Raw genomic sequence first — 72,089 nt, forward strand, 5'->3', positions numbered from 1 at the left:
TTAAAAAGAGAGATAAGATAACATACCATATCGGTGTATCGTGCACTGGAGATATTTACCCTCCATACTCGGCGAGGGAGTTGAACTTTAGCTCGGAGCCTGCGCTTGGTATATGCCTTGTGGTACAGAGTCATGGTCTGTCTACAATATGACACAAGCTGACATGCTATCTATAGCATACTTCCCTGTGCGTAATGGTTTGGGGTGTGAAAGTATTGTTGGAGATTTGGTGAAAACACACAGTAACTTGTTATCGTATTTACGACGTCTGGCCCCCGTGTTCCGTGAATTTAGGGTGAGAACATGTTGTGAACGCATCTTCAATCTCTTAGAAATCCCCATCTTCTTGGGAATGGCTTGTGTGGAATGGGGTTGTAAATGGGCTGGTTAACCCGGATCTGGTTAGGTCCATGTCATTCTGAGAGGACCTGGGTCTGGGTGCCATGTCGACTTGCCATCCCTACTGTGGACCTGTAGATTGCATCGTAGTTTGGGTTTTAAAGAAAGTGGGGCCGTTTAACCAAATATCAAAGAGAAGCGAAGGATTAGAAAAAGTTTTAATTAATCCTTAAATCTTTTCAAAAAGTACTTATTTTTGAGATTTTTTTATTGGCACCTAAATGACGTCCCTAAATAGAGAGTACAATATTTATTTGGAAATATCGCGTGTCCTTGGGTTGGGTGTCTTCGTGTTCTCGAGTGTTGATCTTCCAAAAAAAATGTATCTAAAATCGCTGAATGTAATTTCCCTTAAAAAGGTTCACAAAAAGGAGGGCTCGAACACATTCGTGCTTGAATTCAGTCTAGTGGATGATCGATTGATCCATTGCAACACTCAAACTGATCACTGCAGCTGAGTCCCCCGCCTCCAAAGGGCGGCACCAACAACAAAAGACCGACATTCCTTTGATGAGCGTCGTTTGATCACGATCACAATCACAATCACGCGAAAGAGGTTTGTGGACACCATTTGGGTCTTGTTGCAATAACTCCAATAGTTCCATTTAGTGTTTGAAAACCCTGATCGAACCGGCCTTCTAGAAATCCAGGAATCGATGAATTAATCTGATTCTCTAATGTGAGAATCAGTCCATAAAATAAATAAAGAAGATAAAAATAATAAAAATAAAATATAATACATAGGAACATTATGATGGATGATACGTCACCCAGTTTCAGACATCAAATCTAGGTATAAGAACTCTAGTATCTCTTTTTTTTTCTTGGGAAGAATACTAGGTGAAACTACAAAATATATAGTGATTCTTAAGTATATCCCAAATTTCCGAGCCAGAAAAATCTCGTATCTCTTTTGGTCAAGGGAATAAATGTACAATGCACACTATTCACAATGATAATTTATACCTGAGTTTCCTGAGCAAACATTGCCTTTTTAAGTACTAATTCTGGTGAAACAATTTGCACGACTAAACATTATTTGAGATCAGAATATTAAAAGACCAGACGGGTTCCCACTATTTATTTATGAATCCACAATTCAAAGAAAAGAAGCATTCTCTTAAAAGTTTAATTAAATCACTTGAGAACAAAAGAAAGACGTGTCGAGCATAATTAAGAGCATATTCGCAAATTTTCCTTCAGATGTCTAATGAAATTCTACACTTCAAAATTCTGCACTTATACTCAATTAAGCATTTTCTTTGCATTTCTCTCAAAAGTCTGATTTATGTCTAGTGACATGGAAACATGGATATCCACTTTCTAAGCTTAGCCGCATATAGTACAGACTACAAACTACAGATTACGGGTAAAGGCCCTAGTAATTGCTGGTTCCTTCTCTCAAGCGCCCTCGGAATGAGCAACAATACTGCAATTTTCTTTCGCTTTCATATTCGGTATGTAGTACCTTTTGCATAGTTTCTTCAACTCTGCAACTGTGTGTTGCATCGCATTTAGCTTGATGTCCATGAACATTTTCTGCAGAAAATGTAGAAATTACAAAAAACCCTATAGTAAGGAAAGGGAACAGAGTAAACCAAGCAAATAAAATATCAGATACCAACTGCTTACAAGAGTGCAAGAATTGAATTCTACTAACAAAATATAATCTCATACCTCATAGTCATCACCATACTTGGCGATCAATCGACTGATATAAACACGCTGAATCCTTGTCAATGGTTGAGGTGGTGCAACTTTCCCATCTCTTCGTTTCTTCCGAAGTGCTTCTTTCAAATCTATATGGTTCAAACTAACTCCAATCACATCAAGAATCAAGAGAAAGCATAAAGCATAAGATGGTGGAAGCTTCAAAGAGCAATCATGAAATGGTTTAAGGTATAAACAAGTGAGCGGCTGCACTTGAGAGAGAGAGAGAGAGAGAGAGAGAGAGAGAGAGATTTTATTCAAATCCTATTACAATGCATCCAACATAAGGAAAAGCACTCATGCCCCTACCCTGGTTTTGAAAATTAACCGAGCTCTTGAAGCCGTGAAATCCCAAAGGCACTTCACACATTTGTGTGGGTATTACCATTACTCACATGTCTGCCAAAAACTAAACCTAAACTCCGACTCAAAGTCTTCATGTTGAAAATCAGGGATGAAGAGGCAAAATAAAAAAGTAGAAATGCAGTACAACAAACAAACAACATAGAATAGACAACTAAAGCACTCTACCAGGATAGCTGGATGACATAAGAGCTTGAAAACTACAACACATCCATGGAGATCTTCAGGATTCATACACAAGATTTTCAAAATTTGGACAGTGGTGCCTCCAATTCTTCATTCATAATTCCCTCTGCATGTAATGGCAATAAATTGCTCAATGCAGCTGCTTATGTGAAACAAGAACATGCTAATAGCCACTTCTTGGGGGGCTAATGCTGAATTTCTAGTTGCACTATCGGAACCTCTCCATCAAGTTTTCTGATAGAAATACCGAAAACGCAAAAGTGTATAAAACAGGCATCATCCTATTCCATTTCTCTGTTTACCCCATTGGTGTCTTCTCCTAGTACTCTCTGAGACTCCTTACCGGGAGAAGCCATGCATGAGTCCCATTTGCCAGTCCACAACGCGAGAGAGAGAGAGAGAGAGAGAGAGAGAGAGAGAGAGAGAGAGAGAGAGAGAGAGAGAGAGAGAGAGAGAGAGATGGGTGGGGAAGGGGAGATTCATAAGTCCTAGAAAACATTCTAGATTTTAGTTTAAAAACTTCGCTATCCAATCTAGGCAAAATGAAACACCAAAAAAAAATCTAGGCAAAATGAAACCAAATCGAGAGAACTTTATAGACGAAAAGCAGTGGTCAAGAGGATCGGGACATTCATAATTGTCCAAAAGGACAGGGGAAGAAAAAAAAATGAGGGAACATGAGAAGGATCCATTGAGTGGGATTTACTAATTGCAAACTGCAAACGAGACATATGATGTACATTATAAATCAAATTTATAACAATTAGTAAGCTACCTTATAACAGAACTGCAAATGACACCCTGACTTACAAGAACCTTACACTTGGGCTGGATGATAAGAGCCTTCTTAGGTTCCAATTGTGTTTGCAATATCAGCTAGGAGTATACCAGAGCCCTCTTTGAGGGGATTCATCTACTTAACGATACCCTTTAAGGTAGAGGGTGAATCCATCAACATTATTAGTGGGGTACCCAAGTCACTCAGCCTCCCCAAAGGCTCACACGTCTCCAAGGAATTGCTCAAATTTCAAAACATGTCTACTGCTGTCTAGCACTCTTATTTAATGATACAGCTAATACTCTTACTAAAGAGGCAATTTACCTCCTCTCCCCCCGGCCCCCCCCCAACATATTTCTTGTATTCCTTAAAGGATAAAACTCTATGCATACTTTTCGTCTCCTGACATAGCATACATATAATGCTATGTATACTCGATATATACAACAATGAAAGTCGTTTATTGCAAAAAGAGAACATTCCTGCTCACAAAATAAACGCTGCTGCAGTGAACCCTGCACACTTCGTAACTAACTCAAGTTCTCACTCCCTCTAGCACCCAAAGATATTCCTTAGCCATTTCCAGGAGCCCTCAGAGTATCGTAAGCTATAACATTTGTACTCTTTTTTGTCAGGAGGTTGGATGCTTTAATGCTTGTGCTGTCAAACATTAAGGAAGCATTGATGGCGCAAGATGCCAGGGAATATCACTATTCCTAATGGTCATACACATTCCAGTACGATCAAATATTAATACAATTGCATGACATACGGTGATGCATGTTTCCATTATTGTGATTACAACACGTCAAAAACTACAATTTGTTTCCAATGAAGATAAACTCCGAAAGACGATAATGTTTCTTTATGTGTATGTACATCTAAAATAATTACTCTTTAAGCTTAGATAAAAGATAAGGCATTTATTGAAAGCTCCCATTTCCATTTAGATTTCCTATTAGAGATTTGGAATAAGTAATTTTGTGAAGGTATTTATTCAGGGAATATATAGAGATTGAATAGGATTAGGTGGTGGGTAACCCAAAACTCCCCCTTGTATGATCCGTGTTAATAGATACCTACTCTAAAGTCTTTCTCCCTATAAAGTCCTACTTTGGTTGAATGTCATGTGCCTCTACCCTTGATGTGGCTTGACATATGTAGAATAGACAAACTGTAAAACTACATAATTATATTGATGTCAACTTGATATCATTTAGTAAAGAGAAAAACTAAGATTTATCTAGAACAACTGCAAAATACTATACCTGTTGCAGCCTATTACTGAGTCTGTAATACATAATCTAGCATTGTATCTTTCATAATAGTACATTTTCAGTTGGTATTTTTTAATAGCTAAATTCTAACACCCACTTCTACCAACACATAGAGATACTATAAATACATAAACTACAATTGTATGTAGTTTATAAACAGAACATGTATTCGTATCATGGTTCAAAATTCACAGAAGTCAGGGAGGAGATTGACAATTAGCGAGTTTTTAAATGCAGCTGATGCGGTAATGACTTGCTGGAGGATTCTTCAATCTTCATGAACACAACGGTAAGTCCAAGATGAACTTTTCAGAAGTAGCAAAAGAAAGCAGTTTCTGCAAGTTTTCAATAGTTACAGGTTTTTCACCAGTTCCTAATAAATTGCTTTTTCCTTGTTCTCATAAAACCTTTAGGAGAGTTTTCTACCAAGTGGTGAAATGTTTGATATTTTCTATGCAATGAATCAGAGCCTAAAGCTGCAAATGGTGATGAGAAGGCAATGAAATGTTTGATATTTCAAAGGCTCTTGGTTTTACAGATCTCAAAATGCAGCACCTACATAGCAAAGGAAAGTTTCACCCCTTTCCAATAAATCACAACTACTCTGGGGTTGGTGGCATTCCCCTTCATGCAGTAACACAACCAATCTGTCCTCCCATGATTATAGGCTTTCATGTTGCACATATTACTCGGAAACTGAAATAAATGAATCATCATTTGGCCAGTGGCCACATTTCATCATATTCTTGGCATGTAAGAGAAGTACCAAGAAAAATACAAAAATCTTAAATTGCGACTTACGATGTTTGAGATCTGCTATAAATTTCCTCAATGTCTCATTTTCACATGTTAAATTTAATTGATCACCATTTTTTTTTTTTTATGATGAGGACTTTATCACTATATTATTGAGGACTTTATCACTATATTATTGAGTGCTCTAGGTCCTTTCCATGAGCAGTAAAGCAATGCCCATATTTCTTAGAACTTCAAAGTTTGCATAAATGATTAAACCCAACTTTGTCTATCAAATTAGTTAAACCAATAAACATGAGATTTCAAACGAAGACCTGTACAAGCTTACAATGGAATAGATGAACAAAGGAATGGTATGTCCTCATGTACTAGAACTTTGATGGGTTCTATAACTGCCATACCAACAATGCCTAAATGTACAAAAGTATCAAGCATGAGTAATACCTAATGAATCCTCTTATAGCAACACCAGCATAAGCTAATTAACAACAGAGCACACCATCCCAACCAATTACTAAATGAAAATGCAATTATCCCAAAATTATACAAAAATGTGTGTGTGTGTGAGTTCGCAGTGTGTAAGTGTTAGAGAAGTGTTAGAGAGAGATAGAGAGAGGAATTATTCATTAAAATTACCGTCTTCTTCGAGATCACTGCCACTATCAATTGGCTCAAACTCTGGATCATTTGGAGGTGAAATACCATCATTGTTCTGATAATATTCCTTTTTTGGTGGTGGGACTTGCAATGCATCACTCTCGATAATATGAGTAGTCCTTGCTTGAGCTCCAAGCAAATTAGGGTTCGATACAACCCCAAAAGACCGGTAATTCTCCAAAACCGTTCCTTTTTCATCCCAATCTCCCCTGTAAAATTCAGGAAAAGAGAAAAACACAAACCCAACAAATTCCGCTCAGTAAAAGGTTACTTAAAGAGTGATGATCAAGAGTTACAAAATTCATGTACACATTTTATAAAAAAAAGAAAAGAAACAAGGAACCCATTTCAGATAATTTACAATAAAAACTAAAGATCTTGGATTGGACGAATGATGGGGTATATCGAAAACCCACAAAAAAAATACGTGAAAGATAAAAAAGGCAAGAAAACCACAGCAAGGGATGGAACCTAATCAAATTTGAAAAACACGTACCAAAAGGGGGAGAAAAACCATAAAACCCATGAAAGTAGAAATTAAAGCAGGACAAGTTTAGAGAGAGAGAGAGAGAGAGAAGAGAGGGACCTGGAGAAGGTACGGAGCTTTGGGGGGATGGAGAAGGAGGGCTTGAAGACATTAGGATGCCTCTTGGGAAGACCAACCCTAACCTTTGGCCTCGATTTCCTGTAACTTCTCCTGGATCCAGCCATGCCTCTTCTTCCCCTCTCTCTCTTTCTCTCTCTGGATGCAATTACCTTGTTAGTTCACTTCCAAGTCTTCTCTCCCTCTCTCTCTCGATCGAGAGAGAGAATCTACGTCTCAACGGAGTCCGCTGTTTTTATGGCCTTCTGCTATGAACCCTAAGGACTGTGAAAGTCCTTGAGATGCTGACCGTCGATTGCAAACATTGGACGGTCTATATGGACAGCAGTAGTTTTATTGTTCGCCAGCCAATTTTGCCAATTGGCCGGCCGATTTGAAACATGTACTCTTTTCCGGCTACAGAAATCTACTCAAAAGAGTAGTAGGCTGGGTAAATAAGTGTTTTAGATTTGGGCAAAATTATTTTTGTCAAAGTTTTTTTTCAATTAATTGAAGTCAGCATTATTATCGTCAAAGTTGTTTTCCGGAGGTCTGAGTACTAGATTTAGTCCGTCCCCAAATGTGTGACTTTCATAATTTTATTCTTTCTTTTTTTTTTTAACTTATCTAATATTTTTTTAGACCCCTAAAATCTTCCCTCAAATAGAAAAGAAAAATTATCACAATTTAATTTTTGTCTATTTAGAATTCAACTTTCACAAGCATCGTCCACACCATTTTTGTTCAAGTATGATCATTTTTTACCAAAATAACCTTCACGGTAGTTGTATTACCGTGAAGCTAAATACGACACTTTAATTACCGTCAAAACTAATTCATATTATACAGTATTTTAATTATAGTAAAAAACTAATAGCTCATGTTTTAAGTACCGTAAAAACTAACCCAAGTTAGACGGCACTCAAAATGCCATAAACCCTTTTCTTCTATTAATACTTATCTCTTTCTATCTCTCTATTTTTTTTTAATATTTATTTATTCTTTCTCTCATTAACTCTTTGCCTCTCTCTACTTACTTTATAAACTCAACAAACATGATTCGAATCCGATACAAATCTGACTCCGTGTAATTTTCACAGGGGAAAAGGGTTGGAGTTTTTATAAATGACGATAAGGTACGCACATGTTGTTATACAAATCTCGAGAAAGAGAGTTAAAGAGAGAAAATATTTAGAGAGAGAAAGAATAGATAAATATTAAAAAGAATTAAAGAGAGAAAGAAAAAATAAATATTAGAAATAATTCGAGAGAAAGAAAAAATAAATATTAAAAAGAATTAGAGAGAAAAAAGAGATAAACATAAAAAAAATTAAAGAGATGAAAACGACAAATATAAACATGATGTAAGAGATAAATATAAGAATAATGATCCTATAGGACCCTTCCCGCCCATGTGTATAAATATAAGAGTAATGATCTTATAGGACCCTTCCCACCCATGTGTATAGAATCCTAAAGGATCACATTAACACCCATATGTATAGGACTTTAAAGGATCACCATTAAATTTGATACGGATCTCTAGCAATTTTTTTTTGTAAAGATCCGTGCCAAATTTAATGGTGATCCTTTGGGGTCTTACATAAATGGGTGTGAGAGGGTCCTATAGAATCATTTCTCTAAATATAAATAGTAGAAAATGTTTTTACAGTACTTGTCGTATAACATTTTAGTTTTTACGGTACTTTAAGTAAAGTAATTGTGCTTCACGATAGTATGACTACCAACCTCAAAATTGAAAAAAAAAAGTGTGGGCGAGGTTTATGAAAGTTAAAAGTTTTTTTTTTAAATAGATAAAAATTAATTTTTTCAATTTTTAATATATATTTTTTTGTCATAGCCGATTCAACTTTCATATTTTTATTTTTATTTTTTTTAACTTATCTAACATTTATTTAGGCCGCCCTAAATTTCCCCTAAAAGAAAAACCTCCTATATTAATTTTTTTTTCACTTTTTTAGTTGTACATTTTTATTTATTTATTTATTTTGATGGACATGTCAATCTAATATTGTAGAGTGGACGATCCACCCATTAGTTTTGAGTTTTGAAAACACAGGGTCTGAATGATTGTCCTACCAGTTGTAGCTTTAACTAAAAAGATTAGCACAAGGGCTAAGCCTCATGAAAATAAGTAAATCATGCATCATATCTCACTAAAAATAGCAGTTAGTCTTGAGTTTTGAAAACACAGGGTCTGAATGATAGTCCTACTAGTTGTAGCTTTAACTAAAAAGATTAGCATAAGGGCTAAGCCTCATGAAAAGAAGTAAATCATGCATCATATCTCACTAAAAATAGCAGTTCCAGCATCATAAAACTTCATATTGATCTACCCAAATTTCAAACGTTTATTTTCATGTGTTCTCTATTTCGACTTCTATCTCACCCTCTTCGTATCCCATCAAATAGGGATTTCCCCTTCATTTCTATACATGCGCTCTCTAAACATCTTTTACAATAACCACATAATTAGAAAGAGACATAAACTGAATAATGTAGAGATATTTATTAAGATCTTGAAAGCCAACAAAAAAAAATACAAGGTCTTAGGAACCAATATCCCTACTCCTCACCCCATCTTTTATCATGTGTCCATCCCTTAACCACAGTTAAAAATACAGTATACTAAAAAGCAACCCCGATATCGTATATTGAAAAGCAACCCTCGTATGTCAATTGCACGTTGTAGTTTTCATTCCCATTGATACCTTCGTAATAAACCTATTAATCCTGTACACCTGAATATTTGGTATATTACAAACTGATCAAATCACGTATCATGAATGTACACTAGCTTTTCCCATAGCATTCCCTCTTTTCCTAAAAGAGATTAAGCTCATGCAATAGATCAATAGTAGAACTCAATTAATGTTAAAAAAAAAAAAAAAACATAGCATTCTCTCTTTCACAGCAGAGATTAAGCTGATATAGATCAGATGAACTCAATAATAGACCAACCATTCAAAGGCCGCAGGCCATATCACCATTCCAGTACATATCTCAATTAGTGTCAAAAGACTGGAATCAGGCCCGGATTGGCAAGTTCGTATTCCGATACTTATTGTCAAAATAAGAAGATTCCTTGTTAATAAGATCACTTCAAAGAAAAAAAATTTAAAAACAGAGACTGTCGAGCAATTCCAGGGAATTTCAGTCCAAATTTAAAACCATCAACTCTGGATCAATCCCACAAAGCAAGCAATTCCGGGGAATTTCCGTCCAAAATTAAAACCATCAACCCCAGATCAATCCTACAAAGCCCATTCTGAGTTGGGTCAGCTTTTGAATCACCCATTTTAAGGTCTGTTTAGTTGTTGGCGTGGCACCAACCACATGTAAAAGTATATAGAACCCCACTTCTCAGCTGTCTGATCTATATAGACAGCTGCAATTGCTTCTATTACAATGTCAATCTTGGACCACCAGCTCAGTTATGGTTTTATTTTTTATTTTTATAAATCATTTTGCAATGAATTATGAGATGTGTGCAATCGCAATGAATTATGAGGTGTGCACATCTGATGAAAGCACGTGTGATGAAAATAATGAATGAATATTTTTAAAGGAAAAGCTTATATAAATCCTAGACTCTAAACAATCAAATTAGAGCCTCCCTAAAAAATTTCACTAGAAGTTTTTGATGCTCAAATTATCCTTGAATCGATCATCTCAAAATCAAGTTGTTTGGATGCTCAAATTATCCTTGAATCGATCATCTCAAAATCAAGTTGTTTGGATGCTCAAATTATCCTCAAATATCTCAAAATCAAGATGTATGGACATAAAAAAAAAATTTGATTTCAAGTTTTGAAAATAATGCATCTTGTAATGCATTTTTGATCGTCAATTATTAAGATTTCAAGCTTTCACAAATTTGCTTGATCTATTTTTGAAGTTTTAAGTTTTATAGTTAGAGATGAAAATATATTTTAAAGCTATATAACAAAGATTTTTAATGTTGAAACCACATTTCTTAACACTATTTAAAGACGGGCTCCACTTTGATTGTTTAAAGCCTCGCTCCACACCCTATTTCTAATGAGAAAAATTCCCACAATACCGTTATTTTGAACCTTGGCTGCATAATGGAACCGTTAATTTGAACCTTAGCTGCATAATGGAACTGGATATGTATGAACAAAATGCAGGTAGGCTCAGCAATGGGCGGGGCCTGCCCTTGCCTGGCCCTTCCTCCCTCAGGGCCAGCCTAGTCCTGGTTCTAGAGTTGTTAGGGCAGGGCCCTGCCAAACACAAATGAAAAAACATAAAAAGAAAATAAAAAAAACTCAGGCCGTGGAAGACTTGCTCTCATGCCTTTTTTTTTGGCTGGGCCCTACTTTATTAGGGCCACTCGGACCATCACCGGCCCTAAGTGCAGGGGTGGCCGGCCCATTGCCACCCGTAAGTTCCAGGGTGCACTACCTTATATATATATATATATATATATATAGAGAGAGAGAGAGAGAGAGAGAGAGAGTCCACAAACTTAATGCGTGGTACAAACCCCCGAAGTTCGTCTCCATTAATACAAGGCGTTAAAAATAAAACAATATTGCAACTTAATATAATTCGATTCAATAGCAAGAAGCCCCAAACATGGGGAAAACAAAAAAAGAAAAAAAAAAAAGGCCTCCATCGATCAGTCCTAACAAACAAAACAAAACCCGAGTCGATGGAATGCCCACAATGGCGACCTCGAAAACTCGAAAACACTTGCCAACCAAAATGAACACTCACTTGCACATACTTTACACCAGACACCATGCATGGGGGTTCATGCATGACCATGTCACTTATACATGGAGTCGATGCATGCCCATGTCAATCAAAACTAGGCCTTGAAATTCTCCTGATTCAAGTCAATGTTCACCACACAGGTTTGCTGCAACCATGCATAAAAGAACAGATCCATCATCCATGCATCTCATGATCAATGCATCATCTCATAAGCAGGATGGCAGGTCATTACCATCACAAATTTGATTGTCACGCGTCTGCTCTTAGATTTAAAATCTCTTTGACTGTTCTCCTCCTGAAGTAGGGCATATTGTCCTACGAGATGTGCATCCAAACAGAACCAAAGATAAGACACAGAAGATATACCAGGTATAATCTTCAGTCATTATTTAGAGAAGAGTCCTGATTGAAGTTTTATTCAATGGACTTCATGCAATGTCCTCCCAATCAATTAAATTTTTAGTTTACTTTCCGTTACAAATTACTATCCAGTAAGCAATAAACATAACAAATATAATCACCTGGCTGAATGACAGTTTCAAGCCTCTGCTGTAAAAATCAGCATATTTTATCATGAACATGCCGCAATCCGAACTGTTGACAACAAAAATAAAGGAACCTCACATCAGAACAGCAACAAAAAACTATACTTCTGTATATGAGAAACTTGGTGATTGTAATAACGACATGTTGTTTTTGAACTGGTTAATGGAGCAATCAGGTGTTCTTCTCTAATTAGCCTAAATGGGTGCCCATTCTATAATCACTTGCATTCACCATTTTATGCCGGATGTTCATTTTACAAAAGATAGAGCATCAGTGGATGAGAAATCCATTAAAGTAACTTCACCCGAAGCAAGAAATGAGTATTAAGAGCCTCAGTCATGAGGAAGACCAGAATGCATGCGTAGCAGCAGTTCTGTATTCATAAATGAGACCGAGGACACGCATGGGGCGTCAAGATGAATAAGAGGAAAATACTAACACGCCACCGGTCTATAAATAGGCAAAAGAACTGATGCTAATAATGACGAGACCACTCTGAGAAAGCAAGCAGGTACCCAAAGCCAGAGAGGTTTTAACTTAATGAAAAACTTTCCAAAGAAGGGTGAAGGTACCCAAACCTTTCTTGAAGATGAAGAACCAGTCTTTTTTTAGCTAAAGTGCTACTCTCTGCAACCAGTTGCACGTCTTCATAAAATGTTGAAATTCCTAGGAATTTCTTTTCTTGGAATAGGGGAAGTACATACAAAAGAACCCATAAGACAAACAATTAGGGAAATTTATGTATGGACCCAAAATAAGTTCTCGTATTTGAATATTGTACATATTTTGGGACATTCTAGGTTGAGGTCCCAAAATTTTGAAGTTTTTCTTTTAATCCCATTTTACCCCCAATTCGAAAATCCCACTTTTGAACCACCCAAAACACAAGAAAACTGCGTTTGAGCAGGCGAAACACAAAAGAACTGCGTTTGGGCGGTTCGAAAGTCCATCTCTCAAACCTCCCTGTTTTTTGTGCTTAGAACAGTAAAAAAGTCGAACTTTCGAACATGGAGTAAATGGTAAGCACAAAATTTGAAAATCTTGGGCCTCAATGTAGCATTGCCCAAAAAATAGACCATTTCTTAATACCGCATCTTATTTTGAGTTTTGAGTCCATACATAAGTTTCCCAAAAATTTAAGAACTACCCAAATGTCTGATGCAATCACTAACAAAAATCAGCAGCTAGCACAAGCTTGTAAATCAAAAACGTTGGTTCACAACAGACATAGAAGCATGAATACATATCCAAGTTACTGGTGCGCACGACTAATGGTAGAGCTCAAAACCATGCAAAGATAACATGACCTATGATAAATCTTCAGAAGTCACTATACATACCCATTTTGTTGCTCGGGGAGATCCTCAATGCATCCTTGAATCCAAGAACTTAAGTCTACTTCTGTTTCACTCTTATCCTTTGCTTCGTCTTTGATATATCTAGCCTGATATACGAAATAAAGTGTATACTATTAAATTACAAAATAAGAAGATTAACATAAGGTACGCAAACAATAAGGGTTTGTTGTCGATTCCAGAAGCACTTTTTTTTCTCATGGTGCTGCAAGCCTGGAACAAATTAAATACCCAATAAATTTCCCGTTTCACTTTTGGTGAGTTAGATCCAAATATAATTTTGTCCTGGAAAAATATTTACATAACTAAAAAATGCAACAAAAGCAGGTCAGTTGTCAAAGTGATTTTGACCTTCAACAGAGGTGCAATTTGGAAATCTCTAGAAAATAACGACAAATTTTCATTGAAAAATAATAATAATCGTGCTGACTTTGGATTCTACAACAAAATTACAGAGATGCACAAGCCAAGTGGATTATTATCATATAAGCCACACAGTAAGGCTTTGTGAGACTAGACCAAGCACTGGTTGCTCATGAATGCATATATTCGATATATAAAAGACACACCTATATAAAAGGCTTAAAATCAGGCTGATTGGTACTCTAATGATTACTTGATAACCCAGATAGAGTTTGGTAATAGATGGAAGGGTGGTATCTCCATGCCACCATTCTGATTAATGGTACACAAAAAGGGTTCTTCAGAGGCATGAGATGACAGAAACAAGGAGATCCATCATCTTCCCTTTCATTTACTCATTGTTAGGAATCCTTGAGTCAGGTCCTCGATATGGTGATCGTGTGGGGCCTTAGTAGGCTTTTGCAACCTCTCCTACGAGTCCTTCAATTTCACATCCAGTAAGTTGATGAAATCTTCCTGCCTTTATGATACCCCATCCTCAGCAGACAATTTGCAAATGACCATCTAGTGGCTTTAATTAATATATAATCGAAGAGGCAACATTCTTAAGAGCTCTGTTATGAGGATGGGCTCCTAGATAGGCATCTGCCTGAGTTGGGAGGTCTTGGCTGTAAGCTAGAGTCCTCACAATATACTTATGTCTTTTTGGGAGGGGAAGGGGTGGGGTGGGAGGTGGCTTTTTTTTTTGGGTGGGGTGGAGTGTTTTTTGGGGTGGGTGTGTGTGTGTGTGGGGGGGGGGTCGGGGTGTGCATGCTATGCAAAAGCAGAGAGGCATGAGTGCAGATTGGCTGCTGAGAAGGTCCAATTCCTCGCTGAGCCACCTTAACAAAAATCCACACTTAGCAGCATACTGATCTAGTTCTATGTCCTTGTTCATAAATGCTGTATCCAATTGCATATAGGACTGAACGAATGCAAAGTGACTTTCTTCGAGGGAAAATTTGAGGAGGAAAATTTTCCACTCTTAAATTTTATACATTAACATAATTTGAATATACTATTTCTAGGCATGTAAAGAGCCGCTTGGTATTTATTTAGATGGGCAGCTTGAGGGAAGAGCTTAAAGGTCTCTCCACAAGCAAGTAGAGGGCGTGAAGGGCATCCTCAAATGGGGTCATTGTAAAGGGAAAAACAATCAGAGAGCAGGGTAACTTGGTCACTCTGTATCTATAAAGGCATCATAGAAGGATCCTAGGCTAACAAGCCAGAAGATGGCAGTTCTGTGAGGTGTAATGCCTGTTTTTCCCAAACCATTTATACTTGTTCTAAAATCCCACTTTTTCGTTTCTACATGTCAATTGCATTTGTCTGCACTTAAACACTTAATCCCAAAAAAAAAGACAGAATTCTCAGTTCTTCCAGGTAAATTCCTATGCCGACTCTCATTAAGGTCAGAGAACTAAGTGGAACATCCATACATAGTCCTCCTTTACAAGATTAACCCTCTAATCCTTCATATTTTTTTGATGGATACAGTTTCTATAATTCCATGTAGAAACGAGTCCCCTCCTAAAAATCTATTTTTGAGATGGATTTTTGGACTTAATTTTTAAGGACATGTAATCTCTAACATGGAGATCATGAATATGAAAAAATAAATAGATTTTGAAAATTAGAAATAATAATTCTATTAAAAAAACATTTGGACCGTTAATTTCAATTGTTTTCAGATGGACCCTATTTGCATCTTTAAGATGGATGCTTTATACCTTGGGACCGCATATTGTAGAAATGCGGTCCAGCCTGCATACAACAATTTTCCTTTTCCAATAGTTCATCCTTATCAATTACATTGTAGTGTAACTTAGCCATGGCATATATCTTTATTTAAATACGTGTTACATCCAGGCTAGACACAACTCTAAATTTCAACAACTGGTCTATAACAGCAATGAAATTGTCTTTGTATTTCAACAGACAGTAGCAATTCAACATCGTTTTCATCATCCATGGATACAACTTAAGTATGGATCAACAAAGAGTAATTACAGATAAAAAGAACACATTACCCAGACAACAAACGCTGTTTTGATCCAAAAATGCATGTGAAATTGTCCACTAAAAAACATGTCACTATATAAACCGGTGAATCAAAATATTGGATAAGATCAACGATTTTAACACATACCAACACTTTTAGGACCTCAGAATCCAAGCCTCTGAGGGAATCAAGGTACTGTAACTTTTTATCCTTTATGTTTATTACTGCCAAACACCAGTGTATCTCCTTATGAATCGGAACAAATATCTGGACAAGCAAAAAATGAAAAAATATTCATTACAGATATTCTTGAAAAACAATATATTGCACGCAATAAAAAATAAACATAAGATTAAAAAGAGCAAGAAATAGAAAGGGCATAACAACTTTACTTTGTCACACTCAATAAGGTCGTACCCTATCTTCCTTTGGGTTGTCCATCTTCTGACTGCTTTATAGTCATAACCACTTCTCCCACTGATAAGCTGAAACCATAAGCAACTAGGTTAAAGACGAACTGGCTGCAAAGAACATCTAAATGGACTAAAACAAGAACAAAAAGATGCATAAATCTATGCGTAAACGAGAACAAATGTGCACCCATTTGTCTGTCATTGTAACGAAACAAGACCCAAGACCCTGAAAGATCAAGTAGAGATCTCGATAGAAATACTTAGCATTTCCATGGACATGACTGGAGATGACTAATGAGAAATAACAAAATAAGTATAGCTTTTAAATAGACCCCATTTATTGAACTGAATAACTGTGCGACTGAGTTTAGCGTCTATTATTGGATGATAAAAATGGTAGAACAGTCAAGCTTGATACAAAAATTAGAACAAAGGTAGGAACTCTTTACCTCCCACTTTTCATCCTCGGAACCTCATTCCAACATGACATGCCAAATGCCTTGTTAGCTTCCCTATGAGCATTTAGGAATGAATTCTACAGAGCTCAAGCAAACCCAAGAGTATCCATTATCACATCAGGAATCCTGAGCAGTCCAGAGGAGGCAGGTATTCACATTACAAGTTACAAGCTATGAGACCTAGACATAGCTATGGATACGCTCAAGTAAACCCAAGAGTATCCATTATCACATCAGCAATACTGAGCAGACCACAGGAGGCAGGTATTCACATTACAATTTACAAGCTATGAGACCCAGATATAGCTATGGATATTGCTTCATCTCTTTCCATAATTCCAAATATCTTATGGAGTATCAGAAACAAATACATGACCATCTCCAAGTATTTATGCACCATAAGTCAGAAAAGTCTAATCAAGTGATCAAAGAACCAGAGAAAGCAAGAGAATAGATATCGAGATGAGTGTTATAAAAGGCAGATTCAGTTCCCTTGGCAGCAAAGGGTCCTGGCCACCTATGCGGGCACCAAGAAACCTTGGCGGTCCAAAGAGAGATGAGGGAGGTTTGGGCCAAAACTCAGATTCTAAATACTTCCCCTCATTCAAATCAGGAGAGATTCATCATCCATCTCTAAAGGAATTAATCTAAGGGTGGTCATCAACTCCCAGGTTCCATCATCAACGAGTTAAGTTTCCCTTCCAAACAAGTAAATGTGCATTCCCCAACAAGTAACCTTTCGTTCCCCAATCCTACAGCTGGTAAAGTATGGACTCTATGGCCTCACGTGGCTCAAATCTAATAGAGATCTGTCTTACTTTTTAAAGCTTCATAGTACATCACGTAGATGGTTTAGTGACATGGCCGGGATTTAAAGCACGGGCTTTTCTCTCACAAAATAAATAAATAAACAAAAATCTTCTTCTTCAATAGTAAATGTTTCTCCCTCTAATGCCTTGCAGTATACCACGTGGATGGTTCGGTGAAGTGGTACTCTGTAGACCACGTGGATCTAAAGCATGGGCTTCTCTCTTACCAAAAAAAAAGTCTTCTAAAAAATTACCTTCTTGTTGAGACCATGAAGGAGTGTAGTGTCTGATCTCTGCATCCATGAAGTCCACAACCCCCAACCACAAGCATTCATGTTAGTCTCATCCCTAAATAACCCTCCGACACACACAATACCAAGGATACCAATTGAAATATACTTGAGGATCAACTTTAGCACCCCATCGGCCATGGGCACATCCCCATAATTTTTTCATTGCAGCATTTCACTGCAATCTAAGCTCCTCCACTTCTAAAAAAATTACCTTCTTGTTGAGACCATGAAGGAGTGTAGTGTCTGATCTCTGCATCCATGAAGTCCACAACCCCCAACCACAAGCATTCATGTTAGTCTCATCCCTAAATAACCCTCCGACACACACAATACCAAGGATACCAATTGAAATATACTTGAGGATCAACTTTAGCACCCCATCGGCCATGGGCACATCCCCATAATTTTTTCATTGCAGCATTTCACTGCAATCTAAGCTCCTCCACTCCTGATTACCACACTTGTTTCTCCACAGGTCTCTGAAACTGATTCCATGACATAATGTTTATCATAGCTCTTAATAGGTTCCATCACCATCAGATGCCCCTCACTATTAACCAGTGTTTTTAAACTTGGCCTAGTCGACTGGGCCAAATTACTTGGCCTCAGCATGTGCAGAGACAAGTTCAGGTGTACAGCCTCGGGTTCAAGACACCTGTTATTGACGAGTACTCTATGAACTCTCCTTTTTACATCACTCTCTATCTCTCTACTCTATGAACTCTCCTTTTTATCTCATCTCTCTCTCTCTCTCTCTCTCTCTCTCTCACACACACACACACACACACACACACGCATACACACAGAGCAAACCCTTCCCCATCTATCCAAATTGGAACACCATCCCTCCCCTTCATTGCAAAACCCTCCCTCAGTATTCACCACAAACCGATCACATTGTCTTCCCTCTCTCCATCGTTCTTCTCTATTGCTAGAATAGGGGCCTTTTTCAAACCATCACAAAAAAGAGGATGACACTATGACAGATTAAAGAAGGAACTCATATCAAAGAACACTTTTCGTAGAAGCTCATATTTCACGATCTCTGAGATGGTAGAAGATCATCTCTTCCTATGGGAACTCTCTCTTTCTCCCCCACTCTTCCAAATACTCCCTCCTCACTCACTGTTCTTACCCTTTTTCTGATTTTTTGGGATTTTTCTCTATCTTTGTTTGCTTTTTTAGGGCCATTTTTGAAGAGTCTCCATGTTCCCACTATTTTGACAAAAACCCGAACGATTCTTCTCATATAAGATTTTTTATCTTCTTTATATTTGACCTACTCTGGTCAGTTCCGAAGAGCTCGTGATGTCATCTTCAAGTTAGCATTTGGCACACCATATTTATTACTTGCAGTTCAGCAAAATCAGTGCAACAGCAGTTAGCAAAAAAAAAAAAAATACATGGGGCAGGTTTCTGTTAATGTTTTGCATGTGGAAACCCTCAATGGGTTTCAGCTTCGGATGTTCGGGCTTCTCCTCTGTTCGCGGTGCCTAATTCCCATGTTTAATGGTACTTTTCTGGGGAAACTTCAAAAGGCATCTATTGTGGGAGTCATCAAATATGAGAGAAAGGGCACAACACACTGGGACATATTTACTTAGTGACTCCCGCAAATATGAGAGAAAGGGCACAACACACTGGGACATATTTACTTAGTGAGGGTCATTCATGAGACGTATTTATATGAGCTTGAGCTTTAGCATACCATTGTGGATTCATTTTCTCTTGCTTTCTTTTCTTGGAAACCTGCAAGATAGTGGTGAAGACAATGAGCCCCCTGCCACCAGAAAATGTTAGAAACCCCAGTTATACATGTGGGTCAAATGCTATGCCTGTATCAGTCTTATATGAGGCAACTTTACTTTATGAGATTGAAGGTGTTCCATACTCTTGCTGTGGCATCTTTAGGACAACAAGAAGTTGAATCACAAACTTGTAATACTATACACTCCTGGATAGGTATGGAATTGTGGTCCTCAATCCTCAAGGTGAAGCTCAAGGGTGTCATGGCCTTGAGTATATACATCATGGGCAAGGGAAATTGAGTGTTTATCTCTCACTCATGCTTGCAAGTCACAAGGAGAAACAACCATACAACCTTTATAAACAGAACAATAAACAAGTACAAATTGTCATTAGAACACTTTTGGAGTTCAAATGCATATGAAATTATGTCACCCATGGCTGGCAGTGGACCAACCTCATTCATTGAGCATCTGATCAAAATAATAATACAATGAGATCATTCCCTAATTAAACCCACAACTTATTCCTTGGGATAAAGTTTGCATCCCTAAACAAGCGGGTGGCCTGGGGATTCTTTATCTCGAACTTATGAATAGGGCTCTTATTGGCAATTGGTGATGGTGTTCACCACCAACAAGAATATTTTGTGGCACCAAGTATTCCATCAAAAATATGGCACAGATCTTCTAGCCTGGTTCCCTCAGAACAACCTGAGGCTTGCAGTCTCCTATGGCTTATATAAAAATATTTTTTTTGAGCTTCCATGCTTTCATTAGATTCAAAGTTAATTCAGGAGAAAACGTTCTCTCTTGGAACCATTCTAGGATAAGAAATCAACCACACTCAAAGAAACTTGGCCAAATCTCTTTGCTCTTGCTAGCAACCCAATGCCATTGTTGCTCATTATTTTCCACAAACCGAAAGTAACCTACTCCGAACGCCCACCTTGAGGAGAGCACTCCAAGACCATGATTTTGATGACCTATTAGCTCTCCATTTCCTTCTAGCCTCATTCTTCGTCAAGGGTTTTCAGAGGTGAACATTGGGGCTTTCTCAGTGACTTCCTTCTATAAAGCACTTGATCTGGCCTCCTCCCACTTAGTAATCATTTGCAAACCAGTGTTTCAAAATCCGGATTGGTGGGGTGCATCTTTCACCCCACATATCGATGACAAATCGGTGATTTGTGATTGGTCTAGATCGGTGATCTAGAAAAATATTAAAAATAAAAAATAAAATGAAAATTAAGTGAGTGTTTGATGGAAGACGCCTCACCCACAAAGTATGGAAAACGCCTCTTCCATCTATTTTGATGGAAGAGGTGGCTCCCAAAAATCGCATGGATTCTATCATTAGAAATTCGTCTCGTGGCCAAACTTCCATTTTGCAGCTTCCGCATCGTGGTTCCAAACATGGAAGTGGGACGTTTGACTCCCACTTTAAAAACTCTCAGTTATCAAACACTCCCTATAATGGATTGGGGATTTAGGGTGGGACCTAAAAACACATTACATGAGCTTAAGAAAAAAAGAAAAGAAAAATATAAAGGGGGCTTTTTTGGGGGAACCAAGGCCGAGACCGACATCATCCCGGAAAGGTCCCGACAGATTCCCAATCTTGATCGGCGATCCGCATCGGGAACCCTCGGGTTTTAAAACATTGTTCACAACAAAGCCTGGCTCACCCTGAGCCTTCACTTGGCTAACTATTTCCAACCAAAACCTCACTTTAGACCAACTAAAGAGGGCAAGATTCAAACTTCCAAACAGATGCCCTCTTTGCGGGGAGGAAGAAAAATCTCATTCTAATCTTTTTCTCCACTGGAATTTCATGTCCGAAGTTTGGACATCTCAATGACTTTGATTGCCAGCGGGCTACTTCAAAGTCCGTCAAACCTATTTCTCATCCACCTCGACATACTTTTTCCTTTGGAGAGCTTCCATTTGAGCAATTATATGGTCCATTTGGGGGAAATGAAACTCGCAGATCTTCCTAGTAGCCAAAAGTAGCGTGAGAGCCGTGGTAGAAAGAGCTAGAGTTCTAACAATTTTTTGGGCCAACAAATGCAAGCTATAAATGGCTTCTCAAAAAAAACTTCAAATCCAACTAGCAGGACATACTAAAATCCTAAAAAACAGCCTCCCCCCCCCCCTCCAAAAAAAAGATAAAAAAAATCTCAAGAGATTATTAAGGTCAGCATAGATGGATGTTCCTTAGGGAATATGGGTCCGTGCGATGTTCGCAGAATTTGTAGAGACTTGAAAGGGACCATCCTAGACTCTTTTTCCACCCACATTGGCTTTAGCAATTCCAACAGTGCCGAAGCAAATGCCCTTCTTGAAGTTCTCAAGAGATTCAATCTGATTTTGCGGGAACCACTTGCTCATGGATGCTGACTCTAGAAAGGTTATTTATTGCGCAACGTGCAAATCACAACCTCCTTACAAACCCATGTTTTCTATCATATTACTCATTTATGCAGGCCACTTTGAGTTGACTTCCATGACATCTAGCACATGAGACAAACTTGAAAGCTGATTTGCTAGCAAAACGTGGGGCTGCTTTTGCATCCACATCTTTCCGTTTCTTGGCTTCTTTTATTCTCTAATTTTGGGCAAAGCCCCGGTATGTGGGATGCCTACCGAAGACATCTCTCTCTCCTCTCCTCACGGTCTCTATCTCCCTCTCTCTCTCTCTCTAGCCCCCCCCCCCCATCTTCTATCTCTCACCTTTTCTCTTCCTCATCCTCTCCCTCCCATCTTTTATCTTATCATTATCTTTACTCCTTGACTGCACTTTGCTTTCTCTCGATTTCCTACACTCTCCCTCTCCAACCCTCACCTCTTTCTTACAGCAACCTATCTTCCCTTATCTTTGTGTAATTCAAGGAATTTTTTGCTCTAGTTTTATTTGTACGCTTGTAAGCACCTGATATGTGGGGTGTTGTAACCTATAACTCATGGTTTTTTGTAATACATAAACCATATTTTAATATATGGTCACCTTTTATTCAAAAAAAATCAAATGCCCCTGATATGTTTGTACATTATTAAGCATTATGAGATAGTGTCATTAATGCACGCTGAATAAATGTAACTTCTTTTCAAATTTAAAAATTGAAATTGCCACCAATCCAATAGTATTAGAACACATGCAATGGCCGACAGTGCTCAAAAGTCAAAAGACAACTAATACAACTTAAGTCATAATGTTAAATGAAGTAGATTTTCATTACAAATCCTTTATAAGCACATACTTCGAGAAGAAAAGAAGGCATGCAACACCATTCTAGGCTAGCATTATTCTTAAAATAAACAACAATAGTTGATGCAACTGACCTTCTTATAAAAGAATGTGTTGAAGAAATGACACTTTAAAAAGTGTTTTGGATCTCTTTTCTCCCTCTCCTTCAATAATTCCAGGTACAAGTTTATCACCTAAAGGAAACACTAAGATATAAAGAATTTGCAAAAGACACTAAGAAGTAAAACAAATATGAGGCTAACGTGACTATATTAATCATCAACAATGCTTTCAATAAAATGGAACTCCTAAACTTCTATCACCATATAGAACATCGACAAGAATTACCTCATCATTCAACCAGGCACCTGGTAACAAGCACTGCAAGATGCTTCTTGTAATCTCAATATTAGAACTCTTATGTACAACAAGAACTTCATGCCTGCAGAGAAATCCATGATCCATTACTTTCTATAAGGATTCAACAGTAAACGTAAAGTCAAACATCAAAGTCTCTAGCACAGTGTTTTAAAATGCGGCCACATTGCCGCATAATGCGGGATGCGCTGACAACCACCTCATAGGACCCCACATATGCACTTTGGAGGGATGCGCTTGCATATGCACCACATCCCACCGCATATGCGTCTGCATAGCGCATAGGGCACATATGCGGCCAGCATGTGATGTAAAAAATAGCCCCTTGATAAAGGGGTATTTTCATCTTTTTAAGCCCAAAAAAAGGAGGGAAAGGGTTTGGGGGGGTACTAAACCCCCGAAACTACCAAAAACAGCCACATCGGCAGCCTTTACTTCATCAAATCGATAAAATAAAAAAAATAAAAAAAAAGAGGCAAAAATTTGTTTTTTCAAAATTAGACTTTCGTCTTGGTTGATCTTGGTGGTTGATTTGTTTATTTTGGGTGTTAATTTGAGGAAGGTTTAGATTTTGACAAAAGATTGAGGGTTTCAAGGGCTGAAAAGAAATCAATATTTTCTTCAAGTAATCAATAAGTTTTTTTCCCCTACTATTTGAGCACTTTTTTTGGGCAGGGCAATGTGGGCAATGTCTTCACAATCTTCTAGTAACAAGTATCCGGTTTGGAAATAAGCAAAAAATAATAATCCAAAAGACCACAATTGCGTTATTTGTAATTTTGTACGCTTTGTGGAAATACTTATATAGGGGGTATTTTTCGGTAAAAATAACACTTAGCCGGTATTTCTAAGAATGTAAGAGCATGCCCACAAGCAACCGAAGATATCAAAAAGGAAATTAGAGAATAAATGGATAGCTTGAAAAAACAAAAAGAAAAGAAAAAAATGAAACAAAAAGAATTAATTGATAATATTCAATCATTTGATGATGATGAAGATGATAAAGATACGTCAGAGGTTGGAATGAGGCAAAGGGGAACTCCAAGGTCAAGAGAGGGGTTTATAAATATTGGTGGCAATGTAAGAAAAAAAACACCTCTCTAAGGGGCCAATGGATACTTTTTTCACCTGTAACCTTGAAATTGTGGTTCAAGACAGGAGGCAAAAGTAAGCCAAACCACAATTGAAAATCGATACAAGAAAGAGGTGAGGAAGAAGGTATTTAAATACATTGCAAAATGGCTTTACATGGCCGGTATTTCATTTTATATTATAACCCTTGATAGTTTTGCATATATGGTCCAGGCAATTGGGCAATTAAGCCCTTATTAAATGATGTTGTATTTGACATTAACAAAATTTTGATTTATCAAAGAAATGGTGGGGGAAGTATGGGGCAACTATTATGTGTGATGGATGGGCCAAAGGGAAGTCAAGGGAATTTATTAATTTTTTGGTTTTGTCCAAAAAATACTTTTTTTTGTTAAGTTCGTTGATGCCTCAGATAAGTCACATGATGCTACATACTTATGTGACTTGCTGGATGAGATTGTAGAATTTGTTGTAGAGAAACATGTGGTACAAATTGTCACTGACAATGGTGCCAATCACGCTGCAGCTGGGCATGTTTTGACTTTGAAGAGGACGCATATGTTTTGGATTCCTTACGCAGCTCATTGTGTTAATCCCATGCTTAAGAAAATGAGTACAATATTATATTTAGTGGGACGATTTCAAAAGTTATGTTTGTTGTTGGATTTATTTTATAATCACACCATAGACCTTAACATAATGAGGAGTTTTACAAAGAAAAGAGATACAATGCGACGAGGTGTCACTAGATTTGCCACATGATTTCTGAATCTTCAAAGCTTATGTAAGCAAAAGAATTCCTTGAGGACCATGTTTGTTTCAGAGCAATTGAGTAAAAGTAAGTAGTCAAAGCATAGGGATGGGAGAGGCTAAACAAATTTTTTTTTTTAAATAGGAAGGCTGAACAAATTATTCTCAATACACCTTTTTGGAATCAGATATATCATGCATTGGAGGTGGCTAGCCCTGTAGTGAGAGTGCTTCAATTGGTTGAAAGTGAAGTGAAGCCTGCCATGGGCTACATACATGAGGCAATGACTAGGGCAAGAGGAGATAAAAAATGCTTTAAAGGATGATAAAAATAAATGCAAGGCTATACTTGAAATCAACGTTGTCTGATTCGCTTTGGAGTCTTCTTCAGTTTGGTGAGACAAATGAAGCTTCGGTGCTTCAGCCAATTCGGGAGAAGACTTTAGACTTTTTTTTAAATTTAATATAAATAAATTAGATATTTATATACAAAATATATAAAATAATGGAAAAAATTAAAATTTAAAAATTAAAATTTTTAAAAAAATAAAAAAATACTTTTATATAGGTACTTATTTTCTGACCGAAGCTTCGGCCGAAGAAGCCCGAAGCTTCAGCCGAAGCAGACCCAAAGCAAACCAAAGCAGGCCTAAGCGGCTCGAATCTAACCGAAGAGGCAACACCACGCTTCTCTTTGCTTTGATTTATGCTTAAGATCCGAAGGCTTAGGCCTCTTTGGCAAATGCGAAGCGAATTTGATAACATTGCTTGAAATTATTGATAGGAGATTGGATAACCAGCTTCATAGTCACCTCCATTCAGGCGGGTACTTTTTAAATCCATCTCTTCACTACAAGCACCTAACCATTATGTTTGATCGTGTAATAAATGGTGGGTTCTTAGATGTGCTTGAGAGGTTTGTCCCTGACAAAGATATCCAAGATAAGATCCGAAGCCAAGAATTGATTGTTTCAGTTCAAGTTAGCATTGGGAAACTTTGGGAGAGAGATTGCAACTCAAAACATGGACACCACAAATCCCGGTAAAGGCCAAAAGTACCCTTTTTAATTTCAATTATGTTTTGCTTTACAGTTTTGAACTTGTATAATGTATAGTTCCATTTATATAAATAATTAAATATTTATCTAAAATCTAAATTATAAAATGTTATACAACTGCCTGGTGGGTATTATACGTAAGCGAGACACCGAATCCACATCGTCTTGCTATTAGAGTGTTGAGTCTCACATGTAGCTCATATGGTTACGAACGCACTTGGAGTGCATTTGAGTATGAAAGTCTTTAATCCTTATTTCTTGGATTTCAAATTTCAAATTTCAAATTTCTAAAATCTCACTTATCTAAGAAGTTTAAGAGTAGAAACAAGAAAATAACATCTGTTACTTTTGCTTGTTTCCTTGTTTTCTACCACAGCTCCATACCAAAAAAAGGAATACGTTGGAGTAGCAAAAGTTGAATGATTTGGTTTATGTGCCAATGAGCGGCTTAGGGAAAGGTATCAAAAGCGTGTGGATCTCAACCCTATTCAATTGTATGAACCTGATGGTGATTACACAAGTAAGTGGACCATGGATCCACGAGTAGAGCACGTGTTTGAGGGTGAGGATCTTACTTGGCTTGATGCTAGCCACAAGGGCTAATGAAGAACGGCCCAACACTAGAGCACAAAATAGTAGAGCTGGGTCCAGTCGCACATCAGCTCCACAGGTCGAGGAGGAGTAGGCTGCCTCAAAGGAGATCGAGGAAGAAGAACAATATGTGGAGGAAGCTAAGGATGACAGTGATGATGATGATGCACATGGAGACTTTCTAGATAACTTGTCTGATTAGGTTTCAAAATTTAGAATCTCAAGACTTGAGAAATGGTGATGATTTGTCTTGACTTTTGAACTCTTTAATCTTCATAGACTTCTAGTTTGTATTTTGCAACTTTAAAGTTTGTGGTTAGCAAATTTGTGATTATGGTTGTTGAATGTTTTATGAAGCTAATTTCAAGTTTCTAGTTTCTACTTTTTAATGTCTTCTATGTTCGATCAGGGAATAATGGATATAGAATCTCCGACAGCTGATACTTTTCGAGTTAATGAATAAATAAAATACCTACTATCACATAAATCACCTCCATATTTTCTTCTATGCATTAACCCATTTTTTTAGATATTAGATTTTTTTTATATTTATTGATCGCATATGCACCCACATCTAGATCGCATCGAGCTGCATCAGCCGCTCCAACGCCTTAAAACACTGCTCTAGCATTACCCTCAACCCATGCATCAAACTAAACTATAGTACCTACTACCACCCTGCAGAGCACGGGAGACATTGGCTTCATCTTCATTTGAGAGAGGCTCCAAAGGTTTATGCAAAGAATCCTGGAAAATGAACAGCCATATTTCAATACAGTTGTTGAGAAGGCCAATCACCGCCATACAATGACTATCATGCATCCAAGCGTGGAAATTTGCAGTTTCATGCATAAAGGTACAGCAAAATAAGCACTAGACTAAAAATATGATATCATATGCCTGCCACAAAAATTAGAATTATGTGCATCAATCAGAAACTTAAAGCAAAGATATCCATATCAGATGGTCATAAATACATGTTAGTTTGAAGACAGGATTTTTGCTAATTGCTGGAATAAGAAATCAAACTTGACGGGGAAATATTACTGAGAGAGAGAAAAAAGGAAAATTACGTGTTAAACAATGTATTACAAACTCCATAAAGTATGTAAACACAGACTTACTATATGGCATGTAGCTTTCATATACTTCAATATATTCAATACAATATCACAGGATGGAGTACGATCAAGGGCCTCTATCCCGGTGGTGATGAAACATAGTCGTTGGAAGCGCGAGAGATCAAAAAGCATTTTAGGAATTGGAAGTGTCGGATAACAAGCAGCAAGAAGATTCCCATGATACGAAGCGCCATCTGTACAATGAATATCGCCGGAATCGAGATTCCTGCTTTTTGTAGATAACACTCCAACCCAATTGCAATTGAGATTCTTAACTTTCTAGAATCACATGCTCAACCAATTGGAACCGCATAAGAAATCATCAAGAAACAAGTTTTTATAGGGCAAAAGGTTCAAGGTTCTAGAGCATCAATCCCTTAGTATGAGAATTAATGTATCGAGTACACTTAGCTATGGTTCCCCTAACATTGGAATCGAGGTCCTCAATGATCCTTAAGACCTAAACAAGGATTTCACTAGTACTGAAAATGATGCATTGAGTGGCTTTAATCATCGTTACCCGCAGATATCAGAATCAAAGTCGTCCCTTAAAACTAGATTTGAGGTTTACTGATTTTCTAGATTGACTAGAGATAAGTAAAAATACGTAGTTTACTAATAAGGAAATTTAAACGCAATATATTTATGGGTTCTCAAAATATAGGAATGATGTTAAGTAGAGTTCGTAGACACGTATAGAGTTTTGATCATATATTAAGTAACAATATACTTCAAATAACATAATATTTCACTAGTGCGCTAGGGAATTCGTGTTTGTGTTTACAAAACATACAAAATATTATCTTGTTAATATACTTGAAAATGAGGCCTTACTAAGGGTGTGGCCATTACTAGAGCAGAATGGCGGAACAACATTCGTACAACCGACCTCAAATAGTAGGGATAAGGCTTTGATGATGATGATATACTTGAAAATGAGATTTAATTTTTTATATGTATTTTTGAAAATGAGATTATGTCGAACCGGGATTCCAAATAAATCAGATCAATGCTCTTAAAAATCATAAAGCTTGATTCCATGTTGATTGAATCACAATTTTGTGCACCTAAAATCTGTGATATTTAATTTTGTGGAACCTGGATTAAAAAAAAAAGAAGGATCGAGAGGTGGAAGTGAGATTCTTTTTTTTTATATTGTCAACATTGTATTAATGGGAGGTAGTTACAAAAAGATCCCGAAGGGCTACAAAAGCAAGTCACCGAGAGAGGTAACAAACAAATAGAAAATAAACCACCAAGGATGCTACAAGAAATAAAAATATGAACACATTAAAGACAATAACAGAGCAGCATTGACTACGTAGAGATTTGATAAAGGAATGCACAAAACATTTCTGGCAACGGAAGTACGGAACTACTCCGAGGAGGCTCCTTGCTTAGCTAGAGCATCGGTTACTTGATTGGCCCCCCTCTAGATATTAGTCCAAGAGACCTGCATATGCTTGCAAAGATCAGTAATTTAGTCAAAAAGAGGCTAGAGTCTCCATGGTAGATGATATATGCAGGAGGCCCAAGAGAGAATGTTTTTTGAGTCCCCTTCTACTATAAGAGAAGAGCCCCATGAATGGTTAAACTGTCTAAGGCCCTTGAGGAGGGTGCGTGCTTTGACCTCCGTGAAATCTGCAGTCCCTATTGAAGAAGAGAAGGAGAGGAGGGAGATTCCCTTGTGGTTTCTAAAAATGCCTCATATTCTTGCTGGACCAGGGTTGCCCCATTGTTGTTGAAAATGCCTGGGAACTAGAACTGTTTTAGGAACCAAAATCGCGGAATTGCGGACGGCTAGAAGATTGTTGTCTTAGGAATCATTGTCCATACAATAGGAATCGCTAGGAACGAGATTCCTAGATTCTGAAAATTGTGTTTCGATCGAAATAAATCCAAGTTTCATCCGCCTATGGAATCGAGATTCCGTCCTCCTTGGAATCGGGATTCCCATCCCCCTGGAATCGACACTCCAGAAGTCAAGATTCTTTAATATGCGGAATCAAGTATCCAACATCTATGGAATTGAGTTTCTAACATATGTGGAACATAGATATGTCGTTGTTTCGAATCGTGATATTAACATATTTGCAATCAAGCTTTTAAAGTATATAAATCAGAGATCCATGCCAGTTTGAGATCGATATTTACAATAATATGGACTATAGAATGCATTTGACGACCCCTATTAGGAATCAAGATTTCAGTTTTATGGAGAAGGAAGCCACAAGAACATCTTGAGCCTCATCAACTTTAGAACCTATATTGGATGTCTCTTATTAGAAGGTTTCCCGAATTTTAAAGTGATTGTGTTTACTATTGAACTTATGGTCATTACATACATAAGACAAGTATTCCTCTATTGTGATTTTGACTTCATTATTATAAAGACAAAATAGGAATAGCCATGGTTTTACTTTAAAATGCATGTGTTGTATTTACCAATTATATTTTAAAGTTTAAGTAAAGGCCATCCAAGATGGCACAAGTAAAATAATGAAAGCTTGCAACGACTAGAAGCATTCGAAGGACGATTTCTACTCCAATTGACATGGAATCAAGATTTAATCCTCGCTAGAATCCAGATTCGATATATTTGGGAACGTCTACCCACAATTAATAGGTTCAAGTTTTCAAAGATGTGTTGGATTGATATTTTGAAATTAAGGAATCGAGTTTCCTTGGTTCCAGTAAATGGTTTCTAAAGATGTGTTGAATCGAGTTTCCGAAATTAAGGAATCAAGTTTCCTTGGTTCCGAAAAAAGATTTCTAAAGATGTGTCGAATCGAGATTCCAAAATTAAGGAATCGAGTTTCCTTGGTTTCGAAAAACAGTTTCCGTGGAGATTCCTTAACGGAACGCGGAATGGGGTTTCAAAACCGGAAACGCGAGGTCGGTGGAGAGATTCCGGTAACAATGGGTTGCCCACTGAGGAACCATCAAAGTTTGGCTTAATTATTGCCCACCTCTGGAGGTCTCCAAAGGGTCGAGCGAGGAACCTTTCTTGGCCTATGGAAGAGCATGTTGGCCCAATTGAGGTGGATGTCCGAGGTTCACAAAAGTTTGAAACATTTATGCTTTGTGGCCTAGAAATCACTAAGCCTCTAACCATTTCCTTGATTTTGTGAATGGGTGCAAATAGGCCTCGAAAAATACTGTTATATCGTTCCTTCTAGATGGCCCTAAGAATGGCTGCTACTGTGGCTTTCCAGAGCATAGATCTAGATTACGGCCACGGGAGATAGGCTGAAAGCTAGAAGAGGTTAGGAACTGATTCATGGGTTACCCACAAGCATCCAAATAGTTGACGAGTATCACTCTAGATTTTACCCACAAATGGGCAAAGAAAAAATAGGTGAACGTTAGTCTCCTCATTAGAGAGACACATCATGCATCTGTTTGGGGTTTGTATTCCTCTCCTTTGGAGTTGGTCCACTGTTAAAACTCTACCCCATAGGGCAAGCTAGTTGAATACATGGATCCTAGGGGGAATGGAGGAGTTCCATGCTTGGGAGATTGAGGGATGGTTTGTTGCTATCCCGAGGGGGGGAAGGTCGAGTTTGTGGAATAGGGAGGAGACCAAGAAGACCCTCGAAGGGTTCGGTGTCCAAATGATTTTGTCCTCCCCTTGAGATGGCGAGTGACAAGAGGATAGGAAGGATGAGAGGTCTAGGAAATCCGAGAGCTCCTCAACCCACAATGGTCTACGAAGATCAGGATTCCACGATCTGGAAGAACCCGAGGACGGAAAAAGATCCTCAATGGAGACTGAAGGATTTCTGGCAAGGCGGAAAAGTTGTGGAAATTGAGAGGAGAGGGCGAGCCACCCAACCAAAGGTCAAGCCAGAATCTCACTATGGAACCATTCCTGCGATGAAAGCGGATGAAGTGAGAGATTGACTCCAAAAACCAGAGGCGGATTGGGGTAGGGAGTCTGGAATGGACCAAGGGGGAGATGAAAGACGGTATTTGTGGCTTAAAATGAGGTGCCACAATTGACTATCTTGTGTGGCAAGTCTCCACCACCACTTGCATAATAAGGCCAGGTTATTCTTTTTCAGGTTTTGGATTCCCAATCCCCCTACAGCTCTAGGTTGGTACACGATGTTCCATGCTAAAAGGTGGTACTTTTGGAGGTCCCATCTCCAGACCACATAAAGTTACACATCAGTTGTCCAAGACGGGAGGGCACAAAAGCAGGTAAGTGGAAGAGAGACATTTGAAAATGAGGACACCAGAGAGAGCCACTTTTATTAGAGTTAATCTAACAGCCGGGGAGAGGTACCTCCCTTTCGATGTTGACAATTTCCTCCCGAATTTATCAATGAGGAGACTCCATTGTGCTTTTTTAGGTTTTCCATAGCAGAGAGGCAAGCAGAGGTAGGTAGAGGGAAGCGTGTCGACGCCACAAACCTAGCTTTCTGCAAAAGATTTTAGGGATAGAGGGTCCACTGCAACGCCTATCATTTTGACTTCTGAAGATTTACCTTGGAACCCGTAGTAAAGTGGAATCAATGGAGGAAGAGGAGCAAGGTTTCAACTAGGTTTTTGGACGCTTCGCAGAAAAGAAGCATGTCGTTGGCATATTGGAAGTGCGAGACACTCGGACCCTGTGCTCCTATATTGAAACCACATACTAGGCGACCTTGGTAAAGTCTTGACGTGGCTCTCCTATAAACTTCAGCCGCAATGGCGAAGAGGAAGGGAGAGAGGGGGTCGCCTAGCCTGAGACCTCTGGAGGATGAGAAGTACCCCTGGGGAGAACCATTGCTGAGGATGGAGAAGAATGGACCACGAATGCAGCTCTAGATCCATTTCCTCCACCTTGGCCCGAAACCCATCCTTCTTTTTGTTTCTTCGAGCACTTTCCAATCAACATGGTTATAGGTCTTTTTGCAGTCCAGTTTGACAATTAGCCCTGGGATTTTTTAGATGGTTCTTGAGTGGAGGCATTCATGTGCTACTAGAGCACCATCCAAGATTTGGCGAACCTTGACAAACGCGCTTTGATTGGGAGAGAAGACGGAGCTTAAAACTGACTTAAGCCTTGAAGCAACACCGTGGCAAGAATTTTATAATAGCTTTTGATAAGGCTTATAGGTCTAAAGTCTTTTAGACCGACTGCTCCTTCTATCTTAGGGATGAGGACAATGAATATGGCATTCATCCCCTTGTGGATTATTCCCCAAGCATGGAATTCAAAAAAGAACGCAAGAAGGTCGGGGTGCATGAGGGCAACAAAGCACCTAGCTTCAGCGCACTGCAATGTATTGCTGCTCAAGGGTTGAGCCATGATGAGAGGTAGAAGGGCGAGTGGCCATGGAAGAAAAGAGAGAGGCTCAGGGCTCCTTTGGGTTTTATCAGGTTAGTGTAGCGTCTATTTTCCCTGAGAGTTGTAATGCGGGGTCCCCATGGCCAGCAACATTACTTAAGAAAATAGTAACTTGGGAAATATAGAGTTCTAACTTTCCCTAACTTTACTGCTACCAAACTAGAGAAAACCACAGTATAGGAGAAAGTCGGAGACTTTCCCAAATTTATGTTGTCATCAAACGCAGCCTACATGATGAACTATTCATCTGCTTGACGGTCCCTGGTGGCTTCAGGTGGAGGTGAAGATTCGCAGTGGGGATGAGCCAATACTATACATATTATATGCATAGTGAGTATAGTTCATTAGCGCAACTACACTATCCAAAATAGTAAAATCTTTCTCAAAAATATTTTAGTTCTGGCATAGCATTAAAAAACATAAAAGGGTATTATTGCTAGTACTGAATAAAGCAGTCCCTCCATACCATGCCAAATAAGAGGTTTGATTATCAAAGAAACAAAATAAAATAAAATAAATAAATAAAATTACAGCAGTACCATGAATTACCAAAAATTTACTAAGATGTTGTCAACATGTTGCCAGCCATAAAATAAGTGGATGTGCGTGCAAGCCTTATTTTGTTCTGACCTGATATAGCAAGATGAATAGGTGTGTATTGGGATGTGGTAATAGCAGATGAGAACACAATAGAGTTCAGTGTGCTGTAACATGAAGAACTGAGACAAAGCATAGAACAAGAGTAATCAAAGGAATGAGAGGTATAGAATTTGAGAAACATGTAAGGCACAGAGGATGGGATAAGAATACAACAACTGGTCAGTGAGAGTTCAAAAATCAACACAATAGGCAGAAAAAGAAATTGAAAGGAGGGAGAGAGGGAAGATTGGTAAAAAGAGCAACTAAAGGAGGGACAAGACAGTGACCTGCAGTAGACACACCATTACAAGAAATGCCACAGAAATTTGGCCTGTCATCTTTTGGAGCAAAAAAAAAAAAGAGAGAGAGACTTTTGTTTATTCAGATCCAACAACAAAGTGCGTGCTCAGCAATCTCACAAATGAAAAGAAACTTATAGTCCCATCTAAGAAATCTCATACATAAAAGGAACTTAAATCCCATCTGAGAAATCCGCAAAAATTAAAGGAACTTATCCCATCTAAGAAACCAGAACCCAATGCACGCATTGGAACAAACTTCTGCAAAAAAATGAAGTACAAAGAAAAAGTAGTAATCTCTTACCTCCACTTTTTCTTTCTGAGACTGTGAAATAAACATAAGAGTTTCAAATTTCCTAGTGTTCAACTTGACCTCGAGTTCCAAACGGCTCAAGTTAGAATTCCTTTTCTGTGCTGATTCATGCAACTCCTTGTACGCACAACTAGTTCTAACCTTGCCATCTTTATGGCTTCTAGTTAAAGAATCTGTTTTTATATCCTCATCAGTCTTCTGAGAAGCAGCAATCAAACCGGACCCCGATGAAGATGGCTCGTTAGAACTTTCGAAATGCAGCGGAAGATGCTTGGGCAAATCAACAGTGACTATTTTCTTAAACGGTTTATCATCTAAATCCCATTGGCGACTTACATGAGCACTAACCAATCTTCTGTAATCTTCTACTGGCATGTCTTCATTTGCCATATTCACCAAGATACCAGATTCCAAATTCAAGTCCACGTAACTGTCTTCATGGCCATTAATATTCTGGTCCTTTCGCGAACTCCTTAAGAAACTAAATGCATCATTTTTAGCACCATTATACATATTCTGCACCACCCTAGTCAAACCTCTCTCCATTTTACCCACAAATCCACCACCCAGGACCTCTGGTTTCTCACTAGACCTAAAGAAATTTGGCATATAATTGTGAGATCTGGTGACTTGGTTGGCTGCCAATGAAAACTTTGAAGGTCTCACAGGACCAAGCACAGATCGTCGCAAAGGAGCGGGGGATGGATATGTGGAAGAATTAACAATGGGCTTTGGCTGGACTAGGTTTTGTGAAGGAATCGGGTCTGAATTTGGAGGTAGGGATGACAATCTTGCCCTCTTATTGCAAAATGCACTGTTATGCTCAGAATCAGCAAAGTTAGAAACAAACCCACTTGAACATTTACTTCCACATGGAGAAGATCTTAAACTGAATAAATCATTAGGTCGTTTCCGATTATTAGTTAGGACACCCATCACAACATTGCATGTATGCATAATCTAGAGATAATTCCCATCTACTGATTCTTATTCCATTGAAGAAATCCTCCTGGATAGATTGAGCCCTACAGGAAAAGCAAACCAAGGGTTTTAGAAAGACCATGCAAATGCCCCCAAAGCTTGGCCTAAATAAAAGCATGCAAATACAACGAATTTCAGGGGAAAAAAATATTCAGGCAAAATCATTTGAGCAATAAATGTGCATACAAATAAGGAATATAAAACCCACCACAAAACATAAACCAAAAACAGAAGACCAAAAAGAAAAAAACAGCTGGAAGATGAAAAAAATCAGAGGTATTGAACAAGCAGAAAGCAAAAGAGTACGATGAATATGATTTTAGGGCTAGTTCATACATTCAAATTTCTTCTAGTTAGCAAGCTGTATAGGTTATATGCAAATTCAGTATGAATTGAGAAACCATAGCTAAATACAGAAGTAAATATAAGGCTCTGATGAGACATACAAGCCTAAATTTCAAGCCCAAAAAATTAACCCCAACTTCAAAAACAGGAAAGGAAATCTAGGGTTTCCAAGGCACAGAAAGCAACGGCTGCCTAGATCGCCAAATGCATGCAATTAAATTTGGAAAAAATATTTCCAGTAATTACCAAACAAAATTACATGAAAAACCCTTAACCCGAAAACAGAAATATAAGGTCTTCAATTTCTTTAAAATCGTTGGGTTTCACAGGATTTCAAATCCAACTCCAGCATATACTTACAATAACACACCTAGGGCAATTAAGATAGATATAAAGCAGAGAAATTTCAGAGGCTCTCTGATCCTTGCCTCTAAATTTGAGAAAGGAGATCTTTAGTACAAACAGCAAAAACCAAAAAACCTGCAAAGAGAAGAACAAATTATCCGTTATTATCTGGTAAATCTCCCATGCAAGAAAACTAGGGTTCCCAAAAATTCAGTGTTTCAAAAGACATTAAGACTTCCATTACCTACAAGGCAACAAAAAATTTCCAAAATCTAGGGTTTCCGTTGTGCGCTTCTCGCCGTGTCCTCCGTGGAAGCTACCGTTAAAATGTAGAAGCAAAAGCTCTACCCTGTTGCTTGTAGAGAGAGAGAGAGAGAGAGAGAGAGAGAGAGAGAGAGAGATGGAGAGAGAATGAATCAATACAAAAAAAAAAGGGCCTGCAGAGTTCCCGCCATGTAGTGATTTTCATGGATCTTCCCCCATTTTCTCTCTCTCTCTCTCACTCTCCTATCCGTTTTCTTTTTGCCCTTTATTGGAAGAGTTACCAGAAAAGAAAAAGGCCCTTTTTTGTTTGTTTTTAGGACAATACGACCTCCAGAAATCCCATCAAAACTACGAGGAAAATCACAGGGTATTTGTTTGCCATGTGACAAGCTCCTGAGGAGTATAATATTATGGGATTTTTTTTGTTAGGAACCAAAGTCATTTCTTGGACATGTAAACATATTTTATCTGATGAGGCACTTTAAATAGTAAAAATATAAATAAAATAGTCTCATATATTTAATGAGAATATTAAATTAGCCAATTTACCAATGAAGTGATTACTCTCCAAACTAACTGCTTTATGCAGTTATTTAAGTGCAAATCCACTTGTACCAAATGACCAGGACTAAATACCCTTTATTATTCAGATTCACATTTTGATGAAGTATTTTACGTAAAATATCGTGTTCTTTATTTGGAACCCATGACATGGGCATTTGCATTATTTCCTTTATGTGACTTAGGTCGGAGTACATGAGAAACAACCCTACTTACATAGGACAAGATTTTTAATGAAAAATATGTTCCATGTTTTGATAATCATCGTAACTATATGGGTCATTTGAATCAAGTGACTTGAATGGTTAAATAACCAAAATGCCTTCATTGTACTAGCTGACAAATAAGAAATAGGGGAAACTTAAGTATTTTTAAATTGAGCTATAAAAAAGAAATTTCAGCAAAGGTGAGGTTTATTTGACTTGCCCACTTTAAACAATCAAATCACAAGCACCTTCAGACTTCATCAGAAGATGCAGTTTTACTCCAAAAAATTTTACGATGACCTGGAAATATATTTCTACCCCTAACTATACAATTTAGAATTCCAAATATGGTGTAGATCAAGCAAATCTATAAACATTTCAAAATCTTGAAAGTGGGCAATCTAAATAATCTGTTATAAGATTCTTTATTTGTATGACTTAAAATTATTTTATTTTTCATATCCATACATCTCGAATTTCAGATTATCAATTTACAAGGTTCCAACGTTAGAACAACATATTTCCAGTAGGTTTTTGAAATACACAGATGATCAATTTATTTGACATACTTTAAACAATCACATTCACAAGCACCTTCAGACGTCATCAGAAGACGCAGTTTTAGTCTCAAAAATCTTACGATGACCTGAAAATATATTTCCACCCCTAACTATACAATTTAAAATTTCAAATACAATGTAGATCAAGCAAATCTATAAACATTCGAAAATCATAAAAGTGGACAATCTAAATAATGTGTTATAAGATTCCTTATTTGTTTGGAATGAAATCATTTCTTTTTTCATATCCATACATCTCGAAATTGAGATGATCAATTTACAAGGTTCCAAAGATAGAACAGCATATTTCCAGTAGGTTTTTGAAGTACACATTACAATTACTTCTCATTTATAAGGTTGATGCCTTATAAAAACTCTTTCCTTTTAATAAAAGAAAGTTTCCAAAATGCCCATAAGAGATGAATTGTATAATGTTTTGCCTATATGCAACTAGGGATTGCATACTATGAGACCATTTATCTTTGTTACAAGGATGTCACAATTGTTACTAGCCACTAGATGCCAAATTGGATGGCTTGGAGTATATCACAAAATTCGAGATTTTTCTTTTTTTTTTATGAACTTTGAATCTAATGAATAATACACTCACAACCACTTGATTTAAAATCTAATGTGACCATTGTATCTATCCATCGGTGAACTTTGGGTCTAGTAAATAATACACTCACAACCACTTGATTTAAAATTAAATGTGACCATTTTATCCATTGTGACCTCCTTGTATTAACAATAAATGGTCTCTTTGTATACTTTTCTTTCCAACTATTCCAACTCAAAATCATGTGTTTTTTATAGGTATTTTGAAATTAAATCGAGAGATATAATAAAATGCTGAGTTGTTCATCTCTTATAGATATTTAGATAATGTTTCCTTCAACAAATAATAATTTTATTGGTAAATTGTTGGGAAAATTGCATAAAACCCCCCTGAAATGGACTTTGTGATCAATTGACCCCTACCTAATTATTCCTTGCAACTTCCCCCCGAAAACCTATGTTTCTTAACAAATACCCCCCAATACAAAAGTTTATTTTTTTTGACGAAAATATCCTTCTTGTACATAATAAATCATTTTCGGATCCCAATAAAAAGAAACGCCGGAGTGCACTTGTACAACGTCGGACTGCTCATTTCAAAATGCTAGACCGTCACTTTAAAATGCCAGAGTGCCCCTTCAAAATGCTGTACCGCCACTTCAAAACGTCGGACTGCCCCTTCAAAATGCCGGACTGCTGATTCTAACAAAATAATCGTCGGACTGCCTCTTCCAAATGCCGAAACACCCTCACCGGTGAAAATGATTTGTTATGTAAAGGAAGGGTATTTTCGTCAAAAAAATGAACTTTTTGTATTGGGGTATTTGCTAGGAAACATGGTTTTTAAGGGACAGTTGTTAAGAAAAATTAGGTGGGGGTAAATTGATTAGAAAGTCCATTTTGGAGGGTTTTGTGCAATTTTCCCTAAATTGTTCACCGATATTCTTTCCTCTCATTAATTACTATATCAAAACTAATTTACAAGTATCGAGTCTCATTCTTAATGTTATTTGATTCTCTCCGCTTCCCCTAAATTGGCCAAATCTTTGGCTTGAGGCCTTGCACCAAAGTAAGGCGAATTACTAGCCTATAAAATGGATATATCAATAAAACTTTTCAAAATTACCCCTTTTATATAGCAAGATTGTATTGACCTACACTGTCTATTGTATTTGAACAATATAAATTTGACATTATCTTAAAAGATGTGCTTTTTTTGTACTATTTAAAGTACATTTTAAATCTACACAATCAATTTTAGTTGAATGGTGTAGGATATTGCAAGTTTGCAATCTTATTTCCACAAATAAAATTGTCACTTTATGTAAACAATACCATTTAAGAAATAATCATTTTAGGGATTGTATACAATGAGACCATTTACCTTTGGTACAGAGAGGTCACAATTATTTATAGAGAAATAATACTATAGGACCCTCCCTCACCTATGTCTGTGCTAATTTTAATAGTGATCATTTGGGATCTTACACACATAGGTGGGGGAGGGTTCTATAGGATCATTGCTCTTATTTATAATCATTCAATATGAAATCTGATAATTTAGGTGGATCATAAAGTTCGAAAAAATTTCTTTTGAATATTGAGCTTAGTCAGTAAAATAAATGCAGTCACCTAATTTCACATCTAATAGTCAAAATTAATTGTGACCACTTTCCACAAAAAAATAAATGGTCTCATTATATCCTTCCCCATCATTTTATCAGTAAAGGGATTGATTTAAACACTTCATTGATTTTTTCAAGTAGTTTGACCATTCCAGTGATATTCTCTCATTTCATTTCAACTACTAGATCAAATTTGATTACTAGTAAATTACTCCTTTACAAAAGTGAATCTCATCATTTTCAAAATCGAGCATGTGTGCAAAGCCCCACTCAACACGCCAAAGAAAAACCCACTTCTTTGTCTTGTTGCTTCTCTTTTTTCTTTTATGGTCCCCTTCTATTCCTTGAAAAAGTTTCACTCATAGGTTATCAAGATTGACAGGATGTTGAACTAGTGACGGTAAGGGCAAATCAAAATCAATCCAACCACTAGTCAAATTGGTAGGACCGAATTTTAGAAACAATAAAAGAAAAATAGAAGTAATAATTTAAATTATAACATGTATTAAAAAAAATTATTCATCCTCATTTAAATGGTCAAACTGGATAAAACCAAGTCTAACCTTGGTTTTTATTGCTTTTTATCCAAATCATATTTTATCTTGGAGAAGATCTACAAAGGTACTGATTGGTCATTTGACTGGTCAAACCACCATTTCACTCATGTCTTGATAATTATTTTTGCTCTCGCTTTCAAGATTTCCCATTATTCACCCCACCCTTTCTCTTAGCCCCATTTATGTTTCTCCTTGCTGCTTGCACTGGTCCCATTGGACCAAATTACCCATTTGATCCAATTGGTGTAATACCCTAAGCACCGGATTTTTAGGACCCTATGATTCATAGGATAAAAAATTGAGCTCTGAAAACCATAAGCTTAGTCTCCCATCAAATGATCGGTAAGGAGTTGAATTGGTGTGGAAATTGATTTTGAGCATTTTATGACGTCAAAACCGATTTGTGTTTGGGATTGTATACAATAAAATTATTTATCTTTGGTACAAGAATGTCACAATTACTTATAATCATCCGATGAAAAATATGATAGCTTGGGTGTGTCATAAAGTTCGAAAAAATTTATTTCGAACTTTGAGCTTGGTCAATGGAATAAATTCAGCTACCCAATTTCACATCTAATTGTTAAGATCAATTGTGACCACCTCGTACCAAATATAAAGAGTTTCACTATATACTTTTCCTTTGTGTTTTTCTTTCTTTTGAAATGTATTTCTATAGATGAATGAACATGATTTGATCACTCAATCAAACAAAAATCATGCTGTGATGGTCTCACTAGCAAACCAAATGTACAATTTCATCCCATGGATCACCAAAATTTGTCCTCATTTTCTCTTTAGACTTTAACCAATGTTTCAAAACCCAAATCATGGGATGAATTGACCACCTTACAGATCCATATTGGATTGCCAATTTGAATCAGTTTAAATTGGCGATTCAAAAATATTAAAAATAAATAAAAAATTAAAATTAAAATAAGAGTATTTTTTTTTTTTGGGGGGGGGGGGGGGGAGGAAGACACACACTCCACAATAGTCATCCGACACTTGATCATCCACAACACCCATCTATAGAGAGTCATCCAAACCAAAGCTTTCCTTTACTATATTGTAATTGGTCTTCCATGCTTTCAGCTTGTTCCTGAAACTCTCCCGTTTCAAGTCCATTTCTAGACGCGAATTGAATTTGCTCTAAATGGTAGTCCACTGCTCATTTTTTAGACCACTCCATGGTTTCTTGTATTTTTTTAAATCACTTACTGGTTTCTTGTCTAGTTTGACTTCCTCAACTAGTACATCCAATAGAATAGACTACATCGAAGGTGTCCATTGAAGCTTCTTCCTCCTCGCAGTTGACCGACTTGTGACTTCACTATCCATTATCATCAGCATCCGAGCCTTATTCTAACTATTTGAAGTCGGTTACACGAATCTTGTTTTGTCATTCCACTTTATCAAAAGTCATATGTTAGTCAAACCAAGTCACCATATCTCTTCTCATTACTTCTATCTATATCATTTCGGGCCTTTCCCATACCATTTACAACTACTTGAACTAAATAGCACCTCCTAACTGATGTTGTATTATGTTTACACTGCACATGGCCAGTCCATCTAACTGTCTTTTCTCTCATCTTATTCATATCTAACAAAATAGCCAACAATGATATAAATCAGATAGCAATCAACTCACAACATTACAAAATTAGAGAAAAAAAGCACAGATTCCATATTACAAATTTGACAAAATATTTTACAATCAGTACATCACTACACAAAAGAAATAGCTCATTTCGAAAAATTTAAAGTGAATGTTGACCCCTCGACATATCACATGATTAAGTCGCAAGTACATAACTGATCATACAAAAATCTAAATATTGTGATGAGAAGTGCAATCTTTCCACGTTTTCATTATAATATCTCAAAAACATACCAACTCATCTCACTCCCTTTGGTTCTTCCCAAGCATATCCAAGTCTGGTACATGAACTGCATCCCCTTCCCCATCAATAGGAATTTCAATGTCTTCGGGTAGATATTTGTCCTTATGCTTGATGAAAATAAGTGGGATACAACTAGCTATAATTATCTTAACTTGTGTTTGAAAGAAAGATCTATGTGATCTTTTATCAGGGAATACATATATATTTTTTTTCTAATTTTTTTTTTTCACTCCTTTCTTTTGGCAAAAGATCATTTACATGTGGTCTTCATTATAATAAGATAAATTTCAAAATAAAATCAACATAACAATAAAACCAAGATCTTAACAACTTGATGTCATTGAAACAACTATGCATTATGCTTGAGAATAAAAGATAAGATTGCAAGAAACAAAAGCAAGAGTGTCGGAGATTACCTCAACCGGGCTTATTACACCCCACACCTAGACACCACTATCTGATGGCACGGGATCAACGGTCTAGCTTCAATCTCGAACCGAGAAAGAAAATTTCGGCCAAGTCACACCAATAGAACATGAACCCCTTTGATCACAAACTCAAACCCTAGGTGAATTCTCTTAGCAACTTAGTTTGAGAGAGATTGATTCTCTTTTTGCTAAACCCTAAAGCCCTTAGTCGTAAATCCATATTTGAGAGATAGGAGAGAAGAACTTCATAACTTAAACTCTTAGGTTCTTTCACAATGTGGGAGAGAGAGATCAAACATGAGAGAGTGGTGCGTGCCCCTTTTCGGGATATGAGAGAAAAAAATGGGAATTAGGTACGAGAGATAAGGTTTAGATATTTTTGGGTAGAGAATCCCTTTTTATAAGCTTTGAATAAGATTAGGGTTTCTTACGGTTTCCTTTGGCTTGCCTCTTTTTATGAGATTGAACATAGACCGTCGATCAAGGGTGACTTGTGGGGTGAGAGATCTGAGTTATCCATTCTATAGATGAGCCATCAACGTTATGAAAGGTGCATGAACCATTATCCCTCTTTTTTAAACCATTTTCCCATCAATATATTTAAATAAAATAAAATATCATGCATTCTATAAAATTGCACGATCCATGTCACATATTCCATAAGGATATGTCAAATAATATCAAGTAGATAAATACTACCAAATATAAATAAGATAACATCCATATCAATTCAAATTGACTATATCCCTTCCAAGATTTGACCACATGCCACAAATCAAACTAACCTTATCTTAAAAGCAAACAAGAGAATCCAAAGAAGGTAGGGCGTGCCACCCTTTTGTGGCACATGTGGGCCCCCACCCACATGCCACATGGTGAGCCTATGTGCACTATGGGCCCCCATGGAATCAAATATTATTTTTAAAATTGAATAAAATAATTTAAAATATATATTTGAATTTTTATAATTTTGTAAGAAAATAACTGTATTTTTATAAGTCCAAAAATCACAAAGAAAATATTGAGAGATTCATAAAAATTCAAATAATAAAACTAAAATCATTTCAATAATAAAATGAACACAATTAAATTAATATAATGGAAAAATGATCCATATGGTTTTAGGAATCCAATCTGTAATAACGGGGTACTTCACCTTCAACTGTGGACTACAGACCACACTAGTTTTATCGAACTGTAGTGTTTCCCATGTCCCACAGTCCAAGCAGTGGTTCATTAGCGGGTCATTAAAGTCAGTTCGATGAGCCAAGGGATCGCAATCCCAGTCTGTAGATTTCAGGTCCTCCCCTAGAGACAAGTCAAAGTCACTTAGACCTGATACGACCACAGCTCTATAACGTATAGGGGTATCTCTCACACATGCATACGCTTCACCCTAAAAGGTGGATATCTGGCTTTCCCGAACGATCTATCAATATGCATGCCATGTGATGGAACATGGATGAGGTTTTGGCCCCCGTTTCAGTAGGCCACCATCGCACATAAGGATCACACAGTCCCTCGGTTCACTCATCCGGGCATGTTCTCCGACATCATCAAGGGCTAACCCATAAACCCTCATCGGTTTGTTCTTCATGCCCAGGTAACATGGGTTTGTCCCAACCTATTGGCCTAGATCGTCAAGCACAGTCCGGTACCTGCAAACATCGTTTGCTTAGTATGACCCAGAGGGACCACACTCCCACAGAGTTCATGTTCCACTTTATCATTTCATTTTACAAGCACTCATAAAGCCTTTAAAGGCAACATAAACTCAACAGTGTCTTCAACGGGTAGAAAGTAGCAATTCGAAAGATGGGGAAGTACGCCTTTAAAACATCAACGACATGCTCTATGGTTGTTTGCAGTGAGAGGAATGCCATTTGGTAAACAACTCGTTATGAGTCTGGGCCTATGGTTGCCACAGGCAAAATCACTCAAAATGGTACTGGGTCTTATGGTAAGGGGCAAGAAATCCTGGCATATTTGGGTAGCCGGCACCCCACAAGGGAATATTTTTCAACAAGCAAAAAGGTGCACATAACTCGTCACGTTACCTTCTATATGTAGTCATGCGCTTTTCCATATATTTAATAACGTAAACATGTAGAAGAATAGCACTAGGGAGTACAAAGGCATCACTTGTCAATGCAGAATGTAGAACCTTCCCATCCAGTGAAAATGTATTGAAGTTTCAAGTTAAACGAGCACACTGACATTTGGGATGTAAGATATTTGGCTTGTAGTCTTGGGCTAAAAATGGCTGAGATGCGAGTCACGTCAACGGCTCCAATTCAATCCTATTAGTTCCAAAAATATTTCAAGTGAATGAAGGAATGTACCATGCTTAATTATAAAGTTTAAAACGAGCATACCTCAAAATAGGGATTGTACTTCTCAAAGGCACTTATTTCTGGCTTGCATCCATTATTAAAACTCAGTGCAGTCGTATGTTTGCATTCAGCGTTCGATTAAAGTGTCCGCTTGCAATCTCCCCTGAACGACCAAAGTCATGACCAATCTTATGATTCCTCAAGTTATAACTCAGTATATAAGAAAGTCATCAATTGTTCATCCAATGATACCACTTATGTCTCTTCTGTCCATGATTATATCCCTTAGGACAGAATAGGCTCCTTTGCTCATACGTCTCTGGCTGAAAAAGTCCACCTCTTCTGCATCAACTATGTGTGGTACGATGAAAAAAATGTCCCACAAGCTCTACCCGCATGAAGTTGCTTTCACACTGCAAATGACTATGACCGCACCATAAGCACATGGACAGGCAGCTTGTGCACCTAATATGCAATAGTTTTCTTGTCTTTTTCATACTTGGCAGATGTTCATGGTTTAGGTATGACCCTAGACAAGGACCTAGTTAATATCTAGTTAACAATCGATCCCTATGTCATGGGTATCCAACAAAATGGACAAACAACCAAGTGTCATCATGGCTTCAATTCCCATAAAATGGTTTTTTTTTTAATTAAAAAATAATAATCTGCCTAAGGCTTCTTAGGCTCAGGCTCATGGAAATTGTTACAAGTTATAGCTATATTGCAATCAGATTTAGCTCCATTACAAGATCAACCAAATGGACCTGGAAGAGTCAAAATTTGTCAAGTTTCTTTCATACCATTGAATTGAACCTAGAGTAGGAAGTTTAAATTGTTCTCAAAATGAAATAGGCAAAATTAAAAGGAGATATAGCAGTGAATTCTAAGAGGATAAACAGATGGCTCCCCACTTTCGAAAATCATAAATCGAAACAAAAAATAAATAAAAGCAGTTCTATACTAGCATTGCTATACACTCATCAGTAAACTGCTATAGGAGAAAAATGTGGGAAATTGAATCTACCATTTTCCTAAATCTTAAACAAGTAAAATCAGCAACAATGGAGAAAGAACATAGCTGTAAATCAAGCCAAGAGAAAAAAATTTCTTCTTTCATAAAGTAAAATTTATTTCAACAACATTTCTCCTAAAATGTAACATCCAACATTTTTAAAACCCAAGTAAACAATTAAGACTATAAAATATCCCTAAAACAATACTAAAATTTCAAAAATACCCATGTAAACAAAAATGCATGAACTATACTATGAATAGTAAAAAAAAAAAAAAAAACCCTCAGAATAAAAATACATAAAATCTTAAAAATAAAATGAAAATATATATCCTTTAAAATTGAATAGAAATTAAAAACAAGTGTAATTTTCCCTCCATCATTCTCCCCTGGTTGCAGAAAACTTGTCCTCAAGTTTTGAAGTGTTCTAAAGATGAATTCAGGGCCAAAACCACTTTCTTCAACCTTCTTCTTTTTATCGAATTAAATATTATTCGTAGTAAAAATAATTCCTCAAAACATAGATCATAATATACATATTGAGGAATCGATGCAAATTTATCAATTTTGGCTATTCTTGAGGTCCCATTGAAAATCGTGTAGGAAACTTTTTTTTTTTTTATAAAGTTAACTATTTCATTGAATAAAGAAATAAGTAAATACAAGTGTTGGGTCTAGCGTCCCTTAAAAAAATTGGGATCTAGCAGAACCCTAACGGGCAAGGTAATCCCTTTACAAAAAAGCCAAAAAAGAGTCCAATACTGTGACAACAAGGAGTTGGCTCGGCAAAAACGGTGAGAGGGTTTATATAACACCCTATTTACAACATGTGTGTGAGTAGTGAACAAAAATGAGAAAAAGGCTCATCAGCTAGCTTAGAGGGAGTCCAAGACTGTTTGTGAGGTTGGCTCCGTCATTTGCCATGAGATCTGCGAGCGCGTTGAACGTCCTGAATGTATGCCTCCATAAGACGCTGATACCCTTGCAAATGAATTCAATCTCATCAAAGATCGAACTATATACCAGGGTGGTATAGACTTTCTGGATGCCCAAGATATAATGTTGTATGCGTCCCCTTCAACTATCAAGTAGGATCCCCAAGAGTGGTTAAAAAGCTTGAGCCCTCTCTGCAGTGCCATTAACAGTATAGCCAAGGGATTCAACGTACGTGAGCAGAATATTCCTTTCATGATCTCATAATACTCCCCCAGCTCAGCCCCAGCTGGTCCTGGGTTGCCCCTTGAGCAATCATCGAAATTGAGTTTGATAGTTCCTCTCGAGGGTGGTTGCCAGTTGTTGGGTTTTTGAGATTTCCTTGGTTGATGAAAAAGGATGTTATCCCATTGGCTTAGAAAAAAGTATGTGGGTGTACCCGCAAAAGACTTTGTGGCTGGTTGCCTAAAAAGTTACCAAAGTCTTAACCTTGTGGAGGAGTGCAGGCAGCTGTTGATAACGTCCTTGGAATATCCTATTATTCCTTTCTATCCAAATAACCCATACAAGTATGGCAATGGCAACCTTCCGTATGATTTTTCCAGCTTCGGGCCAGGGCTTGTCGAAATCTATGGATAAAAGGGAAAGTACCGTTGGTGGAGTAACCCATTCTAGGTCAAAGAGTAGTAAAAGTCTACTCCAAAGGTATCTCGCCTGTTCACAGTGAATGAACAGATGAGCATTTGATTCCTCCTCTTTTTGACACATAATACATCTGTTTGGAGTATGTATTCCCCTCTTTTGTAGTTGGTCCACAATTAACGCTCTCAGTGATCCTGTTATCCAATTGAAAGTCTGAACTCTTGGGGGTGCTATGGAAGACCAAACTTTGGCTAGGATTGAGGGGGGGTTGAAGGGCAAAGTGGGACATTGAGTGAGCCTCCTATAAAAAGAGGCGGCCGTGAAATGCCCAAAGGGGGAAAGAGTCCACACCAAAACATCATTCCCACTATTAGGAATGCAGTAGGCTTGCAAGGCTGCTAAGAGTTGGGTAAAAGAGGAGGATTCTGCTTCAGAGAGGTTCCTCCTGAAGTCCTGAAGGACGGATTCCAAACTCTTCTCCCTCCTACTGTAGCCATATCTTCGACCACTGTAGATTCTTTATGTGAGGCAATGGAGTATAGGGAGGGGTAGAGTTCCCTTAGAGGGGTTTGACCAAACCACAGGTCGGACCAGAATATTACTCTCGACTCTTCTCTGGCGTGGAATCTAACAAAATTATTGAAGAGAGGGAGGGAATGGGCGATCGAGTTCTACACACCTGAAGCACGACTTCGACACCTCACATGTGGCACCCAAGTAGTAGTTGGAATCTTATATTTGTGACGAATAACTTGAGCTCACAGTGCATTTGGTTGTGTAGCTAGGAGCCACCACTACTTTCCAAAGAGTGCCAAATTATGTTTACTCAGGATTTTGATCCCAAGTCCTCCTTGTGATTTTGGTAGGCAAACTTTATCCCACAAAATGAGATGAAATCTTGCCTGTTCAGCTTGGATGGACCATAAAAAGTTCTTGGAAAGTTGCTCTAAACGTTTGGCTACTGAAGCAAGTACGTAGAATAAGGACATAAGGTAGACCGAAATGTTTGCTAAAGTAGCATTGATAAGAGTTTTGCGGCCTGCCATAGACAGGAATCTTCCTTTCCAACTTGAAAGACGTCTATCTACCTTATCTATCACCTTGGACCACTGGCACTTTTTTGGTTTTCCTAATCCCAAGGGAAGGCCAAGGTAGGTAGAAGGCAGAATTGGCATACCCAATTTGGGATTAATGATCTAATCTGATTAGTCGTGATGGCCACCCCCATCATTTTCGATTTATCCATTGTGATCTTGAACTCTGTGGCTTCCTGGAAACATTTAAGGAAAATCCTCAGATTATCAACTTCTTGTGGGGTAGCTTCGAGGAAGACAAGTGTGTCATCTGCATACTGCATGTGGGACACAACGAGCCCCTGAGAGAAACTCTTAAAGCCAAATAGCAAGCCTTCTTGATAGAGATGGGATAGGGACCTGCTGAAAACTTCGGTCCCTATCGTGAATAGGAAGGGGGAGAGAGGGTCCCCATGGCGTAATCCCTTGGATGATGGGAAGTAGCCTCTACGGGAACCATCTATGATAATAGAAAAGTATGGATGTGGGTAACATCCTAACATCCATTTTCTCCAAGTGTGGCCAAAACCCATTCTAGTCAGAATTTGGTCGAGTAAGGGCCAATCAACATGGTCATTGGCTTTCTCCCAGTCTATCTTGAAGATCAGGCCAGGCTTTTTTATGACATGTTTGGAACGGTTGCACTCATGTACTACGAGAGCACCATCAAGGATTTGCTTATCTCTGATGAAGGCTGTTTGAGAAGGTGAAATGATCAAAGGGAGTACCTGTTGAAGCCTAGTTACCAACACCTTGGAAAAAAATTTATAAGAAGAGTTGATGAGGCTAATGGGTCGGAAATCTTTAAGTTCCTCAACGCCTTCCACTTTGGGTACAAGGGCAATAAAGGTTGCATTCATAGCTTTGTGTAAAATGCGTCTAGTGTGGAACTCCTCAAAGAAAGAGATGAAGTCAAGACAGAAAGTGTCCCAGGAAACCTTGAACGACGCAATGGGGAACCCATCAGGGCCTGGGGCCTTTTCTTTTGCAAGATTATTTATGGCCCCAATAATTTCTTCTTCCAAGAAAGGTCTCTCAAGCCATGTTCTTCACAGATCCGATAAAGTGAGAAAGTCAAGAGAAATCCTCCTGGGCCTACTTACCGAAGGCGTGGCGTAGAGGGTCTGGGGATAATCCGATATAGCTGTCTCTATTTCCCCAGGATGGGTAAGAGAGATGTTGTCCTTTTTGAGGATGGAGATGGTGTTATTCCTTCTACGGTAGCGAGCTACCCGATGAAAGTACCCCATGTTCAGGTCCCCTGCTTTCAACCATTTCACACGAGATCTCTAGAACCAAAAGAGTTCTTCTTTCTTAAGGTTTGCAAAATATTCCAATCTCGTAGAGGATCTAAGGGTAGCTTCTTGGTCAGTTAGAGGTCTGGTTTCCTCTAAACAATCCAGAGATTGGATGACCTGAAGAAGGGATATTTTATTCTGGGAATAGTTCCCAGGTAAGGACTTACTCCAGTTTTTCAAGGCTACTTTGAATAGTTGAATTTTGGTTTGTAGCTTGTACCCTGCCCTTCCCGTGACTAGTGTGGACATTGAGTTCCACCATTGGGGAATCAGTATTAGGAGTGATTCCTCTTGAAGCCTGGCCAATTCGAATCTGAACTGTTTGGGGCTTCTGTGTACTGCAACCGTATCTAGGAGAATAGAGCAGTGATCGATGTCGTTTTGGGAAGAGAGAGGCCGTGAGAGCCAATTTTATGTAGGAAACTTCAAACTCAATTTTCTGTATTTTAGAAGTTTTCTCGACATCTGCCTCATTACTCTTTGAAACGAGGATCACAAGTTGTAGATTTTGAGTTGACCATGCTTCCGTTGCACTACTTTGATTCCAATGCCCTAAATCTCCTAAAATGCTCCACCTCTTCGATATCATTAAGATTTTCATCTTTTTCTCTATCAGAAATCAGTTTAACAACGAAATCTTGGTCATCATGATAGATTGGATCTCTCACAAGATCTTGTTCATTACCTAAGTATGTATCGAAAGTTGGTGGCAAATCCCAATCTGCAACCTGTTGATTTTCGATACGACCTACGCCAAAATCAACCTCGTTCTCCTTCAAATCATGGAGATCAACTAAATCCCATGATCTATTCTCTCGAAGAGGAATCTACCAACACAGAGCGCGTGCATAGAACGGGTGGTTGAAGGCAGCTTCATCGTTTTGCTCCGACCTGTTGATTTTCGATACCACTTGATGTAGAAAGAAAAGGCGGAAAAATGAATCCACCTTTTTCTTGAACTTTAAACAAGTAAAATCAACAATGATGGAGAAATAACATAGTTGTAAATCAAGCCAAGAGAAGAAATCTTTTGTTCTTTTTCATAAAACAAAATTTATTCCAACAACTTTTCTCCCAAAATGTAACATCAAACCTTTTATAAGCTTATGAAACCCTAAATTAACTTGAAACCCAAGTAAAAATTAAAATTCCAAAATACCCCTAAAACAATATTAAAATTTTAAAAATACCCCTATAGATTGTAATGTGCGAAGAGTATCATGAATAGTACTCACGAATAGTAAATAAAAAATATATATAAGAAAACCCTAGAATCCAAAAAAAACTTAAAATCCTAAAAAAGAACTATAATTTTGCCCTCTATCATAAACACTTCCATAGACTACCATGAATACAAAACAATTAGAAATATCATTCAAAAAATAAAAAAAATTCACAAAATCAATAGCATATATCAAAAAAATAAGAGGAATTTAAAAGATTAACCGTTTATTGTTTGAAGCATCAACCAAAAAGGTAATCAAGCATCGATACCATGCTCTGAAATAGAAGATTCTTGCCACAATAGTTTAAGATCCAAACAGTGAACATGAAAACCCAAATCTAAAATTCAACAGATAACATCTCTCTAATATTGAGATAACCAAAAAAACCAACAGAAACCATCAAACTAGATCCGTCTCTAAAGAGGATAAAATCCCCATAACCATGAGACCCACTAGACCACACTAATCAAGAGAGAAGTATAGTCAGTCTTCACCCAGACATACAGCACAGATATCAGGAAAAAACCAATTGGAAACAATCATTTATGACATCCAAAAATTACACCAAAGAGTTGGGTATTGCTGCTCAACAGAAAAGCAAATGCAATATGCTCAACAAAAAGTAATATATGAAACAACAAGAAGGGACTAAAGCAAGCATAGCCTCAGTCCCAAAAATAGATTTTAGACCTTCTAAAAGTGCTCAAACAACTAGTCCCTTCAATAATTGAAGCCTAAGATATAAATAAGAATATCAAAAGTATTAAAAAAAAAAATAAAAGATGATAGAATCTCGTAATCTTAATCCACTGCATTCGGTAATAGGTAAGCTTGAAGGTTGTCAAAAAATAATGTGAAAGAAATATATGTATGGAATAATGTGAAAGAAATAATGCCAACTGTTTCTCCTTTCAACAAATACATATTAATATCAATAATGTAAAAGAAAAACTTGTTCAACAAATACATGTTAATCTCAATAATGTGAAAGAAAAACTAAGGAATGGTATAACCAACCAAAAAATATAAAAAACCAACCAAAATTGCTCTCACCAATTAGAATTAGAAGAACTCCATTGTAGAAAACCAGAAGAATAGAGATAACAAGAACAGTGAATCCCAACCATCAAGAACCAACAAAAAATGGCCAAAATAAAAAATAAAAAACCATTAAAAAATTCAATTAAGCCCTAACTGCAGTAATTCCATCAGAAACCAACCAAAAATGGGCAAACAAAAAAAAAAAAACTGCAAAAAGAAAAAGGCTCAGTGAATGCCACTTTTATCGCAACCGTCATTAAACTCTAAACTCATAAAAGAATACATTGTCCTGCTAATTAAATGGAAAATAACAAAAAATTGTCAAACCATTTCAGGAACCCTATGTATAAATCCCATTTAATAAACCACAAACCCTAATCCCAAAGAATGGTAGCAAATCCGAGTGTAGCATACCTGGTTTGATGGAGTGGATGCTTTGCTTGAGAAGGAGAAGTGGGAGAGAGAGAGCCTAGGGGCACACACTCTTGTCAACAGTGTTAAAAGTGCGTGGGAGAGCAGTGAGATGGGTTTTTAGACGGACGTGGGATGTTGTATACGCCTAGTTTCAACTACAATTTTGGCTCCATGATGAGGAATTCATCTCCCAAGAACGTGAGAGATTCAAATTCCACCTCTTCTGGTGGTAGTTGGATCTGTCAAGATTGGCCCCAAAATTGAGAGATACATTTCATCTTCAATCCACATTCTGGGCATCCAAGCAAGACAAATTCGCCATCTTTTAGGATATGCATCTCTCAGAGTTGCATTTCAATGCTCCCAAAGAGGCCCCAAGGTTACACAACTGCCAGCATGCAGCCCAGAGGTTCCTATCAGCATTTATTTTAAGAAAAATCACAGATTCAAACAGAAACGGAAGCAATGAATTCTGGCCTGTGAACACTCTTAAAGTCCCATTTAGAGAAGAATAAAAAGCAGACAATAACAATCTGCCATAAAACTTGTTAGTTTTTCATTAATTTTGGGCCTTGAATGATCCAAAACACAGTTTAGTGACTGTCTTCTCATCGGGACAAATGCAGAAATGCAACACCCACCTGCAAACACGGAAATCTACTGAAGGACCTTCAACAATCTGTGGATCCCAATACAGTACAACATATATTGGAATGGACAAAAAAATCCGTAAAATCCGTTCCCAGTACACAGACATACACTTAAGTGCATTGTACTCTCCGTGCTGTCCCCTCAGCCCCCCAAACTCACAAATCCCCCCACACACCCAAAAAGTAAAAAAAGGTCATAGAAATGAAGAGGGAACAGCAACAAATAGAAACTATTAAATAAGCGAAGCATGAGGTTAGTAAAAACTAAAATGCCATAGTTCCAATACCACCATTAAGCACGACTCTTATTCATAATTGTGACAGCTTACATGGGAAAGAGAAGCACAAAGCCCTGCATTATGCAGATGCTCGATACATAGCATAATAAGTCTCCATCTTCCCATTTCTCTCTCTTTGCCATTATGTTCTATATTACTAGAGTCTAGAGAAACTTTCAAGTGTGGAAAACAGAGCAGGGGGGGTGGGGTGAAGAGAAAAGCTCATGAGAAGGTACATTAGTTTTTAGTAAGACCCAACATGTCCAGAATATATCAGTGAAAGCAGAAGCAGGAAACTCCTATGAACTTAAAGCATTAAAATTATGATCAAATCCCTGTACATTTGATATCAAACCCTTTCCTTGGAAGGAAAGTTAGTGGAAAATAGGTAGGCTTAATTGGGTTTATCTGGGAATTACCGAAGTCTATGGGATTTAAAAAGCACTGTTACTTTGGTACTTTCCCTTTGGTTTTGACTTAATTGTAAATTTACTCTCTTCAATAAATTGTAAAGGGCCGAATTGGAATCCAGAAGGTGCCAATTGACTTCCCATCCAATTAAATCAGTGATTGAGATATATAATGTGGAAGGACGTCAAAACCCAATGTATTATTGGATAATCAAGTGCAAGCAAGGATCCAGCGCCCTCTCCTTTATGTGCATCTTTACTTTGTCAGGAATATATCACAAAAGCCCACCCATCCACCATAAAAGCCCCAACAATGAACCCAACAACCACAACGTATGTAGGAAGAAATCTCAGTGGGGGTAAGGATGCACACCTTGATGAATTCTGAAGGTTGTCCTCAGGTCATAACCTGTACGTACACCATAACTAGGACCAAAAAGACAATTGACAAATTTCAAGCCATGATAATGTAGATTATGAAAAACCATAGAACCCAAATCAATGTAGATTATGAAAAATCATAGAACCTAAATCAATCAAATGGTAGAGCAACAGAATCTATTAGTATGGCAAACAAGGAATTGGTACTTCTAGACATTTTTCAAATAGGTTCAGAATAATTAACATGAGAATATAGATATCACAAGGTTTATGGCTCCAGAACTAAACCGCCATGAGCAATACTAGGGGAACTGTGGCCCAAATAGCGGGCCTACCATAAGTCCTGTTTGATTGTTGAAACAAATGCGTGTCAAGATGGATTGGTCCCTAATTAAGTAGTGTAAGCTGGGAGTAGAAATTTTGGTTTCAATCATCCATCTCAACAGCTTTCATAATATAAAGGCTTCCATTTCAAAGTGATTACTTCGATTTTCAAGATGCACATGTGAAACCAAAATCTGATGATATGCCATATTGGGAAATCAAAACGAGATGAATGCTCTCTAATTAACTGTGCATTAGCTCTGAGAAAAAAGTTGTCTTCTACCTATATAGTTAATTGTAAATCAAACTTAAGCTGACGTCAACTATTTCAATATTCTTTCATCATTTTCCTGAAATGTCATACAAATAAACCTTCAAAACTTCAAACTCACCACATAGTCTTCATAATCTCCCTCTTCCATTCAATTCATTTTCTGCCAAAACTAGAATATTGCTTGTGTGTGGATTGACTAATAGGTTGTTAGATTGTCACTTGTGGAAATTGAAGGAAATGAGGGGCAAGGTCAAATTCTACTAGAATATTTTAGCAACCTTCCACAGGTCCTCCCTTGACAAACGATCAACTCACTCAAATTTCATCACAAAACAGCTCCAAATTCATTACAAGAACATGTTTCAACCTACTTAAAACCAAAAAAAAAAAACTTCAAAGAATGCATTAGATCCCATTGGAATTCGAAAGTATAGTTGCTCACGCCCATGCTCCCTTGCCCAATGACTATCCGGATGTATCCCGAGTCAGTTTTATTACTTTGACAACCATACCGTGACAAGTAATGAAGTTATTTCTTTATGGAAGGTCCGGGAAAAGCCTTGCCATAATGGAAGATTTTAGGGATGCAATAGGTTAGAAGTAAATAAGCCGCCTACTCAAGGATTATGGTTCTTCTGCTGCTGAGGCATGGGCAAAAAGGTTTGAGGTTGATGGTCTAGAGACTTTGTTTGAAAGAGGTTTTCCTGTTTTCCTCAGTTCCATCAACTGGGATTGAGGGGCATTGATTAATTTACCAACCATGAAATCCTTGACTTACCAATCAGTTCCAGAATCCAATGTGAAATGCAATTTGAGGGATCCTCATACTATTAACATTTTTTCTGTCTTCTTTATAATTTTTAATAACGGTGAAGTTTGTATGACGCGCCCTCCGTATAATGTAGAAATAAGACGCACGTCTAAAATTTGCTTGAAGATGTAGTTTTGGTGTCGGAAACCTTATGATGGATTGACAATCTATTTTTATCATTAGTTATGAAATTTAAAATTTAAAAATAGTACAGGTCAAGTAGATTTATAAAAACTTGAAAATCTTGAAAACAAAAGGTCCATATAAATTGTTACAAGATGCACTATTTTGAGAACTGGAAGTTCTTTTTTTCTTCATATCTACACATCTCGAGGTCAAGATGATCAATTAGAGGGTTCTCCAATGTCGGAACACTCTCTTCTAGATGATCTTTGAGGTACACCTTATTTCAATAGTATAAGGTTGCAACCTTAATAAACTTTTTCCTTTCAATAGCAGTCTATTTTTGCTGAACAAAAACAACAAATACCACCAACAACAGTCATCTAGTCTTCTTACATAAAGAGAGTTACACACAAAATGTCAAGCAGAAAACCCAAGAATTCCCTGACATGTACATGTAATTTCAGATACTGTATCTTGTATATATGCATCCGCATCTATTTCCACGAACTTTGGTTTCAATCTTGGGTAGAATCAGTACTTACTCAATCTAGATCTTAATTCTCATATGGCTTTAGTTACTAGGAGCACGGAGACTCACTCTTGTATGACCCTTGATTCTTGATTGGTGGTGCCTCCTCATGGCAGCTCTCATGAAGTACCTTAAAATTTCCATGCCAATTTGTTGCTCATAGATTCCTAAAACTTAACAAACAATGTTTTTTGAAACTGTTGACATTGTATTAAGAGAGAGAGTACACTATACAAAAACACACACACAGGTGTTGTGCTGACTACAAAAAGGAAGAAGAAAAAGAGTTACAAGTTACAACCACTACTATTACAATACATTAAGAAAGGAACTAGGCAAAAAAGAAAATCCCACTTGAGATGGTTAAGGCGTAGGCAGTGAGGCTCCTTGTTTGGCTAGGGTGTCGGCCTCTTGATTGGCCTCCCTCCAGATATAAGTCCATGAAACTTGAGTGTACCTGCAAATGTTGAAAATCTCATAAAAAATGGACCAAAGTCTCCAGGGAGGGGGTGCCTCTTGGGAGGCCCAAGAGAGAACATTTTTTGAATCCCCTTCCACAAGGATGGAGCTCCAATCGGAGTTGAAGTTTTTCAGCCTTCCAATAGGGCACAGGCTTCTGCCATAGTGGCATCTGCTATGCCAATTTGGGAGGAGAAGAGAGGAGGGATATGCCCAAATTGTTTATGTAGATACCCTCAATACCTGCCGGACCCGGGTTGCCAAGGGACCAACCGTCAAAATTTAATTTGGGCTGGCCTGGTTCTGGAGGTCTCCAGAGGGAGGAGTGAGTAGCCTGTCTCAGGCGGTGGTATAGGATAGTGTGACAATTGAGGATGAAGTCAGATGCAGCGAAGGAATTGAAAAGTTTGCCGTTTGTTGCCCAAAATATGACCGACAACTTGATAGATTCCAGCACTTGGAGAGGGTGTCGGTACTGCCCCCTGAAGATCCTATTATTTTGCTCTTTCCAAATTCACCACAGGGTGGCCGCTATTGAAGCCTTCGACAACAAAGCACTGGATTTGGGCCACGGGAGGAAAGATGCTAGCTGGACTTGGTAGGGAACCGTAGGTGGAGTCACCCACGAGCATCCAAAGAATGTTCAGCTAATGTTAAATCTACCCCTGAAACAGATGAAAGATCACCCTACAAAAAAAACACACAATAATCATGAGAAAACCATGAAAACTGTCATGGTGTAAGGTACAAAACGGTTTCCTCTTTTCTTAGTGGAAAAGAACTGTCCACCCTCCAGGGACAGGCAACTCAAAGTGGACTCGATCCCCACGCTTGAATCTCCAAAGTCTTGCGTCAATTTTCCTGTTATGCAGATGCAAAGCAGCATAAAACTTCACTCCACATTAATCGATTGACTTGCAAATTTCAAGTGAATATTATCACTCAAACACACTAAAGGAAATCCCTTGCCAACAAAATCTAGTGACTTGCAAATTTCAAGTGAATATTATCACTCAAACACACTAAAGGACATCCCTTGCCAACAAAATCAAAAGAACTAAAGAAAAATGGAAACAATCCTCAAAATGCTAAAACAATTTAATGTTTTCATAAGGCAAGCAACTAGAATAAATTACCTGGAACACAAAAGAGGGAAGAAACTAGAAGCAAACAGCCACTGAAGCGAAGCAGGGAAATATTGCATTTGCAAAAGAACACAAATACTTTTCGCTAAGTGAATGGACCATCAAAGGTGATTTTTTTCTGAATGTTTAAAAGGAAAAAGAAAAAAGAGTTGCCCGACACAACACGATATGCATAAATCTACATTTATAAAAGCATCATGAGTTGACATTTCATGAAATTTGAACTTGGAATGGCTTTTAGTCAACTTCATGGCTAGTTCAGCTAAATTCTCTAACATGTTTTAGAGATGTTCATTAATATATCAACTTTGCTTCTCCTCATTACTCTTTTCTAGATATGTATTGAGTGTCTGAATCTGTGAAATGTTCCCACTTCCCCTTTCATTATTTAGCCCCACCTGATATCTTATTTTTTGGATTGCCAACGAATTTGTATAGTGCAAAAGTAAACACACAATTTCAAGATGTGTTCAATAGGCTTATCCTTTTGCTCATTACATCCCTAGCCTACCTTTAGAAGTACTAAAAGTATCCCAATCATCTAAAAATTGAACAAAACTCTCCACAAACCTTTGGCAGAGTTACTATTGAATATGACTCTCTCTTAAATGAAACAATTTATTTGTTGCTGTTTCTTAGATACAAAGAACCACATGACTAACGTACACTTCGAATTTTCTTCTTGTTTTCCCAGATATAAAGAACCACATAACTTATACTCCTAAAAATACGAACCTTAACATTGAACTTTCTTCACTATTTAGTTCTTTTGGTTTTTTCTTATTTTTCTGCTTTGCAATCTCTCATGCCTCCTAGGATGTTTGAGATGTTATCTCCCATAATTTGCTAATTTTCAGTTGGGAAGTACATTAATCCATTGAACAGTGACACAAAAAGTGGGACCCACCAGAATGAATTACTACCAGGATGACTCTCACACGAGTCACATCATCACTTCTCATTATTTTCTGGAAAGTTATCACTCCAATGGGCTATAGGTTTTCCTGGTCAATTGGATTAGAATACACTTTCCCATTTTTAATTGCTCCCAATTTTTTTATGGCAGCAATTTTCATCACTTAGGCACAAAAATATAGCTACAAGAAATATCTGCAACAAAGAAAATATGAAATCTTATTGGAAATAGAAATGTATGTACAAATTGAACTCTGATTTGCCACTCTGTAAGGCTACAAAGGATGCACAGGACAGATTTCATAGCCAGCCATGAGCTATACATGGGAAATCAAAACTTGGCATCAAGATCAGATAAACATTGTAAAGGGAGCAAGCCTTACAACCACCACATCGTACATGCTCCATGCAAACTCTGGGGAGAGAAGTATATAAAAGAATTAGTGGCTTACAAGCCCCAGCTGCCAATTGGTAAACTTGGAGAAGAAACCACTACACCAACTATATTTTCTTTTACTCCATAATGCACAAAAATATACAGAGGTACAACCAGATCGCCTTCAAACCATCATATGCAACTCTGAAAGGTCATCCATTGGGATCTCAAGCCCCATATAATCATGATCTTGCAAGCCTTCATCATCAACGTTCAACCAAGAACCGATATCTTGACTCTGTGCATCAAGGCCATCAGTAACAGCTAAATCATCTATTCCAGGCAGGGGCAATTGTGAAAAATCAAGAGGTCCATCAGTATCATTCAGTGAATCCTGGCCTGTGCTACCAAAATCTCGTTCATTTTTTATCTTGGTGCTTTGATTTGGTGGGACAATAGCCTTGGGCATCCCAGAAGCAGGACCAAGCAGACCATTCACAGAAGCAGACAATTGAGCTGTCTTTTGCTTTGGCTTTGGTTTGTTCTTCCTATCACCCTTGGTGTTGGATAAAGCTGGCCTGCCACATTTAGCTGTACCATTTCTACTTGAAATCTCTTTGTTGTGCCCCTTTCCCTCTCTATCTCTTTCACTCCTCTTTCCTTTTGCCCCCCCAGAGAGCGCACCACCGAAAGCTGAAGATGCTCTAGAAACAGTACTACCAACAACTTCATCGAGTAATACCTCCCTCCTCTTCACTTTACTTGACCATGTCTCTTCTTTCACAAAACTTGGTTCTGTTGAGTTATTGGCAGCTTGAAAAGCATTGGTGCTATCTCTGTCAATGTTGTTTATGTTCTGCCCCTTCCGCAAAACCAAACAAGGAATAGGATCTGAAGCCAATGAGGCTGCACCTGAAAAAGTAGCATTTAAACAAACTGGGAAAGTTGCCATTTGTTAGAAAAGAAAAAGCCATATTAAGGACTTCAGAGCAAACAGAATGAGCTCTAGGCAGATGAATAGTGGCAGGTGCCATGACATAACATCTAGACTCTAGTGCTCCACTCTCATCAGGTCCCAAGTAAACATCCAAAAAAGAAAAAAAAAAAGTACCAGAACATAAAAAACTCAAAAGAAATAACGGTCATTTTAGCTATAAAGAAATGGTCATCATCAAAAGGAGTTCGACAGATCAACCACATTGCGGATTACAAACCATAAGAAAACGAGGCACAATGAAAGAAGCGACACTGGAAACTAAAGTATAATCCAATGGACTATGGGAAACCATAAAGATCATTGGGGTCATCAACATCAATGGAGGCATAGAAGTATGACAGTTTCCGCTCTCTCACTCTCACTATCCATCATTTCATTGGGTGAGGTGATGGCCTAAAGAGACTGCAGTTTTTCCATAGTCCCTGGATCACTACAGACTCTCCCATACTAAAAGCATAGAGCACACAAATAATACAATACCACAGGAAATACAAAGAGGAATTATTCGTAATACCTGAAGTGTTAGATTCCAAAGGGCAGATGGCAGAATCAGCATAAACATGCCCAGCCTCCTCTATAGTGTCATCAATGTAGTCTGTCTCCACGCCTTGTAAAGGCACAGAACAGAGAATGTCCCTATATGCAGGCTCATCAAAGCAGCTCTGACCTGTCTCTTCAAATTTCCTACACCTAGCTAATGTTTTCTTGACAAAAGCTTGGACAGATTGCTTGGCAATCTTGTTGCTGGCACTTTTGGTACTAGAAGGATTTGGACCCCAGAATCCCTGTCAAAAAATTTATGATGTTTGAAATCTAACATATTACATAACCACAAAAGCAGCAGATTATTTACTTATTATTGTCGTATCACTAATATAAGAATGCATGAAGTTTTACATACTTCACAAAAAGAAAAGACATTTTATGGTCATATACATTTTGACCATATTTTAAAGATAATATTCATAGGGGAAGTATTCAGTATGGCTGCAGCTCTATAGAACCGCACCTCAAATCTTGCCAGAAAATGTAGTTCTCACAAAGAAAAAACAAATCAATAATCTCAAAAAAAGTGAATTCCAAGCCCTAAAAATAGTCCATCTTGCAACATACTTTCTAGACTGTCCATTTCAAGTCTCCATAGATCTACCAGATCTGCACTATTTGGATCTTCAAAATCCACAATTAGGGGTGGAAATAGATTTGCAGAGCGTAGGAACGGTTTCCGGCATTGGAACATTGGATTCTCTTTTAGGGTTCAAGATGCATCTTTACCAAATTTCACAAGAGAAAATATCAATTAAAGGGTCATACAACCAAACAATAACAATTGAAGGTTCCAAATCATACTATTTAACATTAAGAGTGTTGCTTTTTAAGGTTCATTTCACTCAGTTACCTCTCTAAAAAATATAGTAAAAAATTACCAAATTGCCCCTATTAAGGGGCATTTTAGTAATTTAGCCCCCCTTGAGTGGCCTTAGCAAATGAAAACATGTTCAGGTAGAATAATGTGGAACAAAGGTTTACAATGAAAAAAGTGAGTTCCGTGTTGCCAACCCTGAAAAAACAGGGGTGTTTTTGTTATTTAGAAGTTCCATGTTGCTAACTCTAACAACCATGGGTATTTTCGTAATTTGAAATGGGCCACTTAATGGGTTAAATTATGAAAAAGTTCATGCTAGTTCAAGGCTCCCAATCCTCACAAGGGCAATATGGTCATTTCTCTCTACTTTTTTAAGAGGTACCAGAGCGAAATGAAAACTTAAAAGGCAACACTCGTAATGATAAATAGGATGATTTGACACCCTTAATGATCTCGTAAGGTAATTTATATTTACCCATTTTATAAAGTAATGGCCATACAAAAACCCCACCCATACTAATAATCAGAACACAAAAAGAATTCTTTTATGCCTGCAACCTCAAACAAGAACTAAGCAACTAGTCACCAAAATCTGATGCCAGTTAGAAATGCCAAGGAAGCACAAAAGAGTGACATTTACATATGAGAGGAACCAGAATAACTGAATAAAAAACTATGAATGCATTGGTCAACAACCGTCTTAAAGCTGGACACGAGGAATATATAGATAGGAAAAGAAGCAAGGGTACAACCACAAATCACACGGGCAAAAATCAGGAGGATGAAAGTTGCCATGCAACATTAATGTTGAGTGCAGTAGATATGGATACTTTCAGCTTACGAAGGTCTGTTTTCGGGTAGTCAGGAGTAAAAGTATAGCATGATACTAGAGGCATACTGTTCACATCAGCCATCCATTTTTGACAATGGACGGCCAATTTTACTCGTAATATACTGAACAGAATGGAACAGGAATGATATTAAAGCCCTTATGCAACTCTATGGATGATGAGGTTTGGAAAGTGGGAATAATTATTTAAGAAAGTGTTTAATAAAAACTATTGGGGAGAATGGAGTAGTTTGGGATGCAGGCACAGGCTTGGCCTTGATGGTGTTGACACCCATAATGCTATGTCCTAGGCTCAAATCCTACAACTGACCTACCCAAAGAAACAAAGGGATGGGAATGAATCCAATGAAAAAAGGGGGCAAAAGGAAGAGGACGTCATAGAGAATGAATGGGCTCTCAGGACAAATTTGAGTGAGAGCATTTCCCCCAAATTGCAATATTATGTTTTGCATGCTTGTTCCATCATTCCTTGGAAATAATACTTCATTATAAAAAAGAAAAGGAAGATTGAGGTCAAAGCAAGGAAAAATAATAGCAAGGTATAAGAGCCTTAGACAGTTAAAAAAAGTTAAAATTCTTTTAACTCACAAGATGCACTCATATATGCTGTTAGATGACTTCATAAATTGATGCAGTGTATAGCTCAATGCAAATTAAGTTTTTCTTAACTATTGATAATGCATGTAATATTAGTTTCCTGATATCCTTTTTTTGAGAAGTGACTTACAATCTGTTACAATACATTAAGTCAACTGTTTTTCCTGTTTCCTTTTTCTTTATTTTAAAGGAAATTTACAGAAAATCCCATTTTACTTTTGTAATTTAAAAAGATTCCCCTATATGTCATATTTTACCCCCAAGTCCCACTTTTTGAGAGCATAGAATGTATTTTAAATTTATTTTTTTTGTACATCAGATTAAGCTCAAATTTGGGAGGACTATACTTCTCACCATCACGCACCTGTAAAAATATATAAAAAACAATAATTCAATAATAAAAATGACCAAAATGCCACTACAAGTCCACGGGCATTTTGGTATCTTATTTCTTTCAAAATTATATTTTTGTATTTTTAACTGATGTGTGATGACAGAAGTATGCACACCCCAAATATGAGCTTAATCTAATGTATAGAAAAAATAAAATAAAACTGAAATACACTATACGCTCTCCAAAAAGACTTGAGCACAATCTACGAAATATAGGCGACTATTTTAAATTTAAAAAATAGATGGGATTTTCATGAAAATTTCCTTCTTTTTTTTTTTGAAAATATATTTTTTTGAAAATTTCCCTTACTTTAATATATGTTATACCAGTTATCATAAAACCCTGAACATGCAGTACATGACACCATAATACAAACACTGATAAAAGAGGATCTCCAGCTATTAGAAATTACCATATACTTCTCATATGCAAGTCCAACAAGTTTGTTTAATGCAAGATGCTGGCGTTCCCTACAGAAGCCAACAAAAGTGACAAATGTTGCAATCAAATATGGAACATCAATATGGTTTTGAAACAATGAAATGAAAGGAAGGAGAATAAGACAAAGTGGTTCTCACCTTTTTTCAGGTTCTATCTTCTCGGTGACTGCTTTTTCCAATTTCACAAGCTCTTTTTTATTCTTCAAAAGCTATACAAGCAGTAACATGTCAATAAAGAGTTAGAAAAATTATTAGAATCAGTCTAAAGGAGAGTATCCTTAGCAAGATAAGTGCAACTAAACAATCAAATTATTGGTAACTAAAAAAAAAGTGCATTTAAGACAATAAGAAGCGTCAAAAGGTAAGGGATCATATGGATCCTGATATCTGCGCAGTTCATGTGATCATTTCATTTCAAATTAGCATTCAGCAGGTTAGCACTTCCCTAATCATATATATATATATATATGGAAAATGATGGCGTAGGCCTACTAACCTACAACTACATATGAGCCCAACGACCCAGATTGAATCTGAGCCAATCCAATGATCACGATTGCATTTCATATATGAATTTTAATTTTTTTTCTATAAATCCAAATCACTTGAAATTTTTGAAGTGTATTCTTTAAAATAGAAGAATCCAATAAACATATCAAAAAAATATTTCATATAAAATAAATTGACGAAAATAACCCCAAAACTTTTTAGGGGTATTTTGGTCAATTTATATTTTGTGAATTATTTTTTTAATATTTTTATTAAGTGCACCTTGCTGAGCAAAATAGACGCCTAAAATTTTATGGAAATCGGATTTGTAGAAAAAATTAAAATTAAAATACGAACTGCAGTTGTGACAGTCAGATCGGCCTAGATTGAATCTGGGCCGTTGGGCTCATATGTAGTTGTAAGCTAATGGGCTTACGCAATCATTTCCCTATATATATATATATATATATATATGGGAAATGATCTAATGCAACCACACCTCTAGAAAACCATATTTTTTATATTTGTATGACCCTAAATTTTGCACACACATTCTCTTCATCCTCATAATCAATCCTACAAAAAAAAATTCAATTTGTACCCTAGATATGGTCAAAATTAGTACCCATCCAACAATGAATCTCGACCATCCATTTGGTGAATTTCAAGATCTAGACCTTAACAAATTCAAAATCACTTTTTCTTTTTTAGCATTATTAATCTAATGATGATAACGCTATATAAAAATTTTGGGAATAAAAAAATCCTTCTGAAGCCTATATCTAACCATCTCAATAAAATGCACGGTTTATATTAATTGGGCTAGAATGAAAACTTTCTAGAACATTTTTTCAAAATTTTCTTTTTTGTGATTATTCTTCAGAATGAAAAGAGTGCACATTTAAAAATTTCATATCAAAAAAATGTCTCTAACACGGTTTTTGAAGATGGTTGCATTATACTACTATACAACCGTTGCATGAAATCATTCCCCTATCTATCTATATATATATATATATATATATATATATATATATATATATAATCAAATTCTGGTCTACAAAACAAATTACTTAGTAACAATGAACAGCCATCCCCACAGATTTTCATCCTCACTATGAGTTTGCAATAGTATGTCCATCTCTTATTTTAATGCACTGATTGTTGGAATACACTTTAAAATGTTGGATCTGGGATTCCCATCATATAATAATTTCTTCCTCTTTGATTATCAATGTTCAGTGACCAGAAGGATATGCTACAAAAAGACTAGGTGACCAAAAAATACCTGTTCACGGAGCTCCTCCTTACATTTAGCAATGTCTTCATTGATTTCATATTCTCTATGTGCTAGGTCAGGCTGAAACAAAACAAAAATACAACCATATAAAACTGAAAACTTTTGCTAAAAATAAAAAAGTAACAAATCTAAAACCTGGAACCACGGCCATGGCCGTAAAATCTGCACTCTCGTAACACAAAAAATTCCAACTAATTTAATCACCTTCCTAACTTTTTGAGATTTTTGGTCCACCAGTAGTGCCCCCTCCCCTCTACACACACCTCTCTCTTTTCTTTTCTTTATTTCCCCTTTTCTAATGGTTCACCATGAATGTCTTTTGTTTCATTGTGTTATGAAATTCTCTCTTTTATGAAGTACATTTTAACAAACAATGAAAAACTTAAAGTGCACATATGGTACACAGTATTCCAAGAAAGTAAAAAAGGAAGGATACAGAGGAAAACTGCAGCAAGTGCCACTTTGATAAACAGATTGAAAGCAAAACCAAAATCAAGAGAAGATGGACCATAAACTGAGAGTGAAATTACTCCTATCAAAGAACCAAAAAAAAAAGCAGTAAATGTCTTGTAAGTCATATAAGGTGCATCAAGACATATTCTTACAGAGGGAATTTGCAACTACACATGAGAACATCAATGATAGCTTTCATCCAAAAAATACATAAAGATCCGCATCAGATACTTCACAAAACTAAGGTAATCATAAGTAAGACAATTTCATATAAAGGAAAGAAAACCTACCACCACCTCGGGGAAAAGTCCAATACTGTGAAGCTCCAGTAGAATCTTCCCATCCAAGGACATCTGATGATAGTCAACTTCTGTAGACTGTGATACATTTGGACTCTGGCCAACATCTGCAACATTCTCAAAATCTGAATGTAGGCCATTCCGATCAACCAGTTCATCATTGTATTTCCAAATATTGGGAGCTATATAACCATTGGAAGCAGATCTTTCACCATTTAAAGAACTTCGTAAACTCAGACCATTGCAGTTGCTTGATTCTGTCAAAGGAAGTATGCCAGACTCTAAACCGTTAATATTTTTGAACTCACTCTCAGTATACTTATTACTTGTATCAGATAAAAAACAATTGTTCATATAACTTAAGGATTCGTCTTCTATTCTACTAGATCTATAGTGTTCTTCAATGTTGTCTTCTACAATTAGAGCTGAAAGAAGCCTTTGAGAAAGTGGGATGACAGTGTTGTGCCATTCCCCATTATCCAAATTCCCTGAATAAGCATCCGTGTCTATGGTTTCATTCTTAGAGGGCACATCCTGGCCACATTCATCAACCATCGCATTTTCATTTGGAAGAGCACTACAAATGTCTCCAGAAACAAGGGCCAGAGATAACTGCTTCACATCGAGTGCCTTAGCATCCTGAAATCAGAAATGGAGCAGTTCACAGGTCTAATAAAATAAATGATCAAGAAAAAAATGCACACAAAAGTAAGTAAAAAATAAACTTAAAAATAACGAGTGGTCCACACTAGAAGCCATCTGTGTGTCAAGACCACAACCAATGGTATCTTTTACCCAGAAAATACCTCTACCATTAAGTTATAAACATAGAGCCTTATGCATATATATGCCTATAATCAAGCGCCTCCAATGCAAAACACACTATTGAAGTCAATCCGAAATGGACAGACCAATCAAGTTACTTGACTCAGTGTTGGCAAAATCAAACCGGAAAGGTTATCCGGACATGGGCCAAGAAGCGGTTTAACCGGCCTAACTGGTAAACCGGCCGATTCAACCGTTCTAACCAGGCAAATCCCAAGTGGTCAAAAAAGTGTTGAAAAAAATAAAAAAGACGCAAAAAACTATATACTAAAATATAAAAAGTATATAAAGATTGATTAAAACAAAACACATTCCAATGAAGTTAAAAATTAATGAAAAAAATGGATTTTAACGAATCAATTTGTGCTTAGGGTATTTTTAAAATTTTCTGAAAAGGATGGGAAAATATAAAAGTGAGTATTAATGCCCAAAACAAATTTTAATCTTTACCATAATGTAAAGAATATTAAAAAAATACATTACAAACCAAATTCCTTATTTTTGGGAATTTATATACATTTTTTTGAAATTTGTTTTTGGTAAATACCGGTCGATCATCAAAACCGGAACTAGCCAACAGATCTAACCAGGTGGTTAGCGGTTAGATCACCCGGTTTTTCTAACAGTGACTTGACCACATTACCCAGGATAGGAAGAACAACTGCTTAATCTTGTCTAAAATAACCAACAGACCGAAATTCTGATTCAGGGTGACATTTAGAGTTTCCTGTAGTCGATGATGATGATAATTCCTTTCTAGTCCCCTGATAATTTTCAATTTAACAATAATTTTTTCTACTTTTCAATTATTATTTTTTTGGGTTCTCTCTAGCACAAATTAAACTGCCACTACATTTTTCAAACACGGACAAGAAATCCAGCACCACCACTTCTGTCAGTGGAGTCAATTTTTGTACTGACTTTGTGCACATGCCCATGACTGGAGAAAGGAGAGTTGGAAGGAGGGCAAGCCCTGCCTGCTGGCCACACAGTCCTACATGGACGATCGACAGAGAGAGGCAGATATAATGGCTTTACCTACAACAACCAAGAGAAATATGGGCACAGGCCTGAGCAACCTGGCCACCACTCCAAGGATAAACACAAGGAAGCAAGAGCAGTGTCTCCCTGCAGAGGCACAGCAGTGACAGTTCTGCCTCACCGTGCAAGTGTGTGTCGCACGTGTGTGTGTGTATGTGTGTGTGTGTGTGTGTGTGAGAGAGAGAGAGAGAGAGACCAACCAACACAAGGGAGCCCCAACTGTTCACCTGGCCCACTCCGTGTAAGGAGAAGGCAGCAGACAAGAAAGGGCCCACATTCTCTCCCTCCCTCCTTATAGGGAAGGTGCACAGTTGGTTCCACTAGTGTGAGGAGTGGGTGCCAGGGGTATTCATATACAGTTATATACTTATTAAGGGCAGTTAGCCATTGTGTAGATGAAACAGGTGTCCAAAGTAGACACCTGAAAGCAATAAAATAAATTTTTTCTAGAAAAAGGGAAAATATTGGCAAGTATCTCTTTCACATTTACAGATCCAAATCAGAAAATAATGAACAGGTAGAAATAGTTGAAACAGTTTAAGCTGAATATGAGCTACAATTCTTCTTTGAATAAAAAAGGAGAAGAAAAGGAAGAGAAGTAGCCAGTTTGCTGTGGACTGGTCAGATACTTCCAGTTTATCAGTTCAGGTCAAGCTGCTCGAGCTATCTACATCGCTCATTATTGTTTCCCCCCACCACAACTAACTGGGCTAAAAGATAAACTGGTACTAGTATGACCAGTGCCCTTACCAGTACAGATACAGGACTAGATTTACCTAAATAGGGATATAAATCTTGTTAAAACAATGTTTCTTTTTTAGAAAAATTACATGAAAAAGGGGTGTGTTGTTAAAACAATGTTATTACAAAACAAAGCTACATCATAAGAGCCTGTGCCAAATATATGAAACATTGGATACAAGACTTGTGAAAAATAGCTTCTTGATAACATGGATACATATGTGGCGACAAGTAAAAAAATGCTCACAATACCTTTGGATTCTGATCAGCATCGAACGGAGAAATATTTGCATTGGAAGCATCAGCCATCTGAATCTGTTTCCATGGACAAACAAGATCAGCAATGAATGAGCGAATATCTCATTGCCTAGTACTGATACCGGCAGTAGGTATTAGTTCTGACATGCAATGGTCCAAAAAGTTCTTCAAGTATGTCCTATGTGGATGTGCAATGGTACAACTTCCAGAAATGAGTGTAGGAATCACTATCCAGTTAGTGTTTTTAGTGTTACTATATTTTTTTTATTTTTTATTTTTAAAAAAGAAAAAGAAAAAAACTTAAAGTCACCTACTTAGAAATGATAACATTTATTAATAAGGTGCCATTTATTCCATAGAAAATTGGCACAATTTGTCTTACAGTTCAATTTTCAATACAGCCGCAGTATAAAATCACATTTATGAATCAATATATAGTTACACACAACCGTAGATCTATAAATTTGCAAGTAATTTAAAATGCATATTATGCAACAATAAAGTCAAATTTCATCATTATAAAGGAAAAAGTAAACTCTCTCCATCTTAAGATAATGCACATAACACATACCTAATAATATCAGGGTACATTTTTTAATTTTGTTAGAATGGGTTCCAATGTACAGATTGGACACTTCTACATATTTTGGGTCACGTTACTACTGCAGATTGGTATGCATTTTATAGGTATTAGTACAAATATTTTAGCAATGATCTCTGAAACAGTACTGTACCAATACCTGAAGCTGGTATGCCTAGTAGGCTGGAACGGGTCACATACCCGAACCAAGTTTCTGAATAACTATATATGGTTAATAAAGTAGTCTCTCATGAAATAGATAATAGGATCATATGTACGCCAGAATAAACTCCCAGATATACATAAAGTTACATGTTGCTCATTACCTGTTGCTTCAAAAAGGTAATGTCTTCCGCAGAAACAAAAGCAAATATCGGTTCCATATGCTTCCAAAATAAGCCAGAACAAGCCTGACCTGTGATAACAACAAAGAGGGATTTACTTATAGTAGAAAAGACAAAATTTGAGAGAGAGCATGAAGAACTCGTAACCATATATTTACTAAGGCAGGTTGTGTAATGCCTACAGCTGTCACTCAAAGCAGCACTTGCAGCAGCCAATAACTCTTCATGGTCATCATATGACTCAACTGAAGAACAAGGAGTATATTAGCCCAAGTCTCGAAATAACACCACTAATGAGGTAAAATGAATATGAGGTAACAAAAAGAAAGATTTTTACAAATTAACACAGAGGCCAAATTACCTGCAACCTCTGACAATCCATTGCTTATGCCATGCCTAGGCCGAGTAAATGCCTTTCGGTCCGATGACCTTTTATTTGGTGGACGGCCAACCTTACTGCGTCAACAAAATAAAATAAAATAAAATAAAATAATGAGTGACCAATACAAAGGGATCATTATGGTTAAACTACAAGAAAATATACAACAATCCAATGGACAATGTAATAACAATAGTTCATCAGGTTATCACAATCCACATAAGTGGATGGTGATGACGAGAGAAAGGAACACCACATTGGGATCAGATATTGTTCTGGCAGGTCCAAATCTTTCTCCATCACTCTAGCAGATGATGATAACCCACTGAACTATGTTAAGACCAAAGTCCATACGATCATAGACTACTTTCCCAATAACTAGCAAGGTTAAATGAGCAACAGTCAAGATAAATCATCCCACCTCTCAATCTTATCACTATTCTGCCGGACACTTCTGAGCTGCTTTGCATTAACAGCATCATCTTTTTCCATTGTTGGAGACATGCCAGCCCTCAGATAAGAACCTCTCCCAGAACGACCTTGTCTCCTGACCCCATCTCCCAGACTTTCTTCAGCAAACACTTTGTTCTTTCTTGAAGGCAGCAGAACGGTCGAAACCTTGGGAACAATTTGACCAACATTCTCATCTATTGCACTCTTTCTCCTGCCCTTCTCCTTTGGCTTAGTTTCAACAGCTCCAGATTCTTCACTTTCTGACAAACCAGCGGAAGATAGACTATCTCCGATTAATTTAACCTGCTGTGTATTTTTGGACAAACGCCTAGACGGCCCCAAACCACCATCGGTGCTAGTCAATTTGGAACCAGCATCTGTACTTGCAAAGCCTTCAGAAGAAGTAGGAGCTTCACGGTTAGAAACAGGTGGGACTAAATTTGTCCTTGCAACTCGAGCCATCTTTGGGGGTCGTTGGCCTCCCCATTTAGCCACAGGAGGGGATGATGAACTTCCAGACATGGGGCGCTTGCGGTTACCAACCCCACTAACTGGCTGAACTTTACTTGTGGAGGGATTTTCCCATCCCTCAGAATTTCCAACCGCACGAGGAACACTAGAGGATGACTTGACCAATGTAGCCGGACTAGATCTCGGCCCTCGAGTGGTATTTCCTTTTGCCATTGATGTAGGACTCGCTGCGCTATTATCTTCACGGATTGTAGGCCTAGATAAAAGAAATTGTAATAGCGGTCACTATAGCCACAATAGCCAACAGGATAATCCTAAAACTTAGAGCTTAGCATATAAAGAATGGGACAGTAAATCTTTGTGGAAAAACAATGAAGCAGGATCTCTGAAATGAAATCTCCCTCTCCCTGATGGTAACATTTGACAGGCTAAGGCCAAAAAGATGTTAATGGAAAACATTAGGGGCTCTGTATTTACTTGGTGATGCTCTTGGGAGTTACTCTTTC

At 37.4% G+C, this 72,089-nt stretch overlaps 3 protein-coding genes across 29 annotated transcripts in view; all 3 read right to left on the bottom strand.

The window, feature by feature from the left end:
* Nucleotides 1–1,638: 1,638 nt before the first annotated feature.
* Nucleotides 1,639–7,304, bottom strand: LOC18430339 (nucleolar-like protein). Its single transcript, XM_006840497.4, has 4 exons — nucleotides 6,713–7,304; nucleotides 6,106–6,335; nucleotides 2,077–2,198; nucleotides 1,639–1,938 (listed from the first exon to the last, which is right to left on the bottom strand). The coding sequence occupies exons 1-4, from the start codon at nucleotides 6,835–6,837 to the stop codon at nucleotides 1,801–1,803; spliced, it is 615 nt and encodes a 204-aa protein (XP_006840560.1). The 5' UTR covers nucleotides 6,838–7,304; the 3' UTR covers nucleotides 1,639–1,800.
* A 3,919-nt stretch (nucleotides 7,305–11,223) lies between these two features.
* LOC18430338 (ubiquitin-like-specific protease ESD4) lies at nucleotides 11,224–36,632 on the bottom strand. Of its 26 annotated transcripts, none has more exons than XR_016050138.1 (13): nucleotides 36,232–36,632; nucleotides 36,071–36,122; nucleotides 34,308–35,341; nucleotides 27,277–27,356; nucleotides 23,089–23,182; nucleotides 22,836–22,934; nucleotides 16,193–16,260; nucleotides 15,923–16,042; nucleotides 13,357–13,460; nucleotides 12,595–12,697; nucleotides 11,992–12,064; nucleotides 11,703–11,785; nucleotides 11,224–11,615 (listed from the first exon to the last, which is right to left on the bottom strand). XR_016050138.1 is itself a non-coding variant. In XM_006840496.4 (12 exons), exons 3-11 carry the CDS (start codon nucleotides 35,271–35,273, stop codon nucleotides 11,720–11,722), a joined length of 1,695 nt encoding a protein of 564 aa, XP_006840559.1. In that variant the 5' UTR covers nucleotides 35,274–35,341; nucleotides 36,071–36,122; nucleotides 36,232–36,632; the 3' UTR covers nucleotides 11,224–11,615; nucleotides 11,703–11,719. The 26 variants fall into 26 exon arrangements, 10 of the variants coding, with proteins under 10 accessions (XP_006840559.1, XP_088715583.1, XP_088715582.1 ...); XR_016050133.1 differs by having other exon boundaries at nucleotides 12,595–12,643; nucleotides 16,168–16,260; XR_016050127.1 differs by having other exon boundaries at nucleotides 16,168–16,260.
* Nucleotides 36,633–59,126: 22,494 nt separating this feature from the next.
* The window catches only part of LOC18430337 (uncharacterized), a 17,680-nt gene continuing 4,717 nt past the window's right edge, over nucleotides 59,127–72,089 (bottom strand). Inside the window, exons 5-16 of one of the 2 annotated variants that reach the window (XM_006840495.4) lie at nucleotides 72,061–72,089; nucleotides 71,081–71,839; nucleotides 70,642–70,736; nucleotides 70,463–70,525; nucleotides 70,263–70,351; nucleotides 69,351–69,413; nucleotides 66,483–67,130; nucleotides 65,728–65,799; nucleotides 64,089–64,159; nucleotides 63,923–63,980; nucleotides 60,818–61,088; nucleotides 59,127–60,218 (exon numbers count right to left, since the gene is read on the bottom strand). The exon at nucleotides 72,061–72,089 is cut by the window's right edge and continues 148 nt beyond it. In XM_006840495.4, coding sequence (XP_006840558.3) covers nucleotides 59,491–60,218; nucleotides 60,818–61,088; nucleotides 63,923–63,980; nucleotides 64,089–64,159; nucleotides 65,728–65,799; nucleotides 66,483–67,130; nucleotides 69,351–69,413; nucleotides 70,263–70,351; nucleotides 70,463–70,525; nucleotides 70,642–70,736; nucleotides 71,081–71,839; nucleotides 72,061–72,089 — 2,946 coding nt within the window. In that variant the 3' untranslated portion in view covers nucleotides 59,127–59,490. The remainder of the gene's footprint in view (nucleotides 60,219–60,817; nucleotides 61,089–63,922; nucleotides 63,981–64,088; nucleotides 64,160–65,727; nucleotides 65,800–66,482; nucleotides 67,131–69,350; nucleotides 69,414–70,262; nucleotides 70,352–70,462; nucleotides 70,526–70,641; nucleotides 70,737–71,080; nucleotides 71,840–72,060) is intronic. The other variant, XM_020664786.2, reaches the window with a different exon arrangement.

This window comes from Amborella trichopoda, chromosome 2 (assembly GCF_054954075.1).
Source record: "Amborella trichopoda isolate Santa Cruz 75 chromosome 2, AtrichopodaSantaCruz75HAP2 v2.0, whole genome shotgun sequence".
Classification (NCBI taxonomy): Eukaryota; Viridiplantae; Streptophyta; class Magnoliopsida; order Amborellales; family Amborellaceae; genus Amborella; species Amborella trichopoda.

What these genes read in the sequence shown, in the direction of transcription:
- LOC18430339 (XM_006840497.4), bottom strand. Translation starts at nt 6,837, where the DNA reads ATGGCTGGATCCAGGAGAAGTTACAGGAAATCGAGGCCAAAGGTTAGG. An exon ending in AAGCTCCGTACCTTCTCCAG is followed by an intron (nt 6,336 to 6,712) that starts GTCCCTCTCTTC and finishes TGAATTTTACAG; the next exon opens with GGGAGATTGGGATGAAAAAG. An exon ending in CAGTGATCTCGAAGAAGACG is followed by an intron (nt 2,199 to 6,105) that starts GTAATTTTAATG and finishes TGAACCATATAG; the next exon opens with ATTTGAAAGAAGCACTTCGG.
- LOC18430338 (XM_006840496.4), bottom strand. Translation starts at nt 35,273, where the DNA reads ATGCATACATGCAATGTTGTGATGGGTGTCCTAACTAATAATCGGAAA. An exon ending in CTCAGAAAGAAAAAGTGGAG is followed by an intron (nt 27,357 to 34,307) that starts GTAAGAGATTAC and finishes TTCATTTTCCAG; the next exon opens with GATTCTTTGCATAAACCTTT. An exon ending in CTCCCCGAGCAACAAAATGG is followed by an intron (nt 12,065 to 13,356) that starts GTATGTATAGTG and finishes TGTTGTCAACAG; the next exon opens with TTCGGATTGCGGCATGTTCA.